This window comes from Labrus bergylta, chromosome 3, assembly GCF_963930695.1.
Source record: "Labrus bergylta chromosome 3, fLabBer1.1, whole genome shotgun sequence".
NCBI classification, from domain to species: domain Eukaryota; kingdom Metazoa; phylum Chordata; class Actinopteri; order Labriformes; family Labridae; genus Labrus; species Labrus bergylta.
This window is the reverse complement of record NC_089197.1, coordinates 25,576,770-25,631,160: the sequence shown is the minus strand read 5'-3', so window position 1 is coordinate 25,631,160 and position 54,391 is coordinate 25,576,770. Positions and strand designations below refer to the sequence as shown.

At 40.9% G+C, this 54,391-nt stretch overlaps 2 protein-coding genes across 3 annotated transcripts; one reads left to right on the top strand and one right to left on the bottom strand.

The window, feature by feature from the left end:
• The first annotated feature begins 9,558 nt into the window (after positions 1–9,558).
• LOC114921866 (semaphorin-7A-like) lies at positions 9,559–18,669 on the top strand. Of its 2 annotated transcripts, XM_029282477.2 has the most exons (4): positions 9,559–10,203; positions 10,543–10,680; positions 10,845–11,023; positions 12,377–18,669. In XM_029282477.2, exons 2-4 carry the CDS (start codon positions 10,648–10,650, stop codon positions 12,516–12,518), a joined length of 354 nt encoding a protein of 117 aa, XP_029138310.2. In that variant the 5' UTR covers positions 9,559–10,203; positions 10,543–10,647; the 3' UTR covers positions 12,519–18,669. The 2 variants fall into 2 exon arrangements, with proteins under 2 accessions (XP_029138310.2, XP_065809100.1); XM_065953028.1 differs by lacking the exon at positions 9,559–10,203 and having other exon boundaries at positions 10,346–10,680.
• Positions 18,670–19,875: 1,206 nt separating this feature from the next.
• On the bottom strand, positions 19,876–40,229 carry LOC110003633 (lysyl oxidase homolog 1). Its single transcript, XM_020659187.3, has 7 exons — positions 38,714–40,229; positions 34,660–34,768; positions 32,824–32,961; positions 25,058–25,214; positions 24,633–24,728; positions 24,020–24,135; positions 19,876–22,205 (listed from the first exon to the last, which is right to left on the bottom strand). The coding sequence occupies exons 1-7, from the start codon at positions 39,801–39,803 to the stop codon at positions 22,199–22,201; spliced, it is 1,713 nt and encodes a 570-aa protein (XP_020514843.1). The 5' UTR covers positions 39,804–40,229; the 3' UTR covers positions 19,876–22,198.
• Positions 40,230–54,391: the final 14,162 nt, after the last annotated feature.

Here is a 54,391-nt window from a genome sequence, read left to right as displayed (position 1 = left end):
TTTTATCCAAAGCGATGAACATCAGAGAGTAAGAACAACATGACCAAGGATCTAGAAAAGAGGAAACAACGTCAGGAAGTGCAAACAAACAGACAGGAAGTGACCTGAGGCAGAACACAGGTGCTGACAGGAAGTGACCAGAGGTGCTGACAGGAAGTGACCAGAGGCTGAGCACAGGTGCTGACAGGAAGTGACCAGAGGCAGAGCACAGGTGCTGACAGGAAGTGACCAGAGGTGCGGACAGGAAGTGACCAGAGGTGCTGACAGGAAGTGACCAGAGGCCGAGCACAGGTGCTGACAGGAAGTGACCAGAGACAGAGCACAGGTGTTGACAGGAAGTAACCAGAGGTATAGCACAGCTGCTGACAGGAAGTGACCAGAGGCCAAGCACAGGTGCTGACAGGAAGTGACCAGAGGCAGAGCACAGGTGCTGACAGGAAGTGACCAGAGGTGCTGACAGGAAGTGACCAGAGGTGCTGACAGGAAGTGACCAGAGGCAGAGCACAGGTGCTGACAGGAAGTGACCAGAGGCTGAGCACAGGTGCTGACAGGAAATGACCAGAGGCAGAGCACAGGTGCTGACAGGAAGTGACCAGAGGCAGAGCACAGGTGCTGACAGGAAATGACCAGAGGCAGAGCACAGGTGCTGACAGGAAATGACCAGAGGCAGAGCACAGTAGCTGACAAGAAGTGACCATAGGTGCTGACAGGAAGTGACCAGAGGTGTTGACAGGAAGTGACCAGAGGCAGAGCACAGGTGCTAACAGGAAATGACCAGAGGCAGAGCACAGTAGCTGACAGGAAGTGACCATAGGTGCTGACAGGAAGTGACCAGAGGTGCTGACAGGAAGTGACCAGAGGTGTTGACAGGAAGTGACCAGAGGCAGAGCACAGGTGCTAACAGGAAATGACCAGAGGCAGAGCACAGTAGCTGACAGGAAGTGACCACAGGTGCTGACAGGAAGTGACCAGAGGCAGAGCACAGGTGCTGACAGGAAGTGACCAGAGCATAGTGGGCGGGAGGGAGTGTAGACCTGGATGAGAGAGTTTAGGTAAGGAGCAGTAACTGGGAGCCAGTTGAGGGAAATGAACAGCCCAGTGACATGTGCTGTTTGGGGAGGTTGAAGATGAGTCATGCTGATGCATTTTGGATAATCTGCACTCATTTGACAGTGCATGTAGGAGGACCTGCCAGTAAGGAGCTGCAATAGTCAATGGGTGACATCACAAAATATCATGAGAAGCTGTGTACCTCTGGCAGGTGAGGTCTGATCTTCCTCATGTTGTACCGGGCGAATCGACATGACCGGGCATTTAAGGCCACTTGAATCATCAATGGTGACACCTAGGTTATTGGCAGACTGTATCATGGCTTTTTCAGCTCCACCTTTAATCGTCTTATTATCCCTCACATCTCACCTCTTGACTTTCTTTCTTCTTCTTTGAAGAAGTGCGCCACCCGTTGAAGCCACTTGTACCTGGTGGCTGGACTTGGTATTGCAGCATCACATGATTCCATTGCGCCCAAAATACTTTTTCCCATAAGCAGACATTGGGAAAGAGACGTCTAGAAACATATTTACAGCATACACGGAGAAGAAGACACATGATGACGGAGTGAAAGCGTTAAACTCCTTCTCGTCATTGTCTTGGCTCAAACACCTCTACATCAGCACACAAAGAGATGCCTCATCACACACAAAGACCATGTTCCCAGGACCTTCATAGCCTGGACAAGAGAGAAAGAATTCCGATCCAATCAGAGCGAACAATTCCTCACTGTAGGAAGTTGTCCTTTGTAGTAAAAATAGTTATTTAACAAAAGCAGCGTTTTCATGTTTATTCTTTGCAGCATCACTCTGCTTTAGTCCGCCATACATCCCATTAAATGACCCCACTGTGACCTGACTGAACCAATCAAGGCAAGGCAGGCACACACACTTTTAACCACAGCAGCTGCTCAATATGTGCAGCGTTTGCAATGACAGTAGGAAACCCCACAAAGTTGCAATAAAAACCTGAAACGGGACGTGTCTTGTCGCAGCTGCAGCCATGACAGACACATGTGTATCAACATGTGTATCGCTGCCGTGGAAACACCGGGTGTTATGTCAAAGTCCGCTGCATAAGGAAGCGTGAGCTGCTGCTGAAAGCTGTCGTTCTGTTGCTGTATGAGCCCGCTGTGATAAAAACGTCCTGTAAATTATACTCTGATACATTAGCTCGTCTGTAAACATATTCTCTTCCTCAGGTCGGTTTCATTCGGTCGTCATGACTACAGTCAACGCAGAGTTCGTTTTCATCAGGAGTGGGGGTGGGAGTAGCGCAGATAATCACTTCCATTATTCCCTGCCAGCCTCAAAGTCATTTTTCGTTATTGTTTTGATTGCGAGCCCCCTGGTGGTGGAATTTAAAAACTGTGCCTTTAATGTTAACATTCTCAAATTTATGGTTTCATTTTATTTCCTGTGAATTTTCTTTTAAATGCAGGAAAAAGAAGGTCAAATGTCACTGTAGTGTACCTTTTCAAACAATTCTATTTTCCTACTGAGTGATTCACTGAAGTCCTTGACCTGCAAGCTTCTCTTCAAGAAAGTTTAGACTGAAAATGTTGAAACCTCCAGAATACCAGAAGACATATTTAGCGTCCTCGTTGTATTTTATCTCTGTCTCCTGCACGTGTACACGAACACTTCCCCCCCTCATTCGACAGTCTAGAAGAAACCTTTAATCTCTTTGACATTTAAATGATTTTCTTTTATTCAAGCTGAGCTGAATCCCCTCATCCTCTTAGCTTTAGAAAACCTACCACACAAGATCTGCTTCAAAGCGGCTGAACCTGCAGTTTTCATCAGCTGTTCCTTCATCGGCTCGTTCAGCATCATTTCTTTCAGGAGCTCTTTGACTCACTCGCTGACTCAGGGGAATCCCTGCTCTGAATCTGGTGCAGAGGAGGGATTGGTTTTCTCACTTGAGTGGTGTCCAAAATGGAACCTCAAGCCAAAGAGAAAAAGGCCAAAATTTGCAATTTCTCAAGTGGCAGGCTCCTCGAGTGAGTCATTCCCTCCCCATTGGACGTCCTTTAAGAAATGATCCTCTTTACATGAGAGTAAAACATGTTTACAGCCTTTTTCACATTTACACTCCAGGAAGTATCTAGATCATTTCAGGAGGAATGTGACCTGGCTGTTCAAAGGGGTCTGGCGAAGTTCAAGTGAAAATTCAGCTGTTTGCGTTCCCACATCGACTGCTCCTGGAAATATCACTAGTTTTCTGTAATTAGATTTGTTTAGATCACGGTCATTCTGTGTCGATGTATGTTCTATATAAAGCTACGAGCTAACTAAAGAGCGCTAACATTAGCATGCTAACAGAACAATACAGGACACAGGTGATTGTACCTCAAGCAAAGGACAAGTTAGTCTGCTGAGTTCACTTAATGTCGTTTCAGTATGGTGAGTTCTAATTTATAACTCCTTTGTGTGAATGTGAGTAGAGGGGGGTTGGAGGTGTGTCTCTGGAGGAGAGCGGAGGCTTCAGTATGGAGGAGGTGTGGCCTAACAGAAGCTTGTTTTGGTTTCATGCTGGTGCTCGAGGGGCGACATCTACTGGATCAAAAGGTCGCACATTCTTCCTTTAACTTCTGTTCAAGTCACCCTCGTTTGCGTCATTAGCGCCACCGTGAGGGAGTCATGAAGTGGTGACAGGGTGAGACTAGATGTCAGGGAAATTTGTTTTTTACATGAATTGATATTTGGAACCAGTTTTCTGATCGTTGTATCAGGACATGGATATATTATGAACTCCCACCCCTAACAAAACTACAGCTGATTAGGAAAGCAAAAAATGTTTGAGGATGTAACCTTTGCTCTACTTTCTTCCTTAGGAGGAGTCATATGCACCCTCCACACACACGCTGACAAAAGGTCAAATTACCTTCCAAATTTTGCACAAAGAGGACCTGAATGAGGAGCCAGAGGAGGAGCAGCAGCACGACTCCTTCGATCATCCCCTTGCAGAAGAAGGAGACGACGAGCTGCCACTCGGGCTGGTCGACATCGTCTTCTTCCACTGGACGAGGCAGCATCTGTGGAGGGTAAACATCTGCAGGGAGGGGGGCATAACTGTAATGAGATCTAGAAAGCTTACTTTTTAAACTGCTGGCATCGAAAACTGTCAGGAAAGAGGGGGGGGGGGGGGAGAATTGGGACGCAGGTGCGGACCCAGGGGTGTCTCAAAGTTATCCCAGAGGGATAACCACGAAATCGCAACAGCGATAGATTGGAAAGGGGAGAAAAAACAACGAAACTGTATAGAGCCACAACAGGCTTCCTTGATGAAATAACGCACTAAAATTATTAACTAAACCATTGCTGCCAAGCAGCTGATTCAAAACCGAAATTGTCCAGGAGACCCAGAAAACACGAAACGGAAGGCAAAGGCTGCCCGGGAGACCTTTGATAACCCAGAAGGCTGGAGTCACAACAAACTCTCCAGCACCCTAAGTTATACACTGGGAAACAGGCAATTGACATCAAATACACACAAAGTTCTGAGTTGGTGTTTATAGATACACCGACAACTTGAGAAACCACAGGGAGAACCTCTCACTACCTCTGAAGGTGAGATAATGAGTCAGCACAGAGCACTGGAGACTCAGAGTATATAAAAACTCCCCACACCTGGGCTTAATCAAAGCCAATCAGTGCCTCACACACCTGATTGCAATGAGTTGATTCTCTCACCACTCTCACAGAGCAGAAAGATTGAGTGCCCTCACAGAAAACAATCTGAAGTCCTTTTTTACATGAGCAGAAACACGACAATCAAAACCTGCTAAAGTAACAGAAAGAGAAAAAACTATGACTTCTGCATCACAAACATGTCTAATAAGTCTCAATATGCCTTTCCCTGTTCAGGGTCACGGGGGGGGGGGGGGGCTGGAGCTGATCCCGGCTGTGATTGGGCGAGAGGTGGGGTTACACCCTGGACTGGTTGCCTGTCAATCACAGGGCTGACATATACAGACAAAGGAGCTGCTTGTCAACAGACCAGTAGGGGGCCCAAGAAGGCTGACAAAACGTTCAACCACAGCAGCCCAAAATGTGCATATTTTGCAATGACAGTATAGGAAACCTCCCTAATGGGACTCCATCTGACAGCACTCACTCTGGTTGCCCTGCTAAACACTGGTGGGAAAGCATTTTAACTTTTGCCTAGGGCCCCGACAGACTCTAGAATGGCCCCTGTATAGAGACAGACAACCAGCCACACTCACATCACCACCTAGGGGGGGATTTAGAGTCTCCAGTTAACCTAACGAGCATGTCTTTGGACTGTGGGAGGAAGCTGGAGTACCCGGAGAGAACCCACACATGCACAGGGGGAACATGCAGACTCCACACAGAGAGGCTCCTGAAGGACGGGAGGGATGCTCCACCGTGCAGCCCAAAGGCTCAATATGAAAAACCTTAATCAACAATTCAGATGAGCTGACCTGCAGAGGAAGAAAACTTGGCAGATAAAAACATTGACTCACATGTGTTGATCATCTTCACTCCTCAGTAGAGCAGCCTTCATTGGCTGATTAAACATTTAGACGACTCATACACACACTCCTGTTGTCTCCCTCTGAGTCCGAGCTTCTTGAGTTTTCAGCCACCTGCTCTAATCACAAGCTGCAGTCACAGTCAGCATGTGAAGCGTTGCTGCAGCTTTCACATCTTAATCCTGGAAGACTTCCAGTCATAACTGCAGTCTGCTCCAGTCCGGCTAAAGAAACACTCAAGCACTGCAAACTGTGTTCCTGTTGATCCCAGGTGGTGGAGAAACAGAGCGCTTTATGATTTTAGGTTTGAATATAAAACCACAAAAACAGCCTACAATGTTTTGATTTCAGAGCAGAGAGTATTCACAGCTTTCAGATGACATCACAGATTCTCCTGATCTGGTCGTTCACACATGCCCCTCACTGCAGGAGACTATCCCTGTCAGACAGGAGAGGAGGGGGGGAGGGGGGGGTTACCTGAGGTAAGACTTGATGCAAAAAAAAAGACATGGACGAAGCAGCAGAGTCCTCTATACGACTCTATATTGAGAATATGTGGCTTTGTATCAATGCTACGTGTAGTTGAACAGAGTCTCAATGTGAACTAAAGAGTGGAGAAGAACATACTGGAGAACAGGAAACATGCATCAGCAGGTTCATTAGAACACGGAGATGGTACAGGTGGCGTGCAGACAGTCTATGGTTGTGCAGCGATCACAGGGAATAAAGCTCCAGGTGAATTCTCCTGATTATACCCTGCTGCGTTCCCACATCAGCTCACTCTGACTTTCTGCAGAATAAATATGAGGAGGCTGGAGGAGAAACTCCGGGTGAAGAGAGAAACATTCAGCTGTTTGTGTTCACACAACGCTCAGCATGAACAATTTCCCTATAGTGGGATAAATAAAGGATTATTTTATCTTATCTTCAGGAGGATTCAGGAGTTTTCTACAGGTGTGAACGCCATATTATGGTCGTAAGTAAGGCTTCTTATTGCTGCACGCTGCAGGAAGTTCTCAGTCTCAGTATCCTCTTGTCTATGTGTTCTAACCAGTTTTATTTGAATGATTTGAACTAACTTGTTGAATGTTGTAACAGTAAGGGTCCATGCCTCGTGGTTAATGCTGTTTTCCCCCCGCAGTCATGTTTCTGCAGTGTGTTTTGGGCAGAAGTTTACAGGTGGCCCCTCTAACCAGCCAACATAAACATTACCTTATAAAACATCTGACACCTTAAAAAGATCTGCAAAATTCAAATGTGTTATTTTATCTCCAAGTTCACATTCGGACAGGATCCGATCTTTATTGTCTTTGTTACACATAGTCACTTTGTTGGCGCTGATCCCGTTCAGCAGCAGTAAATATCCGGTCACATATATTGGAAGTAACACAAAAAATATTGTTGAGCTCGATTGACAAAGAGTTGAAAAGTCGCTATAAGACAAGAATGTAGACATTAATAATCATCGTTGTTCAGTGAAAACTTATTGAACAAAGACTTTAATGTTAGCTGAAGTCACTCCGCCATATTTAGGGCGAGATGGGCCCCCCCTTAGGGAGGTTTCCTACTGTCATTGGAAATGTTGAACAGGCAGTCTCCATGCTGGAAATGTTGTCTCAGTCTAACTTTCAGGCAACCTAACGACAGGCTGAGAGCTGGAGCTGAGGCGGGTTTTAAACCTCCTGACAAACCGTTATACCGCGCCCGCCTGTCAATCAGGTCAGCTACACGCCTTATTGTGAATAACTCTTATCCTTCATCAAATCAAAACTGATGAGTCATCAAAACATTCACCCCCCCGTACAGTGTGTGTCGATCGAGACATGAGCTAATCACACCTATTTGGTTTTTTTGAACCAGGCTGTAAACATGTTAATCTCTGCTGTAAAAACAGGCTTTTTAGAATGGGTGTGTATGTGACTTCCTGTGCTTCTGCAGCCAGCCTCTAGTGGACACTCGAGGAACTGCAGGATTTTACACTTCAGCATCGACTTCATTTTTCAACACTGGAGGTTTCTGCTTGGTAGAGCCTCTGGCCCCCACCACCCTGAACAGGATAGGCGGTATAGAAAATGGAAGGATTGATTTTTAGAGGTTACTTATTACTGCATATCAAATCTATGCATTCCTGTTCTACGTCAAAATTTTAATAAAAAGTTACAAACACAAAAAGAGATACTGAAGGAATGGATAACAAAAGAAGAAAAACTAAATAATTTTCTATATTCACCTTCTTATTTGGTCGTTAATAATGTTAATTATTGGTTGATTTCTGTATTTAATCCCCGTTTGTCGTTCCTTTATGAAGCATCAAGTATGAAAGCTAAAGGTTCTCATGGAGTCCGATTAAAAACTCACAAAGGGGTTCAAATCCTTTTTAAAACGGTGTTCTGACTGTCAGTGATCCACAAGGAGAGAAGGTTTGTGCTTCATCTGTTTAAAACAAGAAAAGCTACAAACCTACAGCGCCCTCTGCTGGACATTTGAGCATCCTGCAGCTGGTAACATCACCTCCATTCTGCAAACAAAGGAGAGCAGAAAATAAATTAAATAAATTAACGAGTTCGAGACCAGCCTGCGAGAAAATGATGAGCGGAGAACCCTTTAAAGCCTTTAAAGAATAAAGTCATTATTTTAGTCTATCTCAGAAGTGCAGCAGCAGCCTGTTCTCAAATGACAAACGTGGAAAGATTGCATCGTCGGTGGAACGTCGACCACAGTGAGCATCAAAACAACACGGCAGCAGAACATTTGGTGCGTCGGTCAGATCTGATGGAAGTCTCTCTTGTGTTCTAGGATTGTAACTTTAACTTCACGGCGGTGCACAAGAGGGAAGAGGGCAACCAGGCGTATGTGTGTGGGACCAACGGCAGGGAGACTTTGTGCGGTGAAGTTGTAGGACGCTGCCGACTCAAAAACACAGTGACTGGAGACTGAGAATGGATGGAAAAGATTTCATATGTGATGTATCTGTGAGCGTGCACACTCATGTAGATGACTTAAATACAGTTAAAGTCCTTGGACTGTGATTCTGTGAGGCCCGGTTGTTAACCCGCTCTATATTTTATATTTCTCATATTTGATGCTCTGTATGTTTTATCTTCTTGGAGTATTTTGGCGCTCGACTCCATCTTAACGTCTCTTTTCTTATCGTCCATCTCCAAATGTAAGATCTTTAATGAATCGTTTACACTGAACAGTCACTTCTCCTTTGTGCAGCGGTAATTCTTACAGGTCTCCTTTGTGTTCTCATAGATTCTATCAGATCCTTCTCTCGTGTGCCGTACCTCTGAAAAAATGAGGAGCATACAAGGAAGTATCAGACAATTCATCATGAAGGAAGGTGAACCGTCTGTTTTTGTGGGTGAGTTTTGACGGATTACTTTATTTCCTGCATGTGTGTCTTTGCTTCCTGATTAGCTGGTTTGTCGTCAGGGGGTACTTTTCCTTTCCTTTACATATTTGCTGAACTTTTACGCTCTTTTAAACGTTAGAGTCAGTAGAAATGTTTGTTTTCTTGTAAACACGACATTTAAACTGGGCCCCTCCTCCTGGGCTCACCGATAGGGTTGAAAAGGGGTGGAAAATTTCCAGTTAATTTCTGGTAAATTTCCAGAAACTTTCAATGGGAATTATGGGAATTTATGGTAATTAATGGTAATTTCTGGGAATTAACTGGAAATTGATGGTCATTTAATCAAGCTGTATCATATCAAAGCATAGATATAAACATTTTGCATGCAGGGGGCGTGGCCTCAATAGCCCTGCAGTAAGCATTGTGCTATGTGCATGTGATTGAGGAAATATATTCAAGTGTACGTGCATGAAATCTGGTTTATTTAGTCAAGATTATGCTAAAATATATTTTCCCCAACTATATTTAAGTTACCTGTTAAGGGCCAATCATCAATTTAGTAAATTCCTGTTTTTTTCCCGTTTATTCCCATAAATTCCCGTGAATTCCCATGGAAAGTTTCCACCTAACCGCCGGTGTTTGTCACCTGCCTGTCCAACAGGAAGTAGACCAACTCCACGTCCACAGGTAAAAGAGAACACAAGGTTCACCCTCGTTTTAGAACGAGCTTTAGCCGCTTGGTGGTTCCCCTCAATCTGATTATATTTTCTCTTCTTTGCTGCTACGTCCACGTCCGTCATATTCACCGGTTTGAATCTCATCCAATCACTGAATTGTATCCACTCCTAAACTCATCTGCTGCGCTGTCATTGGCTGGAGGAAACACACCAGCCCCACCCATAAATGTCCAGAGTCAACCAGAACAAAGCAGAACAGTAAAATCCAGTCAGAGGACAGAGTCTCTGCAGACACAGTCACCACCACACATGTATGGAGGCCCAGAAGGGACGATGGAGCAGCTTCACTTTAGGAGAAGTCTGAATTTTATTTTGAAGGAGAAAGCTGCTCACTCTGTCTTTACTTTAGGAGAAGTCTGTATTTTATTTTGAAGGAGAAAGACTCTGTCTCTCTAAACTCTACGAACCCTCTTCGTTCAGTTCAACACTCTCTAATGATTTCTTCTTCTTCTTTCTACCATTGCTCATTGCTCACCTTTACACGACCTACTCTGGATCTCAGGAGAATGTTGACGTCCACAAGTTTGGGACAAACCGTGTAGGACCAGCGAACCATAATAAAGGTATTTGCATGGCGATAAATTGGTTCTAAGAACTTTATGGTCCTCCTTTATTAAAGCTGTAAGTGAAGTGAAGTGTTTTTAGTTAAACATGCAGACTCTTACTCATACAGTGTGTCGTTCTTCTTATTCCTGTTCTGGAGTTTGGATTCTTCATCTTTATCTTGCAGAACCTATTGTGTTTTATTCTCATGTTTCTTCACTTTGTCGTTAAGATCTTTGAACATCTCCCTCGGTGTGAAAGCTGTTGCAAAGTCGTATTACTGCTGATTTATCTGTCTGTGGAGTTTGCTGAAAAGGTCCCATGTCCCTGACTTCTGTCTCCTCTGTGTCACGGAGCAGCACTATGTGGGTCTGGTGATCATCAGACAGGCAGAAGACCCTTTGCAGAATAAAGTGTTTGCCTTTTACAAGGAGAAAAACAGAGACTCAGACCTGTACAGCGGAATGTGGCTCCCCTTCGTCTCACAGGTTTGCATGGTAAAGATTGAATAAGAGGCATCAACATTTTCGATGGTTTGAATCCTTTAAAACAAAGTTGTAGCATCCATTGGTGCACAAAGTACACCCGCTGTAAACAAGGACTCCACTATATGTAACCTGTGCTCAGGAGTGATTGACAGTGTGGCTGTGGCTTGCTTTAGGCAGACAGGGGCGGTCCCAAGAGACACATGCAGTATATCTGGACGTCGCAGATGAACGCCAGGCTCTTCTGCGGAGATCCAGACAGCAAGCAGCACTTCTCTGAGCTGGTCCACGTGGCTGCTGTGCGCACAGAGCGCTGGCAGGACTCCAGGGTTTATGCACTCTTCAAGAATGAATGGTAAGACTTCATATCCTTCATGTTGTCAAACAAGGATGGATACTGAGAGGGATCACACATCACGCCACAGCATAGTCCTGAAGTGGATCTGAACCCAAATACATAATAACCCTCTTACTGGCTGTTAAAGCAAAAACCTGTAACTCCTTCTCCTTCAAACAGTAGTCTCAAAGTTGATCTAATAGAACAATAACCTCCAACAGGGAGAATGGCGTCTCTCTCATGTCCACAGAGCGCCCCGCTCACCTTGTTTTCAGCACTATGTAACTTTGTCAGTGCCATCGTCCTCCATGTTTGTTTATCTTCTGAGATCTCTTGTCTATAATGTTAAACATCGGTCAAACCGTCCCCGTGTCTCTGTGGTCTCCACTTTTTAAAAATCGTCTGAAAAGATCTGAAAATCGTCTTGTGCGTCGCCAGCTCCAGACAGCGTGAGCAAACTGTTGGACTGAACTCTGAGTCATTGAAGAGACTCTCATCTTTGATTTATTTCTCAGGATTTACTCGCATTTCTGCTTTAGCTTTTTTTAGCATCAGGACATTAAAAGTGTGTCACAGTGATTTAAGCCAACGCCGTTGTTTTTGTCTTTGTATAACACAGCAGAGTCACTCTTACCTGTTCACATTTAACCACATTAAAGGAAGAATATAAGACTTTTTGATATCGCCCTTGAGCACCACCATGAAACCAAAACATCTCGCGCTGCGTTGTTGTGTTAGCATGCTAATGCTAATGCTCTTTATTATGTTCGTATCTTCACACTGCATGTAAATTTACCCGAAATTAACGTGATCTAGAAACACAGTTAAGCAGTGAGTACAGTATGTTATTCTTCTTTTCTCTAGTCCCTCAATTAAACAACTTTTATATGTGAGGGGAGGACTCAGCCGCTGTCCTGGCGATATAAACAAACTGAAGATAGGACTCTGAAAACTCTGAAAACATCACAGACAGTGGGACTCGGGTGTTACACCCATTGTAGACAGTCATGACTCACAGAGTTATTTTCAGAGGATATACTTGATCTCTGCTATATTTCTGTATATGCACGTTCAGCCTTTTAGTGACCTCAAACCCTTGTTTAACTGCTGACTGATGATTTGACGGTTATTTATCTCGGTTTAGCATTGATGACAAAAGAAGAACAGACAGAACTCAGTTACTTCTCTCACCTTGTTTATGCTTCCTCTTCAGTCTTTTTTTAAAGTTAACTTTAGTACCCGTCTGCTCAGCTGTGTTTTTTTTTAAAACCAGCACGTCTAAGATCTGCTCTGACCTCCCGGCACTTCCTTGTTGTTGCAGATGAGTCAGTAAAAAAAAACTAGCTGACCTCTGTGTCTCTCTCTCTGCAGGGGGATGAGCGCTGTGTGTGTCTACAGGGTGAAGGACTTTCACAACATCTTTACCAACTCTCCATTTAAAGGCGGCAGCACGGGCGGCCAAGTCAACAGGCCCAGAGCAGTACGTGAGGTCAAAGGAAAAAAAAAACCATGAAATCTTAAGAGTTTGGGAACTTTTGGGCTCAAGGATGGACAGATTGGACTGGAGGTGGACAAAGGTTACAGTGACCTCACCTCCAATCCACTTCTCATGAGAAGAAATCTGAGGAACGTGGGGAGGGAATTTGATTACAGCTGCTTTGTTTCTACTTTGTTTATCTGCCGCCCTCAGCTCCTTCTGCTGTCGGGAGAAAAGAATAGAATAGAATAGATGTTTATTGCCATTTGCACAGGTACAGGACAGCACAGGTACATTGGAATTTTTGTGTTTCTCCCTGAGTCAGCTTCTACAAAAAAGTTCAAATTATATATAAAACAGAATAGCATTATAAGAAAAAAAGATTAGAAAAGTACAAATAAAATAAAAAAATAAATACGTTGTAGTAACAGCTAAGTAAATTAAAATAAACTGTACAGAAGCTATACACTGTATTAAAGCAAATATGTAATACAAAATATAACAAAGGGGAACACTGTACAATGAAATGAAAATATAAATATGTTTTCTGAAAAGTGTCCTGACAAACACACGCCGTGCGTATAGACTCAGAGACGCATGATCTCTGATGTGCTGTTCAAACCAAAGCTGCTGTTTTATTTCATGTGTAGAGAATTATTTTAAACGTTTACCTCCTGGTACTGGCTGGTGTATTTGTAGTTTACTGTAAGGCCAGAAGCCACGAGCCAGAAAAAGGTGTTCTATGTTATTGCTCCGCCTCCACATGAATGATAAAGTTCCACATGTGTTATTTGAAGTCATGTGGAGCTCAAGTGTCTGTGTTACTCCACAGTGCGTCGCCGACAGCACCGGGATCAGCTTAGACATCCTGAAGATGATCGAGGAGAACTCGGAGATGGAGGCAGGAACCTGGGAGTGTAGACCTGGACCTGGCCTGCTGCACTGTTAAAAGTCAAAAAAAAGGGAAACAATATGTCCAAAATAGTTCCCTCAATACGTACAAAGTGAATGTTTCATCACTCTGTTCTTTATGTTCCCGGTGCAGCGTTCGTTCATCTGTTTCTTGCGAGTGTTGGTACGCACTCAGGGCGCACTCACACTAAGCGATCTGTACTGTAGCCAAACGTTTGAGCCCCAAAGTCCAGTTTGTTTGACTGGTGTGAGTGCTCGTACCTGCCTTAGCCCTGACACAGTTTGGAGAGGTGTGCTTTCTGAACGGTCAATGATTCATGCACAAGCAACGTCTTAGGACCCTGTTGTGAAGGTTCGATCAGACACCTTTCATTGGCAGAGCGTAGTGGGCGGGAGGAAGTATAGACCTGGATCAGAGAGTTAACCTTTAATCAATCTAGAAACGGGTAAAAGAGGCAGCGTTAAGGCGGGCCTTTAGAAAGATTCTTCATTCATCCCCTGGAGGTTGTTTAGGGGTTTCCCATCGCTCACACATATAAGTTCAAACATTTAGTTGAACAAACAGTAAACATCACGTGTTAATGGGTAAACAGGACTACAAACGAGTCAAAGATCATTTAAATACACATGAATAAACGACGGGCTGCACGGTGGTTAGCGCTGTCGCCTCACAGTGAGGAGGTTCCTGGTTTGAATCCCCGTCTGTCAGGAGTCTCTCTGTGTGGAGGTTACTGGTTTGAATCCCCGTCTGTCAGGAGTCTCTGTGTAGAGGTTACTGGTTTGAAACCCCTTCTGACAGGAGTCTCTCTGTGTGGAGGTTACTGGTTTGAATCCCTGTCTGACAGGAGTCTCTCTGTGTGGAGTCTGCATGTTCTCCTCATACATACGTGGGTTCTCTCCGCGTACTCCGGCTTCCTCCCACAGTCCAAAGACATGCTTGTTAGGTTAACTGCTGATTCTAAATTGTCTGTAGGTGTGAAAGTGAGTGTAGCTGGTTGTCTGTCTCTAAATGTCAGCCCTGTGATTGGCTGGTGACCAGTCCAGAGTGTAACCCCGCCTCTCGCCCAATGACAGCTGGGATCAGCTCCAGGCAAACAGCTCCATCAAATCAGCCACTTACCTTATTATGCAAATGTAGAATAACTCTCAGCCTCATGCAGATGAGTTATAGAAACAACACCAGGCTGTAAAAAAAGAGACAGCTTAAATTTGGAGCTGAACTGTTTTAAGAGTCACCAGCCCACACAAAGTTTGAGGTCGCTGACTTTGATCACTGGGATAATTTTCATTCACTCAAACAGAAAAAATGTGTCGAAGCCTGCTTTACCGTTGGCTCATTGGCTTGATGGGGGAGGTGAGGAAAGTGATATTATTCATACTTCCTTTTCCCCCCGCCCATCCACCACGAGGAGGGGAGGACTAAGAGGGGCTGTGATCTTACTAAGAGTGATATTCTAACCGTCAGAGCCCCTTTAAGTAAATTGGAAAATCACTTTTCTAGTCTTCTGACTACTCAAAGAGATTTTACTCCGCAGGTCACACCTACACACTCACACACTGATGGTAGAGGCTGCTGGGGGAAAGTGAGGGAGCTAAGTTGTAAGAAAAAAGCATTTTTTTGAGTGTTTTTTGCAGCCGACACCAAATAGAAGCCAGATGTTTCAGTGATGAGGCAGGCAGTATTTAAACTGTCAGCAGTGCACTCAAGTGTGTCTTCCCTCTATGACATAAGCTTCTCCTTTGTCTTGTGTAACGCCCATCGCTTTCGATGTGGAGTGTTAACACAAGAAGTGAGATGTTTGTTAACTCAGACATATATATGGTGGAGTCAGCTCTGCATAAAGTATGCACACGATGAGCTATTATCAGAACAAATGAGCCAGCAACTGCAGCTGCAAGTAAACCAGAGCACTGTGTTTTTCCCTTCACTATTCAAATGTCCTCAGCCAGTGACTTTCTCCAAGCCAGTGGCTTCATCTTCATCTGCCTTTATTCATCCTTTACAAAGCCAGCTTTTCCTCTTACCTCTCCCATGCAGCAATGTGTTTATCCCTACGGAAATGAAGATTTCTTCACATCTTTATTCATTTAATTAGGTCGCAAAGCAGAGCTGGAGCCAGAAGATGAATTACCTGTGGCCTTGATACGGTGCCACAGAATCTCTACACAGTAGGCTCTGCAGAAATTATACCTCAAGACTGGAGGTGGGCTTTTGGCAATGTCGACTCACAGACTAGTCTCTATTCTCTCTTACCACTTAATTCAATTATCCTCACATAAACCTGCTAAATGAAAAAATAATTGAGGTCTCCCATTATGTTTTAAAGCCATGTCTTATTTAAAGGCAGCTTGTTAACTCAGGATGGACTGAGTAAATAATTGATATGGGGCGGGGGTATACAAAATGTACATGAAAACTTTGCAACTCTGCTTTTCAGGGAGTCTGGCGGTAGGCTAAGCTGATCACTCAGCTCTGAAAGGATGTCTTTTTAAGATTACAAACACAAATCTTCTAGATAGCCGTTATAAATACAAAACTGGCTTTGAGACTGTCCAAACTGTTTAGAAAATGTATGTATTCACTGCAACTTTAATTAAAGCAAAAACTACAAGCAGATTATTGAGGCAAAGCGCCCTTGACAAAAAGACTGATTAAAAACAAGTAGGGCCTAATAACGATTGTTTGAGTACAAACACTCCCTCATAATGTGACCTCGCCATGAACTGACACACACACTGTGGCTAAAATTCAAAATAGAACGGGGTCTGAGGCGAAAAACTAATGAAGCTGATTGTTGTCACCTTGTCATCAGTGTCACAAAAAAACTTCTGATTAAGATCCACATGACTGCAAAAATAAAATAGAAAATAAAATGGACTATATTATTCGTTGTAGGAATGCCATTCAATTTTGTTTTTGTAGTGTCAAATCCCAATTGATTCACAAGAGCACATTCACACTCTGATGCACTCCAAACCTGCAGAGGGCGACCACATGCAAAATAAGTTGGTGGAACCCAAAATCTTGGAAAGTGCTCCTAGAGGGACCATATTCACCTGCGCACCCAATGGTAAAGCATGGAGATAGCTCAGTTGGCCCTCTCACCTGCCCCTGGAAACAGGGCACGACCACAACTCCTGATCGATCAGAAGATGCAACTGGGAGGAAAAACAACTTTGAATGTGGATGATGTGTTGAGGTCATGCTTCTTCATGACTGTTTGGTTGAGTTAGTGAGTAAAAATGCAGTTTAAGTTGGACAATTTTGGTTATGCTAATTTAAGCTTATGTATTTTGTTGAAATATTGTTTGTTTGAGAACCAAGTAACGGGAAAATGTATTCTTTAGGAAAACTTTGAGAGAAAATGTTTATTAGAATTTATTTGAGACTAATGCATGTCTTTTCTGTTTATCTTGAAGGTTATCAACTTGTTCAATTCCCTCATATTCCATCATTCTGTTTACATCCATTGAAACCATCAAACCCAAAACCATCTTCAAGAAAATGAAAATCAAATTATGAGGAGAATTGAGTTGTCCTTTGCATCCTTCAGCAGTTGATCAAGCAGTTTTTCAAGTTTGGGCAGAGTTGTGGTCACAAAAACACAGAACTTGACAAGAACGATTAAAAGGGGAATGCTGGAGTTGTTCAAGATAAAAATATTTATTCATTTATTTTATTCTATTAAAGTAATCATTTGGATCTGTGATTACATTTTAACAAAGATGTGATAAATGTTGGAGAGTGGCAGCACAGTCTCAGTAGAAAATTGTAGGTCAAAGTTGTCATCACAGACATAACACTTTCCTAAACCTGCCTGCAACCATCACAGATGCCCAGGGTTTGTGCTCTTTTAGCTTCATCACTGTGCAGGCAGCTAATTGCCCACTGTCATCCTGCTTTACTAGAAATGCAAGAGATAAAAGCCGAAGAACATTCACAATATCCAGCCCTCATTTGGTCATGACTGACAACTCCATACCCTGAAAAAGGTGTTTCCTCTATTTAAATCATCCGCAGCATTACAACCACGGTTTCCGTTCCTGCAGGGTTTTTGTGTATTCGATGCCGTCTCGCCACTGAAGATGCTGGAAGATCTAATCAGTCCTGCTTCACTTCACTCGATCTGTTTCCTCAATTAGGTTTACTCACGAAAGGCTTGTTGCTTTACATAGGTTTGCTGGTGAAGTAAATGTGGCCTTTTGTAAGGGGAAATATTTGTCTTGGGGGTTGTTAGAGCTCTCCCTACAGATCTTCAGCTTATCAATGATCAGACATAACATTTTGCTGCCCAAAGCAGTGTATTTACATATGTAATGGGTTTGCTCTTATCATGGTACAACCACATCTCTGTGCAGTTCAGAGGTTCCCCTTTTTTCAGGATACCACCACACTTTCTTTGCAGATTTTTCTGATAAAATGCCAGCAGGGCTTACACACTTTATGTTCTTTATGTTGCTTGATTCCCCAATGAGGCAAATGTTGTAAGATGCATAACATCTTATCCTGGCATACCTCTTGGATCAGAGAGAGCAATGACGCCCCACATCCTGTTAGCTGATCAGTATCATCGCACAGCAGAATCTGACAAGCTGCTCTGACCATTTAGACAAACACTTCCTCATGCTACACGCAGGAAGTTTTGCTAATTCTTCCCGCCCGGCTCTTCCTGTTCTTGTTTCTCACTTCCATGCTTGTGGTGGCATCTCTGGCATTGTGCATCATGTATTATCTCAGCCATACAGCATGTGTCTGCTGGATTTTGTTCTGCACACCCCTCAGGATATTTTTATGTGCTCTGCTCTGAATCTCACACTGTTTGGATTCACTCGGGAAACCCCCTCTAGCACATTCCTGATAAATACAATTGCATATTCATTTGTTGCAAGAAAAACGGGGCTAAATCATTTTCAAACTCAAATGCTTTCATGGTCATTGCAGACGTTGCTGTTGTGAAAATGCTGCAGTATGTCCTTTTCATTACCACAAGCCGGCACTGTAACAGAGGCTCATTGGTGGACATTGTGCATTAGAGCCGATACCCCACAGTGAAATGGAAACAAGGCTGCATTTAAGCTACTTAACCAGCAGCTGCATGAGAAAACATAGGAGCAAAAACAGGGACATGAAAAATACAACAGGGAGGCTTTAAAACAGAAGAGGCAAACTCTGACTCATCTTTTCAGAAAAAAAAAACTTTAAGAAAATATTTCATTGGCTCATTTGGCTTCTCATGAAGAGTTATCCATCTCTATCCCTCTGAATATCTGTCTCACAAACACAAACATGAATCAATTTTCTACAAAGTCAAAGTTGAATAAATGTCAGCATGTACTGCAGCACTACACAAAACACAAGAGTGGCACAGAGAGCTGGGCTGATTGAGTATAAGAGGCCTGAACAAACAGCCTGCGCAGAGGAGGAAGTCCCATCACAGGGGGTCAGGGTTTTGTTAGGACCGACAAAATACTTGAGTGAGACCAGCACATGAAAACAAGCACACATTTGATTCTCATAATAAGGACAGGAAATTCTAACACCGGGAATTTTTTTGTGTTTTTAAAACCAAACATATTTAACAAAGTTATCTAACAGACCTGTTGTTCATATTGGCTCACGAATGAGTGAGATTAAAGAAATCACATATTCATTTATCTCCAACAATTTTATCTAATGTTGTTTCCAAACATCCGTACCTCTTCTCTTTTTTTCCCCTCTTATTGTTTTTCTATCAAGCACAGTATTTCTTTACAGCTTGTAATCTATGATCACGTGAATGGTTTTCTGTTAAAAGATTAGTCACATTTAAATTTTTTAAAGTAAACATTCCCATTTCAAATTACAATTTATGCAATTACATACTGTACATAAATAAAATATGATTTGTTTATGTCCAGCCAAAGAGCTTTGGTAACATAAGGGACTCTCTTGCTGTTGAAACATTCTGTTTTGTTCCATAAAATGCCTCCTTACACATAATATGATCAATGGTCATATCACCATCAATAAAACACATCTGAAGAGCAGGCTTATGTTGCCTGGTGACAGTTTGTGACACTGATTGAAATATGACTGAATCATATTTTTCCCCCCCGTGACATCACATCAACAGGTAAGATTGAAAACTAGTGTGACTGATTTATTTATGCAAATCACCAGCACCCAGATGTTGCATTCACTGTTAGGTGTTTGGAGGCATCTTGTATTCAGTGTTTTCTGTATTTGTAAAGGTCAAATTTCCATCTCTGCCTGAATCATGCATAACAAAATAACATACGGTACTGAGGAAAATACCTTAATACATTAAATGAATCACACCTAATCTTCTATGAAGGGGATGGATTCAGAAAGTTGTCTTATCTGTCACACAGAATTTCCTTTGAATCTGCTGATCCCCTATTCGGTGTAAACCTGCAGATTGGGCTCATATGATCGACACTTGTGGTGCAGGGCATGCATATTCCATTCAGAGCGCACAGCAGAGGTGTAAATGTATTTATTGTATATGACATTTTTGACAGGTGTTCACCGTCAGAAAATACAAATTTCATCAGCACATGTCGAAGATGTTGTATAATTCTCACCTACTCTTGTGCTGTTGTTCTGCTGAATGTCAGAATTACATGTCGGTTTTCCAGTAATCAAACAGCGTGATCGTAAGCAACCAAAGTCAAAAATAAAATACTGACCGATTTAAAGAACAGTACATTTAAAAAATGCATCCCTCACACAAGTCATACATTGAGTAAGACAGCAAAGACTGGGCTGCTCTTCATTTAAAGCACTCTTAAGAAATGAAATGTAGATGAAATGCAGAGTTACAGAATCATTTTTATCAGTAACAAACTACTTCTGATGCACGATTGATTCATAGGTGGAAACCAGAGTTTTGTACAGCAAAAACTTAAACGTCATCAATTGCACTTTTAGATATCGAAGGTACAGTCCCTAGGATCGTTATGTAATAAACCCCCATATTTAATACTCTATACGGTAAGTATTTTTCTACCATAGTTATTAAACGTGTGTTCTTTTTGATCAGTTTGAAATATTACAGGGGTAACTAAAACAAGAAGGTCCAGTCAGTGAGCTGCAGGCTGCACAACTGCTCAGCAATATAACTAACTCCTGTTTATGTGCCCTGTTGTTGTTTGGAAAACGTCTTGCCCCGTATAAACTATTAAATCCCAAGGCAGTATCCAATGGAATGATGTAAGAGGACAAGCTATTGATCAACTTCTTCAACAAATGTGAATTTGTTTGGTGTCTCTGGAAACGGAGACATCAATTTTCTGCATTGCCGCTGATTACGTTTCCCCTCAAGGGAAAATGAAGTACAGTAGAAATACCTGCAGCAATAAGTGTTATCAAATCAACCAAGACTGAAATCTGCTAAAACTGAAATGAGTTAAATGTCTTTGCTTTGCTTCCCTTACCCTGTGCTTTTTAAAATTTTTTTTTTTTTTACTAATTTAAGAAATTTGCAGGTTTAAGCTGTGCCCTGCCTCTGAGTGAGAGGAGTCCACAGTGAACTAGTGAAGGAGTTCTTCTAGAAACCAAACAGCTCATAAGAAACAACAGCTCATAGGAGAGGTAGGTAAAGACAGCTTTCTGAGGCTCTGCATTGTGATGCTAATTCCTTTTTGAATTCAGTCCATCATTTGATTTCAAGTTAACATATTCTGAATATATATATTTATATAAAATCATTGAGCTTCACAAGTAACAGTAAGAGTCAATCTGGATAAAGAAAGTACAATCAGTTACAAAAAAGAACAACTTTAAGGTCATGCATCAATATGTGTTTATACATTCTTCAAAAGGTTTACATGTACCATGTGACCAGTGTTGGTAGTCAGACAAAAAAAAAGGGCCAGGGGACAACAGACACATACAGTGAATTGTGGGTCGTTTCAGGTTAGCAGCCTTTCTGCCAGTATAGCTGTTATGAATTGACTGAAATTAGAAAAAGAGACAAATGGGACAAGCAAGAAAATATAAATGCATTCTTCAAAAGAGCAGTCATCTTGTCTCTTTGTTGACATTTAATTTGTTGACATTGACAAATACAAATACGACCTGCTGTCTTCCTTTTTTTTGCCGTTAATTTAACATTACACAAAGATGTGTCCAGGGAAGCACAGTACCCCGGCCTGACCTGCTGAGGCAGTGAAGAAAAACTAAACGAAATCTAACACGTTTGATAGTTCTTCTGAGTCACCGGGCATCTGTGTGTGTCCCCACACTGTATGGATGAATGCACCTGCAAAGAGTCTGTCCCCTAATTTTAGTTGTTGGATTGCAGCTGAACCCTGACTTGTCTGGAACAACTTCTTTCAACTCAACGCTGCCACTTCATGCTTTATTTATAGTTCAAGCTGAGCCACTCTGCCAGGGGTGTGCATAGATGTATTGTTTTGTTTTTTTGCAGATACAGTAAATGTCAAAAAAGTCAATGACATGTGCTAACATTAACCTAACTTGACAGGTGGAGTTAGAATATGAGAAATGAAGTGGGTAAGACGTTGTAAATTAGATTGCAGGGATGGGATGACATGGCTGGGATTTCAACTTGCAATATGTATTGTGCAAAAGAGTGTGTGTGTCAAATTCAAACCCTCTTTCTCTTCAGTGCCAGTGGAGCCATTGTTTGTCATGGACCCAGTATACAGAGTCAGCGCAAAATAGTAGAGACAAACATCACTGACAATGAGCTTACAACAAAGCAACAAATGGATTCCATTCACATTTTAATGGAATAGCAATGAGGGTCACTCTAGCGTGGCAGCTTTCCAGTTCCTGATCATGACCTGCAAAACACACAACAAAAGTCACTTTTGTAGGATGAAACTTGAATGCAATAAGAAATGCTCTACAAAATGAACTACCTGACTGGCTTCAAACAGTATTACTGCCGATATAAATCTTTAATTATTGTAAACTAACGAACAAAAGAATAATCATTATTGAAGATAGAAAACGTCATTCACAAATATGTTTCCTGTTTCAATTTGTTAAATGTAATAATATGTCCTTTTCCTCTTATTCTCTAATTTTGGTTGACAACTAAAGTGTTTAAATTACTGCAATCATCTGATAATGATCAGGCTTTACTTCTTATCTTTGCCAGTATTTCAGTGTTTCTAGTGTAGCCAGCAGGTAACAAGATAGCTGATATTGGATATCCAGAGAAAGAACCCTCTATTAGCTGTTCATCTTTGACTATAATCTGCATTCATATCAAAATCATCAAAGTCAATATATTTTGTCAGACTAAAAGGTTCTGGGTGACATTTTCCACCTCCTTAGTTTTCCATAAACACTTGTTTCCCCCGCTTACAGACAAAGCCTGTTGTATACTATTGGTCAGTACTGCTCAAACTATAAATTAAATGTTAACCCTCCTTATGTTCTCGCACTGCAACTATTGTATACATGATTTAAAAATTAGATAATGAAAGCAAAAGGACCACAATTTAAGGCAAAAGTCATTAGGACTGATCAAAACTGTTTTAAAAAAATCATTGCCATCTTAAATCACAACTGTTGCTAAAAGATCTCCAACAAGCTAATTCAGCTAATGGTAGCCAGACTAATTGTTTTTAAAATGTCTACGCCTCACTCATCAATGTCTCACACTGACTAATTCTGAACTGAGGATCTTGTAAAGGGGTTTAAACATGCACAAGTCTATGAAGACATGCAATCTTACATAAGTGAACAAGGTTATTTTCTCTAACTGCAGCGTTAAGCTAATAAGGTTGCGTACTATTCTTTACAACTCAAAATGTATCTCATTCTTGAGCAATCATAAAGGGTATCATGTTAATAATCTGATATTTATGGAAAGACTGATTTCTAATATTCAATCATTGTACCACATTGGGCAAGTAGGATATATTAGTGTGGACAAACTGGACATACATCATTATAAACATTAGTATGATGTAAGGGGAGGTATTTCCAAATAAGGAACTATACAAATATCCATACACTAATAATGGAACTAGAACTCATCACATCTTCTGATTTAGTTCATTTATTGGCATCAGTAGTCATTATATCCATCTTTTTATGAGCTCTGGAAATGCTTTGTCAAACGTATTCAGAGTGTATGTTTCACTCTGCCAGTGAAACTAAGGGAGACCGGCATGAGCACTTGAAGCTAATGATGCTCTGCTCATGTATATCTACTCTCTATATAAAGTCTTTTAAGAGGATATGATAGCAATTCTGAAAGCAATGATACATTTCTTAATAGAGCTATTTAAAAGTTCAGCTCCCTGAGATCTCCCTTTGAGGGGAAAATATCAAAGTTTCAGAGGTTATTAATCTTAACTGGAGAATGAGTACCTCATTCATTATATCATCAAATATTTCAGCCAGGAACCCATTAAGTCCTCTAAGTAATTCAAAACACAGTGAGGCTCTTCATAAAACCGCACTAAGCGGCCACCCGGCATGTGGTTCAGTGTAACTCCGTAAGAAAATGATTTGTGGTTTGCTCTTTAGACAAAATCTGAAGACTTTCAGGTTTTCCAGATTCAAAATTTGAGAGCAATGCAATGCAAAAAAAACAAACCCACTGCCTCATACTGCTGTTATAAAAGCTTGTCTTACTTACTGTGCTATCTTGCAGTTGGTTGTTGTAACAAATCGTCCAGTGTAGTGTATATTACACCTGACCACATTGTTGGTAAAGTCTGATTCAAGCACCAAGAACTTTGGATTAACCTGGAGCTGAGAAACAGAGAACAGAGGGCACATGACAATTCACCACAATAATTAAAACTCAACAAAGAGCTAATGAGCCCAATTATGTTTCAAAATGGTGTTAATAACACACACACACACACACACACACACACACACACACACACACACACACACACACACACACACACACACACACACACACACACACACACACACACACACACACACACACACACACACACACACACACACACACACACACACACACACACACACACACACAGAGGGTTTAAAAAAATAAAACAATAAGAAGTGAAACAAGTGCCAGTCAGTCATGAACTGCTGCAATCTTACATACCTCCACAAAGCTCTGGAAACCTAAAAACTTCACTAACTATTTTATAACCAGGATCAATTTGTTTGGGTGAACTTGACCTCTCTGTACTTCCCTGATATCTGAATCCTGTCCTGTCCACAAACCGGCCTTGTCCAAGCACACCGGATTCTCACTTCACTCCTACCTTTAGTATGTAGTTTCCAGGCTGGATGTCTGTGATATCGATCCACTGGCAGTCAATATCAGCATTGTATGTATCGTAGCAGCCTGGACTGAGACCCTGTGGAAACAAAGCAGGGAGAGAGACACTCACAAGGAATATTGATCTGAGTTGAAAACAGTTGAAAATAAATAAATAAAGGCAGCTAAAAACAAGGCCCAACAACTGACTATGGTAACAAATATGTTACTAATTACACAAACACAAGAGATTTTGTAGTTTTCACTTGGTTTGAACCAAGTGAAAACCATAGCATAACTACAGTGAATGGATATTGACTTTGTCTTTAAGAAAAGAGATAATGAAATGAAGTGTTCGTAGGATCGTAATTGACCATCACACAAAGACAAAAACTGCTTGTCATAATTTTGTCTTTCATTGGCTGTTACCTGAGTGTGAGCAGTGCAGGCGTAGCGCTTCAGATGACCAAAGTCACAGGTGGTGTCCTCCAAACAGAAGCTAGCCTTGTGTCCCTCTGCCACTTTCCGCCCAGTGCTGACCTCGATCAAATCATAATGGCTGAACTCATCCATACTGTGGTAGTGCCTGTCAAACCGAGCAAAAGACTGTGAATGTAGTTGAAAGTGAAACAAACGTCTTTGATGTATCCCAAGTAGTTTAAAGTCACCAGTGGGATCTGCTATGCATTAAATGCCTTAGAAAACTCCAAGCAAGTTGTGATTACAATGCCATTGTTTAAGGAATACCTTATTAAAGTTAAAGCACACATTTAAATGCAACAGAATTTATATCATTGGTTATTCAACCCACTGACCTCATATGTTCACATCCTTCTAAGTGATGTTGCACCTTGACTGAACACATCATAAAATACCAAAGGACAATGGACACTAATTAATGGCCACAATAAAGTATTGCTGTAGCACAACATTATCACCCTAATGATGTATGAATGATGTTAATTAGCTTGTATCTGTCTGCAAGATCAGAGGTGTGCGTGCGTGCGTGTGTGCGTGCGTGCGTGTGTTGCAGCGTTTGTACTTGTGTGTGTTGCAGCGTTTGTACTTGTGTGATGGTTGCAGTGTGTTTGTTTGCACAGCTTTAGCAGCTTATGAAAGCCTGGGTGCACATGGCCACTGATCATCACAACTGAACCTGAATATGAACCCAGTGACTTCCAGCGACTGACTGTGTCAATGAGCTGCTCCGTTTAAAATCATCTGCAGATTAAACTGATGCATGTGTTTGTCTTGGACTTCTCCCAAATGTCAAAGTGACCCAGGCGGCTAATCACTTTTTTCAAGAACATATTTGCACTAAATAGAATGACATCACAAAGTGCAGTCAAAGTATACATCTGTTAATTATATCACTTGTTCTGCTAGGGCTCGTGTGGGGCTGAAACGTATCCAAGCTGGAAAGGTTGCCAGTCAGTCACCGGACTTACATATTGAGACAAAAAACAATTCATGCTCACACCCACTGGGAATTTAGAGCTAACCATTAAACTAAGGAGCATGTTTTTGGGAGGAAGCTAGAAGAACATGAAAACACCAAACAGAAAAGCCCTTGTCAAACCAAGAAGCTTGTTGCTGTGAGGCGAGAGGGTTAGCCACTGCACTGCAGCCTACAGTCTAAGCAATTGAAGAATTTGTTTTTCCACATTTGCACATTCAATGTGATAACACTTACCTTTCCGCTGGAGGTGTTTTTGCCAAAATCACGATCACGATTTTATCACGATTTTTTTCATACTGATCTTTAGACTAATTTGTAAGTTACTGACCAGTTCAACCAAACTTATTTCCCTGTATAATGTTTTTAAATGCACAAAACTGTGCTGACAAGTTTAGTCTATTTGAAAAACATCTTTGTAGGAGGTCTGGAGGTCTCACCCAGAACATCTTGAGCGACAGAAATGTCTTTCCCTCAATTTGATCAACATTTACGCACAATTTGAAGGTTTTCCTCACCACTTTGAAATTATGATTTAGTTATGTGTCCTCTTTTTATGTTCATCAGGAACACGCAGTGATGCATTCATTTAAAAACATGTAGACTTCAAGTTCTTGTGTTTCTGTTATATTTAGCCCTGCAGAATTCCTACAGCTGTGGCTTCATACAGGCTCTGCAGCCTCTGTTGTTGTTTTTTTTTGAAAGATTTATTTTTGGGCTTTTTGTGCCTTTACTTGAGAGATAGGACAGTGGATAGAGTCAGAAATCAGGGAGAGAGAGGGGAATGACATGTGGGAGAGGAGCCACAGGCCGGAGTCGAACCCGGGCCGCCCGCTTGAGGCTACGGCCTCCATACATGGGGCGCGCGCCCTAACCACTGCGCCACCAGCGCCCCGCCTCTGATGTTTTTTATGACATCATTGGATTAACTTCAGATAATACAGTGTTTATTCTGTGACACATGATCAAAGTAAGTTTTACTGAAAGAAGAGTTTAATTCATAGAGGGGGCGGGACATCGTTGATTGACAGACAGACAGACAGTCACCATGGTTACTCACTCTCACCTGGCTGCTGCACACAACGCGTAACGTCGTTTAGTGTAATCCCTATGAATTCGGTTATCACAACAGGTGAGCTTCGGGTGGAGAAGCTTGATAGAAACTTTTAAAAACCGAGAGAGAGCAGAAAACACTGACAGCAACATTTTAAACACCGGGGTTATATCTCTCATCGCTGATTGAGCTCCGCTCTGTCTGACTCTCTGCAGACTGTTCTCGTCTCTTTGGCTCGTTAAACGGTTTCTTGTGTTGATATCTGAGATGTAAACTTAACTGTGCAAACTATGTGGATAAGTTAACTGTTGCTCACGCTGTGTCGGTTTGGAAAACTATCAGAACAGTTGCATATAAACGAGATGGAGTTGTTTTTGCGGACTTAAGTTTCATTTTCACCGCGGCAGTGCAGAAGGGGAGGGGGAGACGCGTCTGTGTCGGAGCATAAACTGCAGCATGATAGAATAAACACATTAGCCTGGTTCTACGATCTCTCTGCTTTGGCAGATCGTCAGCACGTTAAAATCCTTCACGATCTAAGATCGTTATATCGCCCACCACTACTTTCCGCTAACTTCATGTCATAAACATTGGCCATGGCTGTTAGGTTTCGAAACATGACATCATTTGGCAAATGCTCAAGTTTTTTATGTCTGCAGTAAGTTTTCTAACCTGATCATCTAAGATAGCAGTGTTGTAAGTTTTCTTTGGACATGTGATTTCAAATCTATTAACCACATTTAAGTCAACTGGAAACCTAAAAAAATTACAGTAGGAGGTTGAATTGTGTGGTTATTTTGGAGAACCTGTTTGCTGTGACATTGTACTGAATCAAAAAGATTGTTGTTTTAATATTAAAAAACAACCAAACACATTTAGTTTCATAACACCCATGATAAAATTCAAAAGCCCTGGCGACAACAACAAACACTAATGAATGAACCTAATGTCAATCAACCTTGACGCAATCTCACACATCACGATGAGCTACATATAGTGTATCTAATTAAACAAGAAACAGTGTTGATAGAGACAAAGACAATCTCAGTCATATGAACAAAGTCAGCCATAAGCTTGTAAACATCCTCATTTCCTTCTGCACATAAACACACCATTAGGACATTTAACAAAAAGATTAGATCTTTTAGACAACACACAACCATGAACTTTTTCATCCTGCTGTCATATTGCTGTTAATTTTGATTCTTAAATTGCCACTTAAATGGTGTTGACTTAAGTAGTTACCGCAGGTGAGGTAAGCACTGGATCTCTTACAGTCAGACACACTCAGACTATATAAATATTGCCCTTTGGCCTTACTTCATGGCCCATGTTTCGACATAGCAGCAGCTTTTACTGGAACAGCCATTAACGATTGAGGGATGACTTGGACAGAAAAGTGGGTACTTTCCACTGACGTAGAAAGTGACCGTTCAGAGACTCATTCATTCCATTTCAGAGGCAATCAGTTTTGAGCGTCTCTCAGGTAGAAACCAGTTGGTCTTACCTTTGGTTTAACACCCCTTTCATATTCTTCTGCCTCTATTCACATGCAAATGTGCCTGTAAACGGCCTTTTGTGCAATTCTTCAAGTGTTTGTAGTCATGGTTGAAGTACAGTATTTGTTTGTGTTCCTGAAAAACTGGCATTCTTTTCATGGCAGTCTTGAGATGATTATCCATTATGTCTATGTGTGTGTTTAAAATTGAAAGTATCTGTGCAGGAAGCAGAGAAAAAGACTTGAGAGTGCCTGTAAGGGTCTCCTGCCTTCTTTGATTCCTGGAACTCCTCTCTGACTATGTCACCTTGAGAGAATGTCGTGTTGGAAAGACACACAGGGTTTTACAAGAATAACTTGTACAAGTAATATACAAAACATTTGAATCCTTCTTCATAGTTTTTCAGTTATTTTCCACTTGTGTTGCAACAAACAAGACTTCTGTTGAGGGTCTGTTGATCACAGCTCAGGTTGTAAAATTCACAGAACTGTAGTTGGTTCTTTGAGAACTATTTAGCAGTGTCTTGACATTTGCCCTCAATGAAGTGCAACCAGGATATTAAGACATATTCAAGCACCTGTGCAAACAGCAGCCTTGATCTCTGACCACAAAGTTTACATTAATAAAGTTCAACCTTTGTGAGAAAAAACTGATCAGAGTGAAAAAAGCTTCCATAGAAATCTGGGTCTTCTTTTTTGTAAAATTTGGAAAAATTCCTAAATTTTCACAGCCAGTAATTCTCCTGAGGATTCACCTCACCTTCATAAAGAGAAAAAGCCTCAACTTCGCAGCTCATCCAATGAAAATGTGGGGCAGGAAAAGTTTATATTGAGAATATGAGTAAGAGACTTTGTTCCCCTTTAGAGATTTATTTGTTAACAAACACCCTGTCCCAGTAACCCACATCCATGCCATCATACTTTATCAGCTCTGTTATCTAGTGTCAGATTGACAAGAAAAATGGATTGATTTGTCATTCTGATCACACAGTCCATGGAATGATTGTCTTGGCTTTGTGCCTCCTGGGAACTCCTGTGTAAATGCAGACTGATGTCTGACAGCAACAACATTGCATATCTCAGAGGCCAGTCAACATTCCTCCAAGATGAGGGGAGTAAAGCAGAGCTTGGCTCTGATGTCAGCAAGCAGACTTGCTGAAACTGAGATAAAGGCAAGATAGGAAATGTAATACATGAGAAATCTCTCAGTTTACAATGACTAGTATTCTCTTGCAATATCACAGTTAAGGGTTCAATACAGATCTTATAGGGCATTTGACAACAAATCATCAATGAAATGCTGTTGACTTCAGCCACATCAACTCAATAGAGCACAGACTCAGTACTGTCACTCAGTACTGTTCTAAAACTCAAAGGTGAATTTCTCTGCCAACGCCTGTGCCATGGCTCAAATGGCTGATACATTTTGGGCAGTTACAAGCGTTTACACTAAGACCACAAATGTACCTGCTTTTGCCCCTGACAGGCACATATTGTTGAAAACTTCACCAACTAACAACCCACCATGAACCTAAGCCTTTAAATGGTAATACCAAGGCCATGCTTGTAGTGTAGTCAATCACTGGAGATTTACTGTAACTGCCCCCAATTGTTTTATTCAAGATTTACAGTCAGAAAGGTACAACTTGTGGGTTTTCTTCTTCTGGTGTCTATATAGATATAATGAGGCCGACTGGGGCTCTTTGGCCGGTGGAACATCCAACTCACCCAGCGTAGTTGGTGTGTGTAGAAGCTACTTCCAGGTTTTAATCAGAGGTGTGTGCAAACAATTCCTTATCAACAAACTGCCAAATGAAATCACTGTGTTCACTGATAAAGCAGGAAAGTATCCTTCAATGGAATCAATAGAAAGCAACAGCCACACAATCAATCATAATGTTATAACCTTGTTGTACATAACAGGTTGAAGAACCATTACGAATATGTACAGTGCTAGTATAGGACAGTTTTTACCTGTGAAGATGAAAAGTTAATATAGTATTACAGTTTAGGCCAAGATATTGAATAGTGGGGTGTAACGTATTGACCTGAAGTGAACCCAAACTCACAGGACACACAAAAAAACCCCCACTATTCCTGTTTACTGATAACAAAAGCCATTCATTTGATTAACTGTTTGAAAGAGACTACGCATTGGAATGTGAGGATAGGACATCGTAAAAAAAAAAAGCTTTTTGGAATAATCCTTTAATCTACGTTGGTGAACCAGACCACTTGGATACGTGTGAACAACTTCAGAATAAACAATCCCATGAAGACAGCCGTCTGCCGAGTTAATCAACATGGCAGGGGATGCCTTTAATGTGACTTGGACTCCATCTCAAACTGACCTAACAGCTTTAGACCTGTCGAACAAACTGTTTTAACCAACATAATCCATTTCTGACATAAAATAATTTTGGTTCAGTCCCTGAATCGGATATATATATTCATGACATCAAGACTAACACTTTCATGTGAGTTAGATTCCGCCACGATCATCTATGACGGACTTAGATATTTAAGGATTAAATCACATTACCTGATGAACCCTCTCTGAATCTTACGTGGAGCACTACTGCCCCCTGTGGCAAGAGCGCTGTACCGAATTATGATATGTTAATGTGATTTTGCCCTAGTTATAAACTTAGTATTTCAAGATATGATTTTATACTTTTCATACTATATTAATGTGTTTTTGAGAATGTTGAATGTCATAATGCTGGTATTCATTCCCATACAGGCGGAAAAGTTTTTCTCGTTTTTCAAGAGTTTGCTCACTTTGAAAATTCTTCTCTTAAGTTTTTCTTCACCCTCTTAGACGTCTCTTGTTAATTCTTGTTTCGAACCACTTTGTTTCTTTAAGTTTTGCAGACGCGAAACTCTTTAAATTTAAGCCTGGACTCGCAGCACCTGCAGACCTGGACTCCAACTTAAATACCCCTTATTCTTCATGCCCGCATCCTAAGGCTCTTTTTCCTACTGCCTAAGACCCGCACCCGCTTTTTTTCCCTTTTTGAAGTATTGATCATTCGTCTTCTAGAACATTATTTTGTCTATTCTCACACTTGACTACAAGTGACCATTCAAGTCAAGTGAAGATCAATGATCGTTCAATCCTGACGAACGTTAATTAAGACTCTTTTAGCCGCTGAGAGACGGACCCAGGGACGACTGATTGGACCGCTGTGTTTTTTTTCAACCCATCTCATTATCGACTCCGACCTGCTACGGCGGTTATCGTGGGCCACCGGCATTCCTGATCCGAAAAAATTCGAAGGGGAGCCTTGGCACCATTCGGTGGAGTTCAATTGAACACTAGACACCAGTAAGGAAGCGTTCTGATTATGAGATTAGGGTGTTGAGTCAAGCTTGTCGTATCCGAATCAAAGCCTCATAATCAACTGTCGTAATTATATTCTTTGCCTATTCATTTCCTTTAAACATTTTATGTTCATAATTTTTCTTCATTAAACTTCCATATAAAATTTCAGTACTTTGTCTGTGTAATTTTATGGTTTTACTGCTTGAGAATTCACCCCAATGATATGAGACAGATTTATAGATTAATTAATTACTACAGGTAATATTAGTTTCCTTACCTAACAAGGATGGTACCCCGAGTTATATATTAAAAGAAGCTAATCCGCTACAGGGGTCATGACGATCTCTCAGATAGGAATACAGTCATTAAGACATAGTTTTTTCCTTGCATGTGAATTAGGATGGTCATTATTTTCTTTTATAAACAAAGACTTTACTAACATGCTAGTACCTAGAGAGCAAATTTAAAATAGTTTTAATTTTACCACAACAATGCGCTTTTTATCGTCATCCTTAATTGACCACGATCATCAATTAAAGTTTATGAGCAATTTCACTTTAACTAAACAACAGGGAATTTTACAAATTTGAGAACAAGCCATCAGATCAAAACTTTAACCAAAGGCCCATCAGTCCATTTTATAATATTGCACTAACCTTGCATCATGGTTAATGAGATGAACAAATACCAACAAATGTGAACAGTAATTAGTTACATAAATGAAACCACCCAACAAGAATAAAATCAGACAGACATAATAATGATGGCTAACTAGGTCTTTGGTTTCTGCAACAACTGATGGTGTATTTAATAAAGGATAAATTACTGATTGAGTCAAATCTGTGTTGTATTAAGCACTTACTGATGACAGCTGTGCCACTCCCACGTATGACGCGGCCTGTTAGGCATGAAGTCAGCAGTCCCCTTGTTCTTCACCCTCTGTGGAAATCTCAGCAGGACCCTTACATCATAGTCAGTGGTCTCGGGGCTATAGGCTGAGCTGGATGGCAAACACATTCATCAAGATAAAAAACAGTGAGGGAAAGGGCAAAAGGAATCTAGGAATGTGTGTTTCTCACATCTGAGACACGGAAAGGAAAGAAGAAGAGAGCTGAAAAGGCTTGGAGGCAGGAGCATATCTACTAAATAATTCAATCTACAGATTACAACCAGCTCCCCAAATACACTGTTTAAACATTGGCAGAGGGAACATTCTGCTGCACGCTTTCCTTTTTTGTGCGAAAGAACCTCGAGTTCACACTACCACTGAAGATCGGAGCAATTCATCTTGTGGCTGCTGTTGACAATGGAGTGTACCACAAATTACAACAGGCCATCTGTCGGTGATTGCTACAAACTCCGACAGGATATGAAAGGGATTTGAAGGATAGATGTGCTCGTGATGGGGAGGGGGGAGAAAAGAGCAGCCATGGGGAGTGCACTTGTCAGTAATTTCAATAGTGTCCTTAGTGCAGAGGCAGTCACAGGGTCCAGGCCTGGGGCTCAGGGGATGCTATATCCGACAACACAGACAAATGAAACTAACTTGAATCCCTGAAGGTGAGCAGGATTAAGTTCATTTATGTTGTGCTTTGGGTCCATTTTTTCATCATAAATTATTGTTGCAAAGGAATGTATTCCTTTAGGCTGCCTTATACAGTATAGTGGTGTACAGTAACTTGATGGTTAATGGTACCCAAAGGTGAAGCAACCTATATAGTGTTTGTCATGGCCTTACTATGCCATAAGACTATTTCTATGCCATAAGACTGTTTCTATGCCATTTGACGTTATACTGCCGCCTAGTGACACAGAGTATAAATGCGACTTTATTTTAAAGTTAAGTTTCACTTTTGTTTTTCAGTAAATGAGCACATGGCAGTGCTGCAGTTGTTTCTCATTGTCTGTATACTGGAAGGACTTCTCGTTTTTTTTGGAGCTATCGAAGACCATATCCGTAAGTATTATGCCGTTTTGTGAATATTAAACAATTTGTTTGTTTAGCTGCTGTTTATAGTGATTTAGCATGGATAATGTGCAGAATTACATAAATTTAAGAGTAAGATATACAGTACATTTTACATATGTTGTTTGATTACATCTATGTATTTCTACTTACCTTAGTTTTTGTGATAGTAATTTAGGTTGTAAGACAATCTATGTTCAAGAGCTTGTATTCATTAATACTTCTGTAACTATTTGTGTTGCAGTTTCACAGTCAATTCATGTCACTCAGTAAACTTAAGGACAATGCAACTTTTCGGTCTGAGAGTCTTCTCTGAGCATGTTCGATTGTTTGGCTAGCTGGATAAATTGCTTCAAGCAGGAAGAGGGAGGCCAGTATAGTGTTAACTTTGTATTTAAAAGAGTCATTCATTTGTTGTTAATTATTAATTTGAACACCTGCCTGTCAGAGAGTTACAATAAGACAGGAAATAATTAAATGTTTGCAATTAACTGGATTGAAACATTGTGTGTGTGTTAATCACTGAGCCATAAAGCATTAGAGATTCAGCAGAAACCATTAACATGAAAATGCGTTGCTTAAATTAAAACTCTTAACTTCAATACAGGGGGAAAAGATTGATTTTGATTGGTTGACATTACAATGATCCCTCCAGAAACATGAGTGAAATATTGAAAAAGAAAAAAAAAAGAAAGCCATGAAGGAAATAGAGGTCAAGCAGAATGAATTTACCTTGAGAGACATTTTTCTTCAGCAGCACAGCGGAGAGAATACATGTGGGCTCTTTGGATATATGTGGATGCTTGGACATAGTTGGGATCAGGAACCAGGTCAGGTAACCCTGAAAGGAAAAACACACTGCTTACCCTGTGTTTTGACATGTAACTGATATTTGCTCACAAATCTTCCCTAGGTACTGAAAACAGGAGTTACTACTTAAATAATCTGAACATTGTCCTTATTGAACATTTTCAACACAAAGTTTATAATACACACCATATCAAAACAGTGTTGTTAAAGATGGTAAACTACATTTAAAGCACTATTGATTCAATTCAATAATCAAACATTAATGGTTTTATCTGTGTCAGGTCACCTTTTGATCTCCTAGAGTTCCAGCCCTTCTTAACACTGCACAGGAACATCCAAAAAAAGAAGAGCTCTTTCATATCTATAATGAGTTTTTTCATTACTTGGTATTCATGATGGTGCTGATGGAGGATATGATGGGCAACAGAGCCTGCGGTTTACGGGGAGGTCACTCTACATTCTAGAGAGATATTGGCCTTCAATTACTGTCCATTCCAGATAATCGTCATGGTTTTCTTATGAGGCTGCTTCGCCCCTCACAAAGGAGAAGGTTTTGGGGATAGGGAGCATTATGGCTACCTGTGCTCAAGTGTTAAACACCCCTACATTTTAAGACTCACATAGCTTCATTTGCAATATATTTACTTCCAGTGTTGAATACAATTTGCATCTCACAAAATCCATCTTGTCATTTGGGATATATTCTATACTGATGAAGATTGGCCTTCTTGGCCTAATCTGATGTGATCTTCCCTGACACCATTCTTAATACGAATGTGTCAGTTTAGCTAAACCTTTAACATAGCAAATGTAACATGACTACTCATATCTTTTGGGGATAAGGCTTAACTCAGAAATATATAAGCTGGAGTATCACAGGGGTGCTTGTTGCAGGGCAGTGTCTGTTTTTCATATTGTGCTCTCTGCGAGTGTCAGGGATGAAGAGCGGTATAGAGGCAAAGGTGTACAGATACACAGCAAGAGAGCCAGACAGAGACAACAGTGATCTCACATCATTGCTGTTTTTCAAAGTGGGCCACGAGCCAAGTCTGTCAGAAAAACTTAAGAAAAGAAAAAAGAAAAGCAGGCCTTACATGTCTGAGTGGAGGTCTTATCACCCCTCTCTGTTAGCCTCACAAAGACCAGACACACTTTAATCTGAGCTTGTTAAAGCAAGTGAAAGTCAAACCATCTGACATCTAAGCCTGGGAACTTTCATTAAACCACATGAATGATGTGCAACCTTTAAATTCTGTTGCATCAATCTTTAACCAAGGACTGGAAAAATAGATGTTATCTTTAGATTTTGGACTAGCATGAAGGGATTTAGCTATTTATGGAAAGCAGAAAGGAAGTGTTGTACTTTATATTTTCGATGTTAAACATCCAGGTGTATTCCCCCAAAGCAGCAAGTTTAAATACTGTACTTATTTTGCCTTTGGGGGCCCCGTGTCTCTCTCTCCCTCTCTCTGAGGCAGACCTATGAAATAGGGGGAAACTTCCTGAGGCAAACCATGTAAACACTGTAAGACCAGTGTGAACCGCAGCTCTCAAAACCCCACTTTTTCTTCTCACCCTAGGACGGCTTTGTTCTCTGTCCCTTAATCTTTTGAAATGTGAAATTGGGTCTCCTTCAGTGCGATAAAGTGTATTCAGAAGTCAAAGCTGATCAGCTCTTGACAGCATGTGACAAAGCCACACATTACACTCTAAGTGGGGCACAGAGAAAAGAAACTGAATCTTGCCATGCATTTTATAGCATCTAATATGGCACAATAAAAGACATGAGGGCTTGCTCTGAACTGCTTTAGGATAAAGGCAATACGTTGCAAAGACCTGACAGATTGGACCATTTTAAATAAATTGAGGTCGTTTGAAAATGAAACATCATATCAGCACTGTTTCATGTAGTTCATACTCCCTACAAAGTCTTATTAGTTTATCGCATCTACATTCAAGATTGTCAACCTTTATACTTTTGATGACAAATTGAGTACACACACATTTATTTCAGTAACACTAAAATGTCATAACATTTTCTGTTTGAAGCAATCGTCCTGCAAAATTCCTGAGATTTTCCCTGCAGAATTCATCCAATTAAATTGTTCTTAGGATGAACTAATTGTTGATCTTATTCTGTTCTCTGTCAGGTTGCCTGGTCATACAAATTAGAGAGTTCTCAAGGGGAAAAAATACAAAAGACTATATACTTTATTATACAAAATAATAAAGTGAATAATTCATATTCAAGAGCACACCTTCTCCTTAATAGTAAAATTGGTGCTCTGGTCTCTGTTCTTGGATGAGGCTTGATGAAATTTTCTTATTACAAATCATTTCTCAACAAAAAAGCATTTTCTAAAAGCCAATGTGAGTTGAAAAAACATACCCAAAAGCGTTATCTATTGCTTCAGCTTAGCACATATGATGTCAGGATGTATCTTATGACCACTTAAAATCTAAAGACATAAATCTTGTTTTTTGTTTTTTTTTAGATACCAAGCTATGACCACCATCCTTGTGAATCTGACTGTGCTTCTAACCCTTAATTATTATCCGAAAACAAATTGTCTGTTGAACAACTTCACATTAAAAGCATTGTCTGGGAATTGGCTCTGCTCCAAGTATTGTTTCATTGCTTTAAATGTTATCATTGTTATTTGTATAATTAAGTTGCTGATGGTTAAGCTTGCCAGCTAATACACTGACACTTACCCTGCCCTCAGCTATTTGTGCAGCTATTTAAGCAGAGAAATAAAAAATGTCAGATGTTCTATAGCCCCCAAATGCTGAATCTTTATCACAATGATTACTGCGAGAACTTGTGCATCTGCACACATGTTGGCTTTTTGCTGTAGAATCTGTTTGCAGCTCTGGAGTGTCTAATGAATTAAGTTATAAGACAAACAGCCCACTAGAGAGACTGCTGCACATTTAGATTATTGAGTAAAATACAAAGAATCCTGCATTACTTAAAGACTATGAATCTTCCAGGAGGTACTCATCTTCTCACAGCTCAGACCAGAAGCTTTTTCTGGCAGTCCAGACACTGAAAAACTTCACAGGTTGTTGGCATTAAAAGCCATTTTATTCTTATCATTAACAGTAAGAAATGTATTCCCCTTTAGAACAGTGTCAAGTTGTGAAAATACATTGCTTAAATGGAGTACAAAAAAAAACCTCTGAAAAGTTAAAGAAACATTTTTTTAAGCCGGGTACTGCACATTTTGACTTCATCATTCTTCTCTCCTGAACTCTGAGTAAATATTTTTGATTTCCTGTCGCTTAAGCAATAGACCCCATGTGTTACAGGGACTTTCCATGCTCTCCCTCCTCCTCAGAGAGTAGTGAAGTACAGTATCCCCCTCCCTTGTTTTCCCTTCTTGTGTCCTCACGCCCATGAGGCACCCATGGCCCACCAACACCCCCCTGCCAGCAGCCCCTCTATGAGGTCACCACCACCATTACCAAACACCACACACCTTGTGAACCAGTCCTCTTTTATATAGCAGAGAACTCCCCTCAAAAACACAGACGTTTCTGTGTGCTCCCTGTGCATTGGCAGGGCTTGCTCAACACCTGGTTTCAATAACCATACAAGTGGGAAAATATGAAACTTTTGTTCACTTTGCTTTGTTTGTAAACTGAAAAAGAGGGTGGATTTGTAGCAGCTGTTTCAGTCTGATTACCTCAGATCTGTAATACATGAAATAAATACACTGGACAAAAATGATCATACTTGATGTTCTTGAGTGGGTGGTGTGCATATTTCAAATTCTCATGTCCAGTGGTAACAAAAATCCCATGGCATGTTCTTTATCAAAGACAGAAGTCTATTGTAAATCTATTTTGATCCAACATATGTGTTACAGCATCTCCTGATATAATCAAGATCTGGGTAAACTTCCAGAACAAGGAAAGAATTAAAGAATTCATTGTTTAAGTTCACAAAACCCAAACAAAAAGCTTACTGTACCTCTCTGTTCTGGTCTGTACACACTCCCAACATTCGTAATGGGGTTCTCATTGGGAGAGTTTGGAGAATTTCTAACTGGAGGGATGGGCTGCAGAAATGGAGGCTGGGGTCTTCCAAATGGGGGGAATTGCTCATACTGAGGGCTCCTGACTTGTGGTTGAGCAGCTAGTCCTGTCCTGTCCACTATCACAGGGGTGGCCTGATTGGGGTCTGGAGCAGGGGCAACCGGACCAGAGTCCCCGTTGAAGAGACTGTGAGTGTATCTGTGGTCCAGACCATCTGCAAGCTGTGGCTGGGCAGCACGTGCAGGAACCACAGGATTCTGCGCATAGCCATATGACTGGTAGTAGCGGTAGCTATCGTCTATAAAATCAGAGGGAGAGCCTGGGAGCACTGGGGCAATACCCCCGACATACCCTCCCCCAGTGTACCCCTGTCCAGCACCGTATCCTCCACCACCATATCCTCCACCTACAACAGGCTGGAAAGGTGGCTCATAGCTCCTGACAGGTCCTTCAACAAAACTAGGGTCATAAGGTACTGGTTGAAAGGGAGGCTGTTGAGGAAATGGGTTCTGTTGGTAGGATGGTACATTATAAGAAGAAGAAGAAGAAAAGGATGATGAGGATGAAGAGCCTGTGGATGGCCTGAAGTGAGTGTTAGACGATCCTTGGAACTGGCCTCCTCCTGTGCTACCAGCGCTTTGTCTCCAGTTTTCAGGCACTTGTCCGAAGCCAAAAGGATGCCTTGCCTGCCCCCGGACAGTCTCAGAGGATCCTCTTGATGGAGCCTGTCGGCGGACATTTCCACCTTGGGGTCTACGAGAGGAGCGTGAACGAGAATCTGCCACTACCACCCTGGAACCTCTGTCCCGGGCCCCTGCCCCAGCGGGGACATACTCAGCTCCACTGTTAAGCAGGCTAAATACCCGACCATTGTTCTCCCACTGAATCATCTGCCTCCAAGGAGTGGCAGAAGCTTCCTGCCCCTGGCCCCGATTTTGTCTCTGTCCCTGAGTCTGTGTGGCATCCTGGGCTTTCCCTGAGCCCAGCAGGACAAATACCAAACATGCCACAAAAATAGACAACATTCTGAAGATGCCACAGCTCGCCACACAGGAAAAAACCCTTCCTCGTCCACCAGCAGCTCAAACTCAAACCACTTGTAGCCTTGTCAATAAATCATAAGCATCCTCCTGCTTTTGGGTACAGCTCCGGAGTGAGCGTCAAGGCAGATGCAGTGTTGAAAAGTACACCTGGAGTTGAGAGCATCTGCAAGTCTTTGCTGCCAGCGGTAGAGGAGATTGAATGTGCATGCAGCAGCAATTACACTCAGGAGACAAAAAGTGGGCTTCAGGAGACCCACAGGTGGTGTTACCGTCTGTTAGTGCTATGAGAGTATGTCCTGATTTCTTGTCGGTTTGCTGGCTCGCCCGTCAGTTGACCGAGCATTGCTTCCTGCCTTCTGGAAAGAAATGCCTGTGCACTGTTCAACTGCAAGCTTCTATTTGCCTGATTGCTTACAATGGACTGTGAAAAAATCTCAAACTCTTTTTTCAGACAACATTCCACATGGCCCTAGTGCTAGTGATGTTTCGTGGCCTGCAGGAGCCAGGGCTCCATTAGGCATCCAGAGTCAACATTACCATCTGCAAAGGCATTCAGACATGTAACACTTCTCACTTTCAATGACTTAAATTCATTTCTCTTGTACAAGCAGAGATAGGGACAACATGACCTTCATTTTTCACAGGTGTTTTAAAGGCTTGTTTTGTAGTCACTATGCCTTTAAATATACAATAAATATTTGCAGATGGGAGAGCCTAATTGTAAGACCGATGATGCAATCTGCACAATAAACAACAGGTTGCTTTAAAAGGAATGCCAGTGCAAAAAATACCATAAATTCTTGTTGAGAGAGAAACACATCATTTTTAGCGGTTCATTTTGAGCGGTTCATTTGTTTGCGCAATGAATGGTAATTTACAATTTACAATATGACTTCATCTGAATGACATGATGCAGCCCCTTTAATTAAATTATGTTTACGTGTTGAATACATTCGTAATTTTGTTTTATGAACCCCACCCTTAAATAAATTAACTGAGGTAAATAGGGAAAGTGTTCAAAACCTTCCTCCCACCAAATGTACACAAACGAACACACCACCTCTCTCCACCCCTAATCCCCCTTGCTGTTTGTCATACACTGAATGCACAAAACACATGCACACATGCAGAGCTCCCAAGACAACACTGTGTGTGCTGCTGTCTGTGAGAACTATCAAAGCACTGTTGCACTCTGAGACCTTCAATTACACAAATGTTCTGAGAGAAAAAAGTCATTAGTTAACACATTCATGAGGGATTTGAAACAGCCTGTTTATAGCTTACATTCATGGACTGCATGCAGGCAAAATCAGATTTCTTTTTTTTGATTTCAAAGGCAGCAGTTTGCGTGGTAGTTTTCTTAACATGGATTGCTGAGGGAAAGGACATTAGGTTTTAAGTGTTGTAGAACTGCAGTCTTAAGTATCTCTGAATCAGTAACCAGACAAACATACATGCAAACATTATGTCCTATTTCATAAACAGGCAAATGTTTGGCAAAGACAAATACATCTTGATCATTTCTGCACATTAGACTGTGGCCTTACAATGTAACGAGGGTAAGAGAGGTAAATGTAGTTTATACTTCAAGGGGAAAAAATAGTGAAATTCCTTGTGGAAGGACAGTGCCAGATTTTTGGGAGTTTTCCCCTTTCCCACACTGTTAAGGCGTTAAGGCTTCAATCTTTGGATCAGCTGTTCTTTCATGTATTTTGCATTCACATTGTATGATTTCTGATTTGTTTTGCCATACGAAGCTTGAGGGCATTTTTTTCTTAATTACAGATTGATCCCATGGGATTTTCCTCAGGAACAGAAACAGAAACAACCAAACTCAATGCTCCAGACTGAGTTGAAGTCTTGTCACAGAGACATTCCACAGAGATTAGTCTGAGATGTGAGGCAAGGTTGGTTGTTTTTGTATGACTGCTGTGTGTGTCTCCTGTCTGCTGGAAACACCTTGTACCCTGTGAAGTACAGTCAAAGAAGGCATTGATCTGAGTGACTATGCAGCACAGGAGGAAAGCCCAAGGCGTAGGCATCATGCTGAGATCAACCTTTAGCTGCACACAATCATAGCTTGGGATGCTCTTGCATACTTAGAACCACATTCATTCTCTGAGTGGGTGTAAATAGTACATAGAAAGTCTTAAATATCGTAACACATACATTTATGAATCTATTGTTGAGGAGTTATGGGCTATGATAATGTAATATTTAACTTAAAATTATACGTTTTCAACCAAAATGCATCCTTGTATCAGTACTTAGAGGTATTGTATAGTGTTGAAAAGTCTGAAGAATTCCTTGCCCAATAAAAAATGGGATCCATATTTTTGTAACCACACTTTGTAATCAACAAGGGTTTTAAACAGATACGTGTTTTGGAATCAGCCATGAAGCCACAAAACAGATTCTTCTTCACCATTAAAATAGTGCAATGCCAACTGCATACTAATTTTGACAGCTGACAACCAAATATCCCATAAAAAGAGAGTTTCAATAATTACGGGGGAAAAACTTTGCAGCTGTCAGATGTTGCAACAGCTGGATTTTGCAATACACTTTTTTGATCCTTCCTTATTCAAAGAGGAAGTTATCTGATATACAAATGAAGGACAGATGAAAAACATGCAGACGAGCAGCGAAATGAATATCTGCTGCGGGGGTAGAACAGCTCCTATCCTGCACATATCTAATACATCCTGCAATTGTGGATATAGAATGGAACAAAGCAGATATGGTTCAGCAAACATGTTGTCAAAAACAAGTCTTCTGTGATGGTGAAATTTGTGTATTAAATGTCTGACATGGTGATAAACCACTTCCTGGTGTCGGTTAGGAATTTGACCCATTCAGCATTTTGCTTTCCTGCAGCTTCCCTCCCCATCTGTAATCTGCTTGAGGAACATAAAAAGATTGCTGGGGCTGCATTTTCTGTGGAACAATTCCAACTATTTTGCAAAATGATTTTTTTGGGTCATTATTTTATTATTATTGTTGAATCCTAATGCAGAAATGTGTTGTCTAGGAGCGATGATTTGATCTGTATTGTTGATATGAAATAGGTCAATTTGACTTGTTCAAACACTGCTGCAGCTAAATGAGTTTTCCGTGCATTGAAAGCAGTAATATTGTAGACATCTGGTTCAATAACTCATAGCCGAGTTAAAAATCACAGAAAGACATAAAGAGCCTGAGTTAGTAGTCCCTTTGTCCAATAACAGTCTTAAATAAAAGAGGTAACACTAAACCACAACAAGTGTTTGTAGTTTAATTCTGTGATCGCTGTTGACTCCAATGGAAGACAACAGACCTTATCTTTCATCGGCTTTACTCTAATATTAAGTAATTACTTTCATTCACAATCCTTTCATTTCCCCATCGCTGAGACAACAGCTGAGGTTGGCAGTTGCAAGAACATTTGGTCATACCGCTGGAGCAGTCAGCCTTTGATTTACTCACCTGCTTTCCATTAACTTCATTTTCATTCAAGGAGTGTAATCAGGCACCTGCACTCTCTTCTTGGCTAAGTGTCACACACCACAAAACGGAAACTATAAAAAATACCTTCAATCACAGGATAGTTATAATATTCTTCTAGGCGTAACTGAATCTTGTGACCTTTTTATAAAAAAGCAACCAATAGAACAATTGATACACGCTCCAAGTGTTTTATAGCAAAGTGTAATTTTTGAGCATATTTGTAATGTCTTAAAATATCATTACACAGCAAGTTTAAGTATAATGTAGTTCTCATGTTTGAGCCTCAGCCTCCAACTCCCTCTATACATATGAAGATGTAAGTGCCAAGTTTATCAAGATGGTGTTGATTGTTCCAAGTGGGATCATTTTGGACTCAATATCGCTGCTTACGTCATTTAGATTCTTCAAGGAGGAGTATGACATCACATGAAGGTCATTTGTTTCTCTGCACCACATTAGAACCCTAATTAAAAGTGATGTGAAGAGTTAGTGGCTTAAAACAAAGTAGGACAAAGAGAGATAATTGCTGAACAAATACATAGTTTTGACGATCACTTCCTTCTCCACAGGTTGTGTCCGTACTATGCAATCAGATTTTAAAGGGACCTCATACCACCCTTTGCCACGCCCCTGGTTGTGACATATATCATGCATCCATACATGTGTAATACAGTGAATAGTCCCAAAGCTTAATATTCCTTCATTGCTCCCTCCATAAATAATCAAGATTTGATGGCTCATGAGCACTTTCCCTTTCCTCGTTACCATACAAATATCCTGATGGATCTTTATATGTTGATGTTCCCTCCTCACAAATTGTGACAGAACTTGGAGGGGGGAGATGGAGGGTATAAATCTCCTCTTCTAATCTTTGTTTCTGAATGTAGGTTCAAGACCTGTAACCCTCGCCTCGGATTCAAACTTCGGGGGGGGGGGGGGGGGACTAATTTGAGCTATGATGGCGGCCTTTTACACAAACAGCTCAACCTCAGGGGAAGGACATGAAGGCAACACACAATCTAAATCAGAGATTATAATGCAAACAGCCCTGTGGGGCTCACTAATGACTAAGGTGAGCCTGAGATGCTGCTTCAACTCTGCTTTGGAATATCAATTAGGCCCCTCAGGGACATGGAGACAGAAGGAAGTGACTGGCATAGTAAGCGTCTACCGCTTGTCTGTGGGCACTTATAGCACACACTATGCACCACAATGACTGCTGGGAGATATTGAGCAAAACGGAAAAGGGGGGAAAACAAAGTCAAGGTGCTGTGGCTGGGGGTAAGTGATGCAAGAGGAGGAAGACTTCCATTGGCATGTTTTCTCAAAGAAAGAGAAGCCCGTGAATGTGTTGAAGCCACCTGTTCCATTATCTCCAGAGATCTACAGCTGGTCCCCAGAGGGTCATCTCCACTGACCACAGAACTACCCATCTTGTTCTCTTTCTCCAGACCCTCTCCTCCCTTCTTTGTTACATCCTCTCTCGACAACACAAGGTTCTTGTAATCAGATGATGGCTAAGCTGTGATACAGAGCAAAGAGACCAACAACAGGCTGAATCAGGAATCATCTCACACCTCTGCTTGATATTGTTCAAGGAGAACGAGTCATCAAAGGTTCTCTTCTCAGACACAAAGGCAGGCACAGTCAAGCACAGACACAGTCAAAAATGATGGAAAAGCCTGTGTTCTATGGATTTTTGAAGATGTGGAGTATATTACCTCTTGCAGGAAGGGTCATATGCCATCAGTGTGATGCTGTACTTGTACTGTTCGCAGATTAACCACAGGAAATTCTGGATAATATTTTAAAACAATAGGTGAGTGATTTAGACAGATATAGGCTTTCATTTCTAGACTGCAACCTCTTGTTTGCAATGAGAACTGATCCAGGCACCTTTGAGATACTCTAGCTGGTTTACTAACACAGCAATTTCTAACTCTGTGGCATAAACACTGTCTTGGAGACTATTTAGTAATTCTAGCTGACATATGTGATTTCATTTCCCTGTTTTCCCTTTACAAGAAAAAAGCCCTTTTCACAAACATAACACTATCATATTGCTGATCTTACAGAGGGTCGCTGGAGTGAATACTTGTGTTGGTTACTGATAACATGGTTAATTTTGACGTTGAAAGTTAGGCAGTAGATGCTGGACAGATAATAATGACTTCTCACTGTTTATCCATTTATTGTTTGGCAAATGATCCGTTAAGCTGAAAATGCAGTACACCTTAAATATTCTGTTTATTATATTTATCTAAATCATTTACAGATGGGTCCTTTTTTCAAGTACATTTTGAATGGAGGTGAGATATTCCAAAGTCTGTAAAGTCATTCCTATCCCCCCTCCGCCTCCTTCTTGAACCAGCAGAGTGATTGATCTGATACGCCATTGAGTCAGATTACATTATGCAGTTCTCACTGATAAGAGTATAGAAAAACAAGTATTTTCTTTCCCCTTATCTCCTCCAAGAGGCTGTGTTTCTAAAAGGAGCGCTATTGCCTCTCTGGTCAGATATCATTATCATTTTGAACTGAAAGGTCTTCAGGACTGATTCATTTTATAGGCTCAGAAATATCACACCAATTGTCAGCAGTAAGACTATTTGGTCTCCTATCTGCTGAAGGATGATATCCAAAATATAACATGAAACCAAGTTAGACAGGAAGATCGTTGTTTTAAGATCTGAAGCATGGTAATCATTTGGTCAGGTGTTGAATGTGGAGCTTCTTCCTGAAATTCCAACTTTAAAGCCCTGTCTTGTTTAAAGTCAGGGGTAAAATGAATGGAGTAACTTCACGTTTACGATTTTGTGTTACCAGGAGAAAGAAAATGAACAACAAACACAAGCCATGGATGAGACAAACTCTACTTTATATTAAGGTTTGATTAAAAAACTCCCCAAATAAAAGCTTTTGCCACCAATCCTTAATTATGATAAATGCTGGATAGTGTTAACATGATAATAAAGTAACTCAATGAGTGTTTATCAAAACTTTATTTATCCTGGGAGGGCCTGCTGAGAACATGTTCTCTTTGGCACTACTGCCCTGCATCACATGCACTCATACCTAAAGGCTGCTCAGTCCAAGCACAGTCTCCTACAGTTGGCACCAGTTCAGTCTCACCAAAGGGGTTTGGTGCCTTGCTCTCGACCACTATAATTGAAGGTGTGTGTGTTTGTCATTGTTAAATGTATGTGATAAATATGTCACAATCACATGCCTCCTTGGCTCAATGGATTGCAGAGTATTTCTGTAATGCATGCTGCTATGTGGGGTCGATGCCAAAGTGCTTCAGAGAAAAAAGAAGGGGAGGGAAAGTGCTCTGCAAACCAGATGCAGAGGCCAAGCAAAATAACAACTGGAATATCTGCTCTGGGCTGCCTGATTTAGTGTTCTGGCATTTTGGATTAAAGTGGGCAGGTTAAAACACTTCCCAGGCATTTCCTGATGATCGCAGTGTAGATGGATACATATTGGCTGCCAGACAAACCTGTGCACATGCTCTGATAAAGATGAAGACATGATGTCACACCTCCTCCTTTACTGTCCCTTGTCTTTTCATGTTCTTTGACTGAAACTGAACTGTATACATTTCTTTTTTCAGTGACTGTTGAAAGTGCTTACAGAGTTAGATAGGTGGAACAGTGCACACAGTGCCAGATAAGTTGCACATGCATTTGCTATACAAATGGTCTTTCCTGTATATGACAACTGATGTTTCCAATAACATTCCTGTCCTAATGGTTCATGTTTAACAGTCTTACATAGTTTCCACCTATAACTGTTGAAGTGAAAAGCACTTTCACCCCCTTCACCACCCACTTCCCACCAACAAATTACTGCCCCCTTGTGGGTCTTCTTATGATGCTAAGACACTAATATCCCCTCAACATTTCCCATAAATGTTTGACAAGGAAAGACTTGACTGAACAGTATTGATTTCAACAAGTTTACAGTGTAGTATGGAGTCCATCAGCTGTCATTGGAACTCAGAACTTCTGCAATCAATTCTGCAAATGACACAATCCCTCATCGCCTTTGACACACTTATGCATCAGTTTTATATCAGCTGTTGTCATGAAAATCATCTGTTCAAGAGTAATGCTTATCTCCAATAAGTGTTTTGATATCTACTGTTTGCCTTTCAGTTTTCTAATGATGCAGAAGTCTTATCTGTTTCTTGCTGTTCTTTATTATGCTGTTTGAGAGAAAATGCACACATTTAATTTTTTTTCATTAAAGATAAGCACAATAAGATGAAGATGACATGCTGTTTAATGTGGCTTCTTTGGGTGTTAGGGTGACGGATAACACTGAGGGTCACTAAAAAATGGACTGCGTCTGCTATTTGCTCAGAAAATTGCAGATGATTTTCTCCTGCTATCTGTTCCATCTCAATGATATTTAGGTGCAAACACAGCCATTAAGTTATACTCTATGCAGTTTTCTGTTGTTTTATCTCTGAATGTGGGGAGGCTATCTGCACCTTTACTTTGCGCTGAGCTGCGCTCTCATGCTGATGTAGTACAATTTTTATTCTGTTTGTATTAATAATAGTAATGTCAAAGCTATATTTACAGAGTTCATTTAAAATATTTTTTTTCTTAAAGAGTTGGGATTATTTCCTTATCACTGGAAAGTTGGGAAGTTACATCTCTTATTAATACTATGGAGCAGTTACGTCCAACTCTTAACGGACATTCATTTTGTCTGTATAACTGCATGGCTATTAGCACAGACGACTGTCAATTAGATACTTTTTGCAACCAGGCTGATTTGCATGGATAGGGGACTAAATGACACTGTTTGCTCTGCAGTGCAGTTAGGGGTGCATTTAACCCTTTACCTGTGTTTTGTGAATCAGAGGGTGTCTTTTTGACTCACTTTCTCAGATTTAAGTGGCCCAGCTGTGCAATCCTTTTCTGAATCAGGCCGTGTAGCTTTTAAGTGGAACTGCAGCCTCAGATTGTAAGTGATTGCGACAAAATATAGTTTACAGTTAAAATCTGTTCGTAAACACCCCAGCATGAAAATGCTCCATTACTTTGGGACTCGTCAACACCTTTCTGTTTAAAGTTTTACTGTGTGTGAGATTCCCTTGGCAGGCATAATAACCCTAAAATGCTGACTCGGGATCTGCTTTGCCAGACTCTTCTCTTGTTTTTTTTTCCAGAGTACAGGTCAGATTAAAAGCAGGATGTGTGTTTTGTTTTTAAGGCAAACTCTGTCAAAGCAACACAAACAGCTTCTGTGATTCAGATCAGGAGAAATTATTTGCTGATATTGCAAGTTGAATTTCAGACCTTTATTTTGTTTTATCTTGAACTAGACATGCCTGCATGTTTGTGAAATGTAGATACAAAATGTGGACTAGATTTTCCATTATCCTTGTATCTAAAAAATAACTGGTTATAAACATCTTTTGTATGAACATTTTTAACCATTTGCATGTGTTTGTTGCAAAATCATGATTCTTTTTGCATCTTGACTGTATCTTTTTTGCAGGAGACGGGAAACCTTAGGCAAATAATAAATAAACAAACAAAGGAATCAATGACAGGAGTGACTTATTATTCTAGTCATGGTGTATTCTCAGGTCTTTATCAAACTGCAACCTCCCACCTCTATTTTCAAAAAAGCGTACCTCTCGCCCCTTGCTGCCCAAGCGACTGGATATTCCTCGTCTTGCCAGATAAGCAGACTGCCCTTTCTGTTCTGGAGAAATGTGGGTAAAAGAATGCAGGATTTGTCCTCTGTGTTAAAAAGAAAAAAAAAAAGAAGCATCCTGGCTCCCTGTCCTGCAGCTGAAAATGTCATCCTAGCTCTGCAATAAATCACATGGGGTTGTGATGTGTTTACTTATTACCGTGAGGTGCATCGCTGTCATCCACACTCTTATTTACTCCCATGGCCCTCAGCATGCCCCCCAAACACTCTTCCATTTATGCTATATCTCGCTCCCCCTCTTCTGCTTCACCTTTTACTCCTTCTCTGTCTCTCTTATTCATTGCACACTGAATGTGAACACCCCTTCCTACATATAACACCAATCTGTATTTAAAGTCACACCCACAGCACAGTATTTTATCTAAAAAAAGTAAAATCTAGCAAAGACTTTCATACGACAGACAGTCAAATTGAAAGCCTTTACCTACAATACCCCGACAGGAGTTTTCTGTCATTAAGAATGGTGCAGTCACTGTGTAAATGTCAACAAATTGGCTCCAAAGCCAATTCACTGTAGAGAGAAAATAGGGCTGACTCTCTTTATCTGGAGATAAAAGCTCTTGTCAGAGGAACACAAAACAAAATTGGGTGGTAATAAGCACAAAGCCATTCTATTCTCAGAGCAAAATCTATTGAAACTTCATTTTGCTCCAGATCTTTCCAAGTTAGATGAGATGTCATGTAATAGCAAAGAGACTTAAGTAACGTTTAGTTTCTCATTACTTTACTTGCATTGGTTTTAATGCTTTACAAAATGCTAAATTACAACCAAGGCTCTCTCGTGATGAGCAGTTAGCAACACTTACACCCTCATGGACGCTGAATATTACTTAACGCTGCTTTGCAAATACTCCCCAGGTTAAGAAAATAAAAATAAATCATTTGTCGTCATGTCATTTTACTCCATAGAGGTCCCCAGTAGTAACAGTAGACCAGAAAGGAGGCGTGACATGAAAGTGGCAGAATTTTGATAAGAGCAACAGCAAGCAATTACATGTGTGCAGCTCACCAGAGAGGCTGTAACCTGTTGTCAGCACAGAGACATCGCTAAATCTGTGGCCATGGACAATGCTGCTGGATCTGTTATTTGCTACTTTCTCGCTTCAAAGTTCAAATTTTCACCACAGCAAATACAGGAGTGGTTTTCTACAGTGTCACCTAACATATGGTCTAGCTGGGAAATGCTGTCTGCGATTTTACCACTTTGAGCTTGCTAGCCTCTTTTCTATTTGTGTAATCCAAATATTTATGAATAAATCTGGAAGTGCGATCAATCACCCTTCCCCCTTTTCTGTTTTAAATGCAACAGCAGGTTATTTAATAGAATTTAATCATCCACACTCTGAGGCTCATAGGAGAATTTCTGTGTAAATACAAGCAAATATTTGTATCGCTGTGTACGTGTATGAACACCATCTCCTCTCAATTTGAAGTCACTATGGCCCTCATGCCCTCCCTCCAGCTCATTTCATCTTGGATTAGTCACGGCTGCTGTTACAGAAAGATGCTGCAACACTCAGTGAGCAGAACATATGATTCTTTTTTTCCCTTACATAAATCTTTTTTTTCCCTCTTGTGAATCAAAAATGCTAAAAGACTTGAGATTTTAAAGTCAGTACTTCTGATTCTGAATTCATTTTCACTGTATGGTCATGCCTTTTGCATGCTAGTTTTTTTTTTACATTTATCCTTGCTCAGAAATGGCTCAATCCATGAGGTTAGGACCTTTGAAAAAGCTGATGGGTACGCCAGGGTATTTAAGGAAAAGTGCCAGACCTGTGTAACTCATGGATTAATTGGCAACTTGCTGAATAGCGTGCATTTGTACGTGGGGTCCTTTTACCTTTGAAAGGTGAGGTGAAAGTGAAGGGACAGGAGACAAAGGAATATTTCCATGGTCTTACTAATTACTGAAACAGTTTCCTTTAAGGACTTAAGCTGTTGCCTGATAAGCAAGAACGAAATTAGGTAATGGTTGTACACAAAGCTGTGTAAAAAATATACTGGAAAACAAAACTTAATTTAGAGAACACACAGTGCATTATTGTCTCAACCACAATTCTCTTGAAAATAAAGCTGATCTTGTTAAAATGTTGGTTTTTGTTGGTAAAGGAAAAGACCTGTTATCAGTATAAAACTTCATTAATAAGCCCTATAAAAATCCCAAACTGTGATATATAGTCCCTCTGTTTGCTGTAGGTCTATTTTAATCAGGTGTTACAGACTGAGTGAACTCATGGAGTAATAGGATGCTTAACTCAGTGAGGCACAAAAACTTCAAAATGTGCAATTAAAGCACGGCAACACTCATTTTTCAATCCAGTCATGCCTTTCAAATTGATGTAGCCTTCCTCCATTTAGTATATATTTCATAATTCAAGTCTTTTTTTACTCATATACAAAACAGATGGGTCAGCAGTTTCTATTTGTGTATAGCCCCCGCCTGTGCTTGGTGTTTCCAGATTATGATGTAGTGCTGCCAGCCGATGAGAGACTGGAGAAATGGAGCAGGGACCATAGCACTACTCGATGGTTACTTCGTATGTGTCAGCAATACGCCACAAATGCCCAGCACAAACAGACCTGTCTTCTCGACCACTCCTTGACAAGGGGAAGGTCGGATGAATGGGGAAGGTAGACAAATTACAAATCACAGCTGAGAAAGGAGAAGCAGAGCAGGAGGCCAGCACTGCGGTTCCCAGAGCCTGGATTTGTCTCACATGACTAATGACAGCGGCCGATGGTGGATCATACATGTCATCAGTGTTCAAAGGCCTCAAATCCAGTCCCTGGAAGGACTGTTAGTTTCCCTCTGCCCCTGGCCCTCTCCCCTGGGTGGTCATTAGTGGTTAAAGTCCCTCCATCTCTCCACCAGTAGATGGCGTGGGTGATCTGACTGTTATGCCAGAGAACACAGTGGGTAAAGATGGAGGCTATCTGCTGTCTCTGACTGTCTTCATAATGATGTTGCTGAGTTACATAAGAGTGCAGTATCTCTCAGCAGGCTCGACATAAGAAATGATGTGTTAGATCTCAGCACAAACTCCCTGCTTTTATTTATTTTTGTTACTGCACAACTAGACCAAAGGGCCGCTAAAATGATTTCTTTTTACGTCCTTGTGTGAGTGATAGTGAAATCCTGCTTTGATCACTGACCTAATTAATGAAGCAATTGATGAATGTAAATACTAGATTAGTTATGCAAACGATAACACCAGAGGAAAAAAAATACATTGCCCCAATTAGGAAGTTCTGAAGGAACAGATATTATGAATGCATGAGACAAGATCTTGTTCGTGATTGACTTAAAATATATAGAAAAACACAACTGAAGCTGTGGATTAGAGAGTGTTGCAGAAATGATAGAAAGTGGGTTCAAGATGAGGGGCTTTACTCTTCCTTTTTTTACTCTAGCTGTGTAAAGAACCCACTTTGCTCATCTCACATTTCCAGGCCTGTATTAGATTCTTTAACTGTAGATCAATCCCCATACTTGGGATATCCAGGTCGAAGCTTTTTATAGCACTTTCATTTAAAGCTATTTAGTGTTGCTGACATGTGAGTCCAACCAAATGTAAAATTGCTGCATACGCTATACAATATTTTATGTATGGTCCTACAGGTGACATTAAATCAATTACATGACAGGCAAGAAAATTACATTAAAAAACAATACTGTATATAAGAGCAAAGCGCACTAAGAGTAGATATGATTTAATAATATGCCTCAAGTATATGTTAAAACTATTGGTTATCATGGGGTTATCTTATCTGTTCTGTTTCCAGAGGCCTGGGTAAAATTATAGTGCAAGTACACGCATGTTTAAGAGTGTGTGGCTGCAGCCAGGCTAGCTGTTCTGGGAGGCTGCTAAGGCTCAATGTTGCTTTGGGCTTAATGTTATGGCTAACATTTAACATGCTTATGTTTAGCAGGTATGATTTGCACCATATGTATTTTGTTTAACATGTTAGCAAGCTAACAGATGCTTATTATCACTGAGGCGTAGTGCACTGTGGTTGAACGGAATGTCATCAGGTTTACAGGCAAATTAAATTACTGGTGACATTATACTTTTGGCTGACAACTTTACTAAATGTAGGTGAGGCTGACCAAGTCTTGAGGGTCTTTTAGATATGACACTATGGGTGCTGCGCGCCGCTGTCAAACCCAGTCATTGTCTTTTGTGTTGCTCCGCGCAAGTGCATATCTCCTCGTCGCCGAGTTGAGCGCAGTCGTTCTTGCGTGCCATTGAGCGCAGCACTCCCTGATGTCACCGCCGCACGTCCAAAGGGGGGATAGCTCGGATCACAACAAACGGTGTCTCTAGTTTGAAGACCTACCGGGACATCAGCAAGAAAGCTCTTGTTTGCAAAGGTATTTCCAACAGTTTGGGCGTACCAGGTGTCTCTAAAAAAACGTGTATCATTCTCGTGAAGCGGTTGTTTAAGCACTGCAGCTCTTGGAAGTGTCTAAACTTTCCCACATCCTTATGTGCCCTGAGGATTTCATGAACACACACCTTTGTCTTTGATGCTCGTCTCCCCCTCTGCAGCAAGATTTTTTTTTTTTTTTCTCAATAGTGGACACATAGGCCTACATAGTGCTGTGGCTGAAGCTACTTTCCCGACTATTGTTTCGGTCACCTAGCAACACGCGCTGTGGCTTTTTGCTCGTGCAAGCATTGCGTCCTATCTGGAAGGCCATTCAAGGAGTTCGTTGTAGGGAGAATAACAAAAAAATGCCTGTACAAAATTCAATGGTGAAACATCCAATATTTGTCAAGCTATTTCACAGACAAGCTAAAACCTCATCCTGCTGGCTGTGAAATCGGTTGCTGACAAGGATTCATCATCCAGGGAGAAAGAATACATTTCTTTAACAATAAGTTACATAATATCTCTGTAAAGAAGCCCCTCCTATTATTTCTTCTTTATAGTGTACCTAAGCAACAGCATCATATCGCTGCACTATAGTGTGATATACAGCATGCTACCATTATAGGAGCAAAAGAGGTTCGACATCACTCAAGCTCACTTATTGCATTTTCATTTTGTGTACAACTGAGAGAAATCTTTAATTTCCTTAGAGGAAAGACTGCCCCCCATTCAGAAGATGTCTGATTCATTTAGAGGGACCCAGTTTTGAGAATACTGAAAATTAAACTGGGGCTTCAAGACTTCTACATGATTATATTTTGGAAGTATGGATAGTTCCCAAGGAGTGTTTTGTTTTTACAATTAAAAATTTAAAGATGCTGAGATTTAGAAATTTGATTTGGGGATTTGAAATCAATGCAAACAGATAAACAGGTATTTTTTTCTCTGTGTATATAGTCAGTCTGTGATTG

What these genes read in the sequence shown, in the direction of transcription:
- LOC114921866 (XM_029282477.2), top strand. Translation starts at nt 10,648, where the DNA reads ATGTGGCTCCCCTTCGTCTCACAGGTTTGCATG. An exon ending in TCGTCTCACAGGTTTGCATG is followed by an intron (nt 10,681 to 10,844) that starts GTAAAGATTGAA and finishes GGCTTGCTTTAG; the next exon opens with GCAGACAGGGGCGGTCCCAA. An exon ending in GCACTCTTCAAGAATGAATG is followed by an intron (nt 11,024 to 12,376) that starts GTAAGACTTCAT and finishes CTCTCTCTGCAG; the next exon opens with GGGGATGAGCGCTGTGTGTG.
- LOC110003633 (XM_020659187.3), bottom strand. Translation starts at nt 39,803, where the DNA reads ATGTTGTCTATTTTTGTGGCATGTTTGGTATTTGTCCTGCTGGGCTCA. An exon ending in GAAGAAAAATGTCTCTCAAG is followed by an intron (nt 32,962 to 34,659) that starts GTAAATTCATTC and finishes TTTGCCATCCAG; the next exon opens with CTCAGCCTATAGCCCCGAGA. An exon ending in CTGGAAACTACATACTAAAG is followed by an intron (nt 24,136 to 24,632) that starts GTAGGAGTGAAG and finishes TCTGTTTCTCAG; the next exon opens with CTCCAGGTTAATCCAAAGTT.